This window comes from Pantherophis guttatus, chromosome 1, assembly GCF_059756535.1.
Source record: "Pantherophis guttatus breed Tessera chromosome 1, ASM5975653v1, whole genome shotgun sequence".
Taxonomy (NCBI): domain Eukaryota; kingdom Metazoa; phylum Chordata; class Lepidosauria; order Squamata; family Colubridae; genus Pantherophis; species Pantherophis guttatus.
The window spans coordinates 201,025,176-201,077,210 of NC_142063.1; the positions used below are offsets into that span (position 1 = coordinate 201,025,176).

General features: G+C 39.2%; 1 protein-coding gene across 1 annotated transcript; it reads left to right on the plus strand.

Moving 5' to 3' along the window:
- The first annotated feature begins 3,826 nt into the window (after positions 1–3,826).
- FERMT1 (FERM domain containing kindlin 1) lies at positions 3,827–45,906 on the plus strand. The gene is made up of 15 exons (XM_034432336.3): positions 3,827–4,032; positions 9,205–9,359; positions 10,528–10,761; positions 19,012–19,158; positions 20,348–20,561; positions 21,276–21,378; positions 21,956–22,063; positions 32,121–32,252; positions 33,573–33,622; positions 35,399–35,523; positions 36,857–36,963; positions 37,959–38,180; positions 39,790–39,914; positions 41,848–41,989; positions 44,440–45,906. The coding sequence occupies exons 2-15, from the start codon at positions 9,209–9,211 to the stop codon at positions 44,611–44,613; spliced, it is 2,034 nt and encodes a 677-aa protein (XP_034288227.2). The 5' UTR covers positions 3,827–4,032; positions 9,205–9,208; the 3' UTR covers positions 44,614–45,906.
- Positions 45,907–52,035: the final 6,129 nt, after the last annotated feature.

Below are 52,035 nucleotides of genomic sequence, written 5' to 3' on the forward strand. Positions count from 1 at the left end.
AACTACCTGTACTGGTTTTTCATCCCATTAAACAATGTTCTCATCTGAAGAAACTTACAACCTACCCTTACAAACATTTATCTAACCATTCTGCCAAATTCATAGAAAATAGCTCTTGATTAAATACATAAAGAACTACAACCAAAATCTATTTATATATCTACAAATAAATCCTGTCAAAAGGAATACTGTCATTGAAAATCACATTGGGTTGGAGTAGGATTTATTCTTAATACTGAGCAGATTTGAACCCGATTAGCACTTAGATAGAAGATCACAGGAGAATTCTGTGGATTAGACTAAAAAGTCACAAAAAGATCCTGGAAGAAGGCAAACCAGTTTAACTTGGTTACCACAAGCTGAGTTTTGACTCACATGCATAAGGTGGATCAATGAGATGAACAATGTTTCCAAGCAAAATGTCACAGAATTTCAGAAAATTTTTAGAATGTCTTAATTCCATTGGAACCCCATGTTTTCCAGTCATCTCTTCCATCTTTCCAAAAGCTGTGTTGAAAAGAAAAGTAGCAAAGCAGCAGAATGCCTTCAAATGACAGTGTAAGAAACCAGACCAATTAAAGCTCATTATATCCACAAGTCTTGGAAATCAGTACATGATTTGGAAATCTGATAGCATCAACAACCTAAATAAAAGTAGTGTTTGCTAAGCACAAGGTGACACATGTTTATCAAATCTGTAGGGCTTTTAAGAGTATTCCATTGAGGCCATTCATTTTTTTTTCTTTCTTCTCTGTACATTTTCTCGCTGTTTGTTTAAGAACAAACTGGTCCAGAATAATACCTTACCTAGCCTAAAGTTGTTCCTGGGTTTGGCTCTGGAAACTTGCCAATCGGTGTTCTACAAGTATTGGCCATTCTTTTGCTTTGTTGACCCATATCTGTCAGCGGTAAGTGCATATCAGCGGTAAGTGCAAGGATAATTAAAGGAGCTTATTAAAGAGGTGTTTGCCAAGATTACAGCTTTTGAATTTAAAAAGTAATTTCTATTCCTCTAAGATTTCCAAATAAGCCCTTCCAAATGCTGTGCCCTTTCCTTATCTCTTCCTCAGTACAATTTCGTGATATTGAAATATGTTATAATGCAAATTATGAGCACCAGCGTAATATGGGCCAATTTTCCTCTAGCCAAATACATTCTATGTACCTATAATTCATTTAAATTCTAGATAGTATCACTTTTTTGTAACTTTAAAAGTTATTACATTTAATATAACTTTAGTGTCTACATTATAATTTAATATAGGTTACATCCTGGGCCTGACTCATAAATGTTAGTTAGGTTGTTTTAAAAATGTATTTTAACTTTGTCTTAAACTTTATTTTGTTCATTATCTATTAAGATATGGATATAAATGTAGTTATATTCACAGAGCCTATACTGCTCTATCACAATAATAAACTGAAATTATAATTGAAACGTCAGCATAAAACAATGGGAAAACTGTGTAAATGTTTAGAATTCTTGGGAGTAATAAAAACATCACCAAAGAAGTCCACATCTGACATTAAAATAACATTTTAATGTTTGTAAACCATCAGGGAACAGGTTTGTGGAACAATCTGTCACTGTCCACAAGGTGGCCATCCACAAACACAACTGCCAAAGATAAATCAGATTTCCAAAAACTTAAAACTCAAATTTCCTACAGGCTTCAGTAGCACTTAATCCCAGAAGACAGAGTAGTGAGATGCCATCACTAATGACACAAGTATGAATTTACAAAAATGCATATATTCCATGTGGTGAACTGTTGTGTCTTTAACATTATATCCGTCTTATTAGCCTGCAAGGTTTTACACACCTCTTGGTTACCATTGTTGCAACAGGCTAACACATCTACTCTTTTTAGAAATTATTCTTCAATATGTGAGAACAATCAACCAATGGAACAGAAGTTGCCTTCGGAAGTTGTGGGAGCTTCATCACTTGAGACTTTCAAGAAAAGATTAGACCGCCATTTGTCAGAAATGGTATAGGGTCATGATGGCGAACCTATGGCACGCCATTGCCAGCTGGTCTTCTGGTTTCTGGTGCACCAGCCAGCTGGTCTTCGTGGGTGCCGGAGCGCCAGAAAATGGCCTGAAAACAGCCAAAAATCAGGCCATTTTTCGGGCTGTTCTCCGGGCCATTTTCAGGCCGATTTTGGGTTGTTTTTGGGCCATTTTCAGGCTGTTTTTTGGGGCTGTTTTTGGCCCAAAAAACAGCCCCAAACGGCCAAAATACAGGCACACATGGGCCGGCTAGCTGGTCTTCGGGTTTCCAGCGCTCCACGCACACACACACACACATGCACGCATGTTCCAGTTTGGGCACTCAGTGCAAAAAGGTTCGCCATCACTGGTATAGGGTCTCCTGCTTGAGCGAGGGGTTGGACTAGATGACCTATAAGGACCCTTCCAACTCTGTTAATCTGTTAACCTGTTAAAAAAAAATATACCGCTGCAATGTTAAAAACAATTCACAGGAGCAGCTCATGGCTGGGAGAATTAGTTAACCAAAAGATCTCAGAAAGGCTGTAATTCATCATTACAGTTTCTGCTGGTTTCAAAATGCCCAATTACAACCCCCACCGACCCACCCCTATTAAGAAAGTTTGGGACTTGTAGCCAGCTTAAAAGTTCAGAGGGAAGAATGGTTTTGTTTTATTATTTTCAATTCATACGAAATAAAACTGGTCTGGACTGCGTAAATCCGGATGAGCAACTAATGGCAGATTTCCCTCTGCTGCCATCCTGGGCTGATCTGGAGTTTTGTAGCCTGGACGGCACAGCCGTAGTGGTAGTCCTCAAATTACAAAGGTTCATTAGGTGACCATTCAAAGTTACATCACTGAAAAAAATGACTTTTGACCGTTTTTCACATGTGTACCACTGCATCATCCCCATGGTCACATGATCAAAATTCAGATGCTTTTCCAATGAGTCATATTTATGACCGTTGCAGTGTCCAAAGATCACGTGGTCCCATTTTGCAACCTTCTGACAAGAAAAGTCAATGGGGAAACCAGTTTCATTTAACAACCGTGTTACTAATTTTAGTGCAGTGATTCACTTAACAAATGTGGCAAGAAAAGTCATAAAATGGGGCAAGAGTCACCTAACAAATGTTTCACTTAGCAACAGAACTGTTGGGCTCAATTGTGGCCATTAAGTCAAGCATTTAAAATATTCAGATTGCAGGCCCGAAATCTTCGAAGGCTGCAGCTCTTCTTGCCACAGAAAGCTAAAAAGGCGTCCCAGCTACAGCTCTCATGTACAGGCAGTTCCCAATTTACAACCCCAATTTGAGTCCAAAATTCCTGCGGTCAAGACATATGTTCAGTGAATTTTGCCCCATTTTATGACTTTTCTTGCCACAGTTGTTAAATGAATCACCTCAGTTGATAAGTTAGTAACCCGGTTGTTTAAGTAAATCTGGCTTCCCCATTGACTTTTGCTTGTGAGAAGGTCGCAAAAAGGGATCACGTGACCTTGTTGGGACACAGCAGCAGTCATAAATGTGAACCAGTTGCCAAAGCATCTGAATTTTGATCATATGACCCTGGGGATGCTGCAATGGTCGTTAAAAGCGTGAAAGACGGTCCTAAGTCACTTTTTTCAGCGCCGTTGTAACTTTGAATGGTCACTAAACGAACTGTTGTTAAGTCGAGGACTACCTGTACCTACCTGCCCTGCTTCCTGGTGCCAGACTAAATAAGCCATCTGATCTAGGCAAGCTCAAATACCTCACCCCACCCCACCCACTCTGCTCGCGAGGAGGGGGGGTTGTCTCCCACATAGCCGACGGAGGAGGAGGAGGAGGAGAGGAGGAGGAGGAGGCAGCAACTACTACGGTAACTGGAACACCTGCTGCTGCTCACGGCCCCACCGCTTTGGAAGGTGGGGCTGGAGAGAGCGGCTGAGGTGACGCCACCTCGAGTGCTCGAACCTGCGCGAGGCTCTAGTCGGCGTCCGGGAGCTGCAGCGGGAGCGGCGCGCGCGGGTTCTGAGCATTTTCCGCGATTGGAGCAGGTAGGAAATCTCAGCTGTGATTAACTCGGCTTCTCCGAGGGAAAGTCGGTGATTTTTCGTCCGGCGGGAATTACGAGCTTGAGCGTACCAATGGGATCTCGTGACGCATGCGCTTTGTGAATACTGGGGGGGGGCGGTTTGGCGTACTAGCTTTATTGGCTGCATTCATACAACATTTTTTAACGTTGTACGATGGGTGTAACGTGGGTATGGTAAATACCTGCAAATGTTTGCCCGGTGGTGCATTGTTGTTGTTTTTTTTTCCGAAACCTCTCGGCCTGGACAAACTCATGAGCGTTTGGTTTAGGCTATGATTATTCTTTTTTTTAAAAGCTAATATCCGGCCAAATCTGTTAGTTAATCGAGACTCAGCACGGCTTGCAAGTTATAAAAAAAAAAAATCATCTAATGCAAAGAAAGTAAATCGCTAACGGGAGATTAAGATTAGGACACATTAGTAACACTTTTCCTAACCTAACCTGGTCTCCGAGCCCCGTTCAAAAGGACGGCGGCGATTAAAATGTCCAGAGAGGATATATAAAATCCCAAATGCAGGCGACGGGACCGAGAAGGCGAACCGCCTGGGTCCCGTCTGATTCAGATGGCTCTGTCTTAGCAACGGGACCTCGGAGTGTAACAATGGGATGATGCGCGGAGTGTAACAATGGGACAAAAGCGGTCATTCCCTCAGCTAGCCAGCCTCCCCTTGGGTCAGTATAGTTGCAGGAAGCGGGAGGAATCGTGGAGTCCGAACTTGGTCCCTGAGCCGCAAAAGGGAATTGAGGTATATACCGTGGCAGCGGAACCAGCCAGGAACCGCAATTCGTTGGGATCCTTAAAAATGCTCACCTGCCTTTCTCGAGCCCCGATGGAAAGGCGTCGTTTGTCGGTTTAAAGCGAGGATTCTCTTAGGGTCCTTGCAGCGAAAATATTTGTAATCCCCCCCAAAAAATATCCCCACCTTGGAGTAGGGAGCGGGAGGGAGGGATGTTTAAAAGCTCAGACGAAAAATACAAAAACACTTTGAAGCAGGGACTGTCCTGGCGACATTGGGCCCGAGTTACTTCCTTCTTCTTTTTCTTTTCTCTCGCCACACTGCGGGAAGTTCAGAATAACCTTTTCACAACCTTTTCCGTTGCGTTGGACATAGGTACGGTTAAGAAGAGACTGGACAGTCACTGGTCTGAAATGGTATATAGCAGAGGTGAAATCCAGCAGGTTCTGACAGGTTCTGGAGAACCGGTAGTGGAAATTTTGAGCAGTTTGGAGAACCGGTAGAGGAAATTTTGAGTAGTTCGGAAAACCAGCAAATACCACCTCTGGCTGACCCCAGAGTTGGGTGGGAATAGAGATTTTACAATATCCTTCCCCCAGAAGTGGGGAGGAAATGGGGATTTTGCAGTATCCTTCCCTTGGAGTGTGGTGGGAATGGAGATTTTGCAGTATCCTTCCCCTGCCACGCCTACCAAGCCACACCATGCCCATCAAGCCACACCCACAGAACTGGTAGTAAAAAAAATTGGATTTCACCACTGGTATATAGGATTTCCTGCTTGATCAGGGGGCTGGACTAGAAGACCTCCAAGGTCCCTTCCAGCTCTATTCTGATCTAAATAACCAAGAACATTTCTCAGAGTGTTAAACTCTTAATTGCCATTATTCTGGTCGCTGGAAGTTTTGAAAGGGTGATGGAAGATGGGATCAGCAGTAGTGTTTCTCTACCTTCCTAGCTTGAAGATGTATGGACTTCAACTCCCAGAATCCCCTTGTCAGCATTGCTGGCAGGGAAATTCTAGGAGTTGAAGTCCATACACCTTCCAGCTACTAGTTGAGAAACACTGATAGAGGCTCACTTCTAAAATGAACAATGAGGATTACAGCTTGTGGTTTTTTTCTCATAATTCTGGGAGGGGCAAACTAAATAAAACAGGAAATTATTAGAAGCTTCCTAAATAGAACATTGTGGAAGAAGATTTTACTAATTTAAATCTTTGAATGCCATGGCTTCACAGAACAGTAGAAAAGCTCTTACAATAATATAAAATTGGGTCCCTACAATCTTAAACTGAGGTTGCTCTTCAAGGATATAAAAAAAAAATAGAGTTTCTGGCTTGGTAGTTCTTTATTTAGATCAATGGTTCTCAACCTGTGGGTCGCGACCCCTTTGGGGGTCGAATGATCCTTTCACAGGGGTCGCTTAAGTTCATCGGAAAACACATATTTTCAATGGTTTTAGGAATAATTTTATGGTTGGGGGTCACCACAACATGAACTGTATTAAAGGGTTGCGGCATTAGGAAGGTTGAGAACCACTGATTTAGATGATGATGATGATGATGATGATGATGATGATGATGATGATGATGATGATGATGATGATGATTACATTCTGTTCCATTCATTTTGTACAGTTCTATTTGTTAATCAGGTTAGTATAATAAAATTCACAAAAATGTGAATGTGCATTTTTAGAAAAAGATGGAAGAGTGATATATAACCAAGAAGGAGGTGACATCCTGTTGGGATCTAATGCTTCAGCTGAAGTTTAACTAATGAGAAATAAAATACATATGGCTAGTCCTCTACTTACAACCACAGTTGCTCCCAAACTTTTTGATGCTAAGCAATGCATTTGTTAAATGAGTTTTGTCCCAGTTTATGAACTTTTTTGCCACAGTTGTTAAGCCAATCACTGCAGTTATTAAGTGAATCATGGGGTCATTAAGCGAATCTGGCTTCTCCCATTGACTTTGCTTGACAGAAGCAGGCTGGGAAGATTACAAATAGTGATCACACGACACCAGAACAGTGCAACTGTCATAAATAAATGCCAGTTGCCAAGCACCTGAATTTTGATCACATGCTGCAACAAGTGTGAAAACTAATCATGCGTCAATTTTTCAGTGCCTTTGTCATTTCAAACAGTCCCTAAATGAATGGTTGTAAGTTGAGGATTACTTGTATATTGACTATGATGTACAGAAGTACTTCTAAATGTTTGATTGGGGATGCAACACATCACTTAGGTGTTAAAAACAAATGCAACAAATTTATGAGTGATTGCTTTTGTGGTTTCCAAACTAGCTAGTTTGGAACTTTGTACTTTATGCAAAGATATTATCCTCAGTTCTTAAAAGGCACAACAGCACATTTCTTTTGTATCCCAACATGGTTAAGAGGCTGCTATTCACCATCCAAGAAAAAAAGTGTAAGCTGGAGCCATTATCAAGCTGAAAAAAATCATTCCTTAACAATGATCCTCCTATGAAATTTAGCCCCTGCAGTCAAGCAGAGTGAAACAACTCTTAAGAGTTGTTAAGGGATGTCTGAAAAGACCGCAAATTGTTAGTTACTTAATAGGCTGTTGTGTGTTTTACTGCCAGACAGTGGGAGGAATGCTTGTGGAATCTTCTGCCTCGGGTGCCAAAATAACATCACCACAGCCTTGGGTGCTGTGTCTCCACAATCTGTCTGTACATGCACATGTCATGTCCACCCCAGGGAGCAAACATTCTAGAACTGGCCTGTTAGGAGATCAGATTAGATTTCCAGGAGCTAATTCATCACATCAAAAGTGATCGGAGGAGCCTGTTGTTGTTTTTCTTGCCATTAGGGTCTTTAGCCAGGTTAAATTTTATTTATTTATTCATTTATCAAGTTTAGATAGCTGCCCCTCACATAATGACACAGTGACTCTGGGCAGGTACAACAAAGCTAATAATGTATAGAAAACTGTTGTTGTTGTTGTTGTTGTTATCTCTTTTATTCATTAAACATGAAACTCAGACAACTGAGATAATAATAATTATTATCTAGGATGTGGATTATAATTATTATAGGATTATTATTTATTACCTTAGGATGCTGGCAGCAACCTGTATCAACCATCAGCATCAGTCAATGGTATTTGTGATGCATTTTTGAATGTTCTGAGTTTCATATGTTGACTGAGTTTCATATTTAATGAATAAAGTAAATCTAAATTTACCGGACTTGAACATTTTGACTCTACAAAAAACCACCTTACTCAGAACAATTTACATCCTCCGACGATAACTTAACAGTTCCTAGGTCCTTGATTAGGACTCGAGCTGCTGAGCTATTAACCAGCCTCAAAGGCTGTGAATCTCACTAAAGATTAACCAATAAATAATAATAATAATAATAATAATAATAATAATAATAATAAGCCAGATAGCACGGTTGTCGAGGGCCGAAGCATACAGTTTATTGATATCGCTGTACCAGGAGATGCCAGAGTTGAAGAAAAAGAAAGAAAAAAGAAAAAATATATAAGATACATCAACAAATTGCAGCTTCCTGCAATAATGCCAGCAGAACTACAAAAAACTGCACTACTTGGAACATTGTACATCTTAAGAAGGTACTTGGTTGATACCTAGGATGCTGGCAGCAACCCATATCAACCATTAGCACCAGTCAATGGTATTTGTGATGCATTTTTGAATGTTCAGTTGACTGAGTTAATGAATAAAGTAAATAATAACAATGCGCCAGATATCACGGTTATCGAGGGCTGAAACGTACAGTTTATTGATATCGCTGTACCAGGAGACGTCATAGTTGAAGAAAAAGAACTGGAAAAAATCACAAAATATCACAACCTGGCCATCGAAACTACACAGCTATGGATGAAACATGTAACAGTGATACCCATTGTGATCGGGGCACTTGGTACCATGTCCAAGAATTTTACAAAATACATCAAGAAATTGCAGTTTCCTGCAATAACACCAGTGGAACATCAAAACACTGCACTACTCGGAACATCCTATATTTTAAGAAGATACTTGGTTGATACCTAGGACGCTGGCAGCAACCCGTATCAACGATTAGCACCAGTCAATGATATTTGTGACACATTTTTAAATGTTCAGTTGACTGAGTTTCATGTTTAATGAATAAAATTTTATAATAATAATAATAAATGTTTATTATTATTACAGTTGTTATTGTTATTTTAAAATGTTAAAACTATAAAAAAGCACAAAGTTAAAAAAATATATATATATTTGGTGAAGAGCAGATGTTAATAACAATGTAGCCACCTGAATATCTCACCATGCTCTTAGAGAACAATGATACAATATAGATATAGATATATTTCCCTTCTTTTTTATTTTTTAAACGAATATTGGAATTCTCCAACAGGGCTATGAGTTCTTTAAATGAATATGGTTCCAATTCCTGGGCGCTCACAATCACAGTTGATCATCACAATGGAGAAGAACAAAAAGAGATTCCCCTTCAAGTATCGGGGGAACTTCATGTCGGAGGGTTGATGCTAAAACTTGTGGAACAAATTGGTGAGTATAGTGTTTTTAAAGGACAAAAGAATTCAGGCAACCTGAAGCAATCCCAAAATGAATAGTTTTATATACTTCATTCATTTTGGGGTTGGGTGTGTGAACTCATGTCCCTGATAGCAGATAGCAAAAATTCTGCTTTTCCAATTCATTCATTCATTATTTATTTATTGTTCACATTTTTGAACCACTCACCTCCCTCAGAGGGGAAGGGAGATACTGGGCAGACATCATGAGCTACTGACACTGGACTTCTAGTGAGGAACCCTTCTAAGAAAATCTGAAAGCTCTGCAGGTTTCTGCATGACACATCACTTACACAGCTGCCCATTTGCTGCACACTTGTTTCATGCTGTTATGTCTGCCACCATACCAGAAACATATTTTGGGAACAACCCAGACAGCATATGTTGGAGTGTTGGGGAGGTCATAACAAGCAGGGACTGATTTACAAGACCAATATCACATATTAAGTCAGATTTTAGTATTTATATATAGCAGGCAATGAATTAATGCCATCGGTAGGTAGAATGAAAAGCAAGGATAGAAATTATTGTTTGCATATTTTATATTGTTATATTCTATTTATTTGGAATATGTTATAAAATAATAAAACACAAGAAAGAAATGGCAAATGTTAAGCCAAGGATGATTATGTCATCAAGTCAATGTTGACTCTTAACAACCACATTTTCTCAAAGATGCTCTGTCCCCAACCTTCAATCTTCCAGTCTTTGAACTATACCCATCACCACTGTGGGTGGTGATGGGCTTATAGGTTGAGTTTATAGTTAAGATCAAGAGGTACCCCAAAGTCACCTAATCCATCAGATGAAGTCAGTAAATTATAGAGATGGCTCTAGAATTTGCTAGATTTGGTTTAGAACTCCAAGGTAGGCATAAGTATATTCTTCGCTCACTTTTCCCAATAACCACCCATGAGGTAAATTGAGCTGAGAGAAAGTGACTGGCCCAAGGGAACACTAGATACAGAAAATGAGTTCTGTCTTTCAGCCTATTGCTTTCTCTGACTTTTTTAAGGCTAGATAGTTTACAAATGGTTCTAATGGGGTACGTGTCAGGTATAATCAGTTCCTCAGCTTGGTGGCATTTGTGGTATCCTTTTCAAAGTTCCTGCTTTGCTTTGTTTTCTTTTCTTTTTTTTTAGGGATATCCCAAGATTGGTCAGACTATGCCCTTTGGTGGGAGCAAAAGAAATACTGGCTTCTGAAAACTCATTGGACTCTAGATAAATATGGAGTGCAAGCAGATGCCATACTCTTGTTTACCCCTCAGCACAAAAATCTGCGCCTTCGTTTACCAAGCATGAAGATTGTGAGACTGTACGTTAGCTTCTCTTCTGTGGTATTCAGGGTTGTTGGGGACATCTGCAAGAGCCTTGGTAAGTGGCATTCACATATGCTTCCCTGATGTGCTTCTGGCAGATGTTGTAAGTGATGTCCACATGTCTGTCTTGGGAATCTTCCACTTCATATCTGAATTCTCATGGAGCACTGTTTCCAACAGTAACATGCATAACAGGATGATTTGATGAACGCTGTCCATTTATACAGATGAATTTTTCAATGAACTAATAAGAATATTAGTAATAAGTATAGTCAGCTTCTTTGTTACTTTCATAATTATTCCCTAATATTTCCCTAAGTATGAGGGCCAGTTTGTTGTAATGGTTAAAGCACCAGGCTAGAAACTGGGAGACTGTAAATTCTAGTCCCGAAGCTAGCTGGATGACCTTGGGCCAGTCCCTCTCTCTCAGTCCTAGGAAGGAGGCAATAGCAAACCATTTCTGAAAAACCTTGCCAAAAAACCCTGCAAAATCTTGTCCAGGTAACTGCCAGGAGTCAACACTGACTTGAAGACACCAAAAAAATATATATTTAAGTTAATCCAAAATTAATTTCTTCATATTCAGAGTGATGGGTAACACCATCCATCATGTTCATCCATTCCAAGCTTATCAATCACATCCCTTTCAGATGCAGCCTGCAGAACAGCAGCCCAGATGAGATATGGAGACATAACGCTTCTCTCTCTTTGGAACATCTGCCTTCTAGTTTATGAAAGAATAGATTTTGTTCAATAATTGCAATCTATTGAACATTTTCTCATATAACATTGAGTCACTTATTTGGAGAAGAGCATTTCTTTTTCCATTACTACGCTTTTATAGCAGGTCCAAGATATAAGTTATTGCCTGCTTGATGTGAAGATCAAGGTTCCCATCTGCTTCTACCTATACAAGCCAAACAAGCTGTGATTAAATTTTGCTTCTGGTATCTTCCCACACTGAGCGGCCACATGCCAAGTACCTAGCCATGCAAATTATAGTTGGTGGCTAGGGCATTTCATACCATGAGCATATGGACACAGCTTCTCTGCTTCTTTTAAGCCTTTTATCTATGAAATTCTCTCCTGGAATTCTAAGACAATGTAACCAGATCCTCACATCTGAAAGTTAACCAGGTTGAGGAAAGCACAATTGCTGTGTATTACCTGTTCAAGATCCTAAAGTTTGCATATTTTGATTTATAATTCTAAAGCCCATTGAAAGTAAAGGGGAAATGAGAGCACAATGTAGGCTGTGCAAGGCAGTAGTTTGATTTTTAAAGGCAGTTTAGCTCAGCCCTTCAGGTCCATTGACAGCCTGGGGGATTATTGTAATCATTTTATTGTGATTTTTTTTTAAAAAAAAAGGTTTCATTTCAGCAGATTTGAGAGAAATACCATTGAATTCTGCATTCTGTCAAATATAAAGAAAATGGGATCTTGGCTGAATAAGACCAATGCCGAATAAAGTTTGTTCATTACAAGTGTAATGACCAATGAAAAAAAGTATTTGGAGCTTATTTTACCCAAAGCAAATCACTCAGTTTATTCTGAGATTTCTGCATAGTTGCCCATTACTGCTTATTGTTTTCACCCATTCAAGAGGAACATCAATTACATGATTTAAAAAAGCAGAACAAGATGTGTCTACACATATCTCAGGATGAAGGGGAGGCAGGATAGGACTTGCAGTGCAAAGAGCCATTCCTACTATATATGAGACACTTATCGGTTAGAGGAATCATCATTCAGAAGGGGAAGTAATACAAGACCTTTGATCAGGAAAACATCCATCTGGACATCTAGATTGCCTGAGGCCTTATTCTGCATGCTTCAAAGTCCCCCAAATCACATGGTATTATTCAATGGCAAAGCACCAAAACAGCCACAACTCCCTGTCCATGTTCGGTGGAAATCTTAAAAAACCCTAAAATATGTTTAAAAATCCTGAAGATGAATAATTGTGCAAGGTCAGGCTGCTAATGTCTAATGGGACATCAGATAGTCCCTGTGTAGTCTTTGGTTCCTGTAATGTAACAGCAGCATTTATTTTGTTTCTGCTTTCAAGTGCAATTAGTCATCTAAATTTAGAATGAAAGGGACAGAAAGTACCCAATAGATCAGGGGTGTCATTACGTGATGTATCATGACTTTTTTCCCCTTCGCTAAAACGGGGGTGGGCGTGGCCAGCAGGTGACATATCCGGCCAGCGGCCCATGAGTTTTACACCCCTGATATAGATCATCTAGTTAGGGATCCCCAAACACTTCACCACGTCAACCCCTTCATGAAGTTTCAGATTATTCACCAACCCCCCAAGACCCCTTTATTAAAAAAATGAATAAATACTACTTTAACTAATAATAATAATAATAAATAATAACAACAATAGCAGCAGCAGCAACAATGGACCTTTAAGGACCAATGCTGACCCTGAGAACTCTGATCTAGTTCTAGACCTCCATCTCCACACTCTGTAATCTTGTTCCCCTCCTTCCCATTTTCCTATTAATATTTATTGTTTTGATATTTTAATATTTCATCTTGTTTTTACTCAGTCGTAAGCCTCCTAGAGTCACCGCTTGGTGAGAAGGGCAGCATACAAATGTAATAAATAAATAAAATCTGCAATTGCAGCATACCAGATAGATAGACCATCAGCATCAAACATCTTCAGCAAAAGAAAATTCCACAATCTTCCTTGTGTATTTGATATTAGGTGATTTTTTTAAACTCATGAACTCTGTTGGTTGATCTTGATAAATAAAACAAATAAAAATAAATTATAGTCCTATGCATAGATCTATTTTTATTTACAGCTCTGTGTTAAAGAGCAGAAAAGTTCTAAAATAACTGCAGTGGACTTATCGCACTACTTTCATACTGATTTCCAGATTCGGAGGTCCTTGAACTCAATAGTTTGTTGAGTATTGCTGTTTTAAAGCTATGAAGTTGTGCACAAGCATAACTTCAATTTGTTATTGTTCACCTCTCCGGTAATATGCTACATTTTCTGCAGATGGAATGTATCACCTCAAGCCATGTTAACAGCTGTGCAATTCGCAATATAAATTCCTAGCACATGTCTGTATACACACCACAATTACAATGATTAAAGCCTCAGGTATTGCTCAACCAGGAATTTATCTCTAAAATATTCCTCACCACAAATAAGACTTGTACCAGCCTGCAGGAAAGGGTTGTAGGTGTATGTAGATGAGTAGATATATAGTAGATGGGTATATGACTGTAGTGACAGAATAAAATATTATAGAAAATAAATGCACTAGAAGTCTCCCATAGTACAGGTGCTAGTCATTGATTTGCTAACTCAGAGAAAATCAAGCACTCTGTCTCATAGATATAAGATCATGTTTTTTCTTCACACATGCAACTATAACTGCAAATAACACCACAGTGAATAGTATTATTTCTTAACAGGAAATGGCCTGCTAAGAGTCATTCAGCTATCACCCTTTTAGATGAAAATGTGGGTGAGGTAGATAAAGTTAGGGATCTGTATAGGACGGAGGAATGATTTTGATGATGTTTCTTTGTGAATTGACTAGAAGAATGGAATATTGCTGAGTTTTCACAAGCACACTGTAGGTGATGTGATGTGATTGAATGAATTCTTCTGGCTTTTTCATAACCCAAGGACATTGTTTGCTGGAGATTTAGCAGAATAGAATTGCCTTTTTTTTCTAGACAGAAAGAATAGGAATTATGGGGCAACAGAACTGGAAGTTCCCAGCCTAGAGAAGACCACACCAGAGAGACAGATGGATAACTGAGTAGATGTTTCACTGGCTGGAGTGAGAAGATACACCAAAAAGGATCTGCATAATAGTTTTTTACAATGAAGTTCCACCTTGCCAGCATGCTCTCAAGAGATCTCATAATTGCTTACTACCTATGAAGTCAGATGATAACCATTAAAAACTTCCTTAAAGCATAAATAGTACAGTTAACACGAAAAAGCAGCTGCAATTGCCTTCCCATTTAAAACTTCTCTCAACTCCCCAAAAGTCTGCTATGTCCCTTTGCTATTTGAAGTCTGGAGGAATCTGAGTTCAAATTACAGTGGAAAAGAAATACGATGAACTAGAGTTTCATACCATGGCTGTTTGTACCCTAAAGTAGCTCTCCCCAACTTGGTACATCTTCCAGACAGATTGGCCTTCAAGTCCCTGGATCTTGAGACAGTCAATCTCTAAACTATATAATGCTACTTCTGTCGATTTTAGCATGAAAGATGGTTTAAGTGAAGGTTGTAGAGGCAAGCGTCTGTTTTACCTACTAATTTCTTGTAGATTATCCTGAAGCTGATAGCAACATATGTTTAATTAGTGGTTATTTACTAAAGTATTGTAAAAGTAAAATATCTTTTGAGTTGAGTGCAAATTTGACCTTTATGGGCACTTTTTTTGATAACTATACTTAAGCGATTGATCCCTGCCTTTTTTATGATGTTTTTTGTAAAACAGCCTGCTGTTTCTCCAGTTTCCCATTCAAGTGTGCCCAATTCCTCTTAGCTTATTGAAATCATCCCTGGGTCAGCTAATGCTTCTATCTTATCTAAATAAGAGTTTCAGGTCAGTTTTAGGTCACTAATGTACGGAGAGTGTGCTGTGTGGTGGAGATTAAGACTGGATCATCTCACATGTCCTTTCTGCTGCTTTTATCAGTTGGGCTAGCTAGGTGGAACAGTTTTCCTCTCAGAAGCCCTTGGAAGCAAATGCCTTGAAAGCAGAAGCAGCAGAGAACTACTCTGTTTGATGGGTGTGGAATATGCTTTTCCTCTAAACAATGACTGCAGTTAAAGAGTGAAAGGGGGACAGGTTTCTGGGAGTCCAAGACCAACAATGTCTAAGTTCATTAGAACTCTTTCAAGGAAGGTCACCTCTAGACTATTTGTTTGATTTTCGTCAAATCTGGTGTTTGAATTAGAACCGCCTGCTTCCATTGTAACTTATCATTAGATAAGTGGTTTAACAATTGGTTCCTGGTTGTCTTGCTTTTCCCTCCCTGCTCTTTCCTTCCCTCTTGCTGTAAAGTCTTCTTATATTGATAGACCATAGGACAGAAGCTGTCTTTTATTCATTGTCTCCTTTCTCTCTGGAAAGTGGTGTTTAAACGTTTTCACAGAATAAAGTTAAAGCAAAAGCAGGTGCATTTCCAGTAACCACTAGTGTTTTATCTGCGTACTCCATTATCCTGTTTCTGTGCCTTTTGTCCTAGCTGATTTTTTGAAACAAAATTCTTTAATGGAAAGGTAATATTCTTCTCTGTTCCATTTATTAAACATTAACCCCATAGCTGATTTCAAAAGTACCGAAATTCCTATGGTGGTGAAGGATGTTTGCCTAGTTCTGCTCTGCAAAATTATTATTATGGTTGGTCAACCAGCCACATGTTTAGACTGGTTTGGCATTTTTGCCCATCTAGCAAGTCCTTCTCAAGGACCTGGGAGAGGCAGATGTTGTTATTTAATAATATTAAAGATATTATTGCAGGATGTAAATGGTTCCAAGTAAATCTCATTTTTGCTATTGATTGATGATGATTTTGTCAATGCCAATGTTGGTGGTATTATTATTATTATTATTATTATTATTATTATTATTATCTTTTATTCATTAAACATAAAACCCAGTCAACTGAATATTTAAAAATGTATCACAAATATCATTGACTGGCACTGATGGTTGCTACGGGTTGCTGCCAGCCTCCTAGATATCAATCAAGTATCTTCTTAAAATGTACATTGTTCCGAGTAGCACGCTCTTTTACAGTTCCACTAGTGTTATAGCAGGAAGCTGCAATTTCTTGATGCAATTTCTTTTGTAAAATTCTTGGACATGGTACCAAATGCCCCGATTGACAATGCATATCATTGTCACATGTTTCATCCAAAATCGCATAGTTTCAGTTTATATTATTATTATCTCTTTTATTCATTAAACATGAAACTCAGTCAACTGGACATTTAAAAATGTGTCACAAATATCATTGACTGGTGCTAATGGTTGATACGGGTTGCTGCCAGCGTTCTAGGTATCAACCAAGTATTTTCTTAAAATATAGGATGTTCCGAGTAGCGCTGTTGTTTGCAGTTCCGTGGTGTTATTGCAGGAAGCTGCAATTTCTTGATGTGTTTTGTAAAATTCTTGAACATGGTACCAAGTGCCCTGATGACAATGGGTATCAATGTTACATGCTTCATCCATAACCGTGTAGTTTCGATGGCCAGATCGCGATATTTCGTGATTTTTTTCCAGTTCTTTTTCTTCGATTCTGGCATCTCCTGGTACAGCGCTATCAATAAACTGTACGCTTCAGCCCTCGACAACCATGATGTCTGGCATGTTGTGCGATCTGTCTGTATTCAAAAGTCCCACAAGATCTTCATCATCTCATTTTTGGTAACTTTTTCCACCTTATGCTCCCATGACTTTTCAGATACAGGTAGGGCATATTTTTTACATAATGACCAGCAGACTAATTTAGCAATTCAATCATGTCTAGCTTTGTAATCAGTTTGTGCAATTTTGCTGCACTCACATATTAAGTGTGAAACAGTTTCAACTTTGTTGTTGCAAAGTCGGCAATTTGGATTGTCAGTGGATTTTTGTATCTTTGCTTTCATGGCATTAGTTTGTAGTGCTTGTTCTTGAGCAGCGAGTATTAAACCTTCCGTTTCTTTCTTGATGGTTCCTCTCTTAAGCCATGGCCATGTCAAGTTGTTATCACACTTTCCTTCAATGTTTTTCAAGTGCTGTCCATGCAGAGCTTTGGTTTTCCATCCATTTAATCTGTCATCCAACTGTTTTTCCTTATATTCTGTCTTTGTTTCTGTTGTTTTTATAATGTTCTCCGTTTTCACAGCCTGCAGCAATCTTTCTGTGCTTTGGTTCACATAATCATTCAAACTTCGTTTTTCTTCTTCTACAGTTTGATGGATTTGCAATAGTCCTCTGCCCCCTATTCTTCTTGGCAGATACAACCTGTCGGTGTCACTTCGTGGATGTAAAGCATAGCACATATTCAAAGGTTTATGCATTTTCCGGGCCAGGTTTTCCAGTTCAGCCACAGTCCAGTTGATGATTCCAGCTGGGTAGCGTATCACTGGAATGGCTCATGTATAATGGCTTTAATCTTTCCAGCATTCAATTTTGATTTTAATATTTTGTGGACCCTCCTGATATATTCCTTTCGCATTGACTCTTTGACTTTTCCATTCAAGATGCTTATTATTATTATTATTATTATTATTATTATTATTATTATTATTATTATTATTATTATTAATTTGTATGCCACTTAAGGATTCTGGGTGGCTCACAAAATTAAAAGAAATTACAATAAAACACACACACACACACACACAAAGAAAAATATGGCAGTATGATGAAGTGAGCAGTCTCAATCTCCCTCTGCAAAGGCCTAAGCAAAGAGCCCAGTCTTCACAGTTCTTCTAAACAACAGCAGAGAGGGGAAGCAACCAGATCTCAGGGAGAACCTTGTTCAGAGGGCAGGCACTGCTATAGAAAAGGCATGCTTCTGGGTTCCTAAGAGATGATGTCATTTAATCAAAGGAACCCAGAGTGGGCTAATCCTACAGGATAGAATTAGATGGGCAGATGTTATGGGGGATATGAGATCCCTCAAGTAACCAGACCTATATCATGAAGGGCTTTATAGGTAATCAGCACCTTGAATTGCACCCAGAAGCAAATCCCCCACCCTCAACTAACATCAATAGGAACTAGCCCTGGAGACAGAAAGGAACGACCTTAAAATGGTTTTCCCAATCCACAACCCTTGGTGCCGACTCACAAGAATACCATAGGCAACTGTACTGAAAGCCACTGACAGATCAAGATGGATGCTCCATCGCCATCCTGACACAATTGACTAAGGCTGCCTCAGTACTAAATCCTGATCTGAAACCCAACTGAAATTGGCCTTTATAATCTGTTTCCTTTAGGGTTCTCATCAGTTGCAGATCAACCACCTTTTCAACAAATTTTCCCAAAAAGGGAAGGTTGGAGACTGATGGTAGTTATCAAAAACCATTGGCTCCAAAGATGGCCTCTTGAGGAGACACATCACCATCTCTTTCAAAGCAAGATAAACTTCTTTCCTCAGAGAGACCAATAACCACGGTATGGGCCCAACTATGGGTCATCTTTTAACCTGTCCAGGAGGGCAAAATAACATGGTGTGTCAAATCGATGGACTCTCTTAGATTATAGAACCCACTGGTCTTTTCAGCCTGTTGATATTTTCAACTGTGTTGCAGGTATTAGACGATCAGAAGAACTGTCTCTGCTGAAGCCAACCAATGAGATAAAAAAGAAAAAGAGAAAAGACAAAGAGAAGGACAAAGAACCCGTCATAGAAGATATTTTAAACCTGCACAATTCTCCAGTGAGTTTGGGATTGCCAGGTAACAGTGCAATAGACAATACTGATTCTATTTATTTATTGGCTGCCTTCTCTATACATTGAAGTTTGAAAAGTAGGAACAAAAGGCCATGTAACTAATAGGTTAAAGAAACCTTTGAGCTTGTTACTCTATAAGCTGGTTTTTAACATTGGCTATGTTGACTCAAAATGATAGGGATTATTGGGGACCTCTGGATTGGAAATCCTGCCACCAGGAAAGAAGAAGAAGTATTCAATTCAATTACACATTTTTAGGAATAAGAATTAAGTTTTGACAATGGCATGCAAGAATGCTTTTTGTAGACTAGGAAAGTGAAACAATTCTTCATCGGTTACAGCTTTTAAAAAAGACTTGGTGTTCAAAGGAAATACCAGTTAAAACCACACCAACTCCTGCTGTAAATGTAATTTTCTTTCTACATTGCTGGCAGGCACACCTTATGTGACCTGAAAAAAATCCAGATGGTCACTAGCTGGCAGGAAGTCTTTGCTTCCATCTAATGGCTCTCTAGTATTTGGATGGAGCTCATTGGTATGTATACTTAAACTCCATGACTTATTCTGCATTAGGAGTGTGCATCCTTGACAACTTTAAGACTTGTGGACTTCAATTGGCTGACATGACTGGCTGGGGAATTCTGGGAGTTGAAGTCCAGAAATCTTAAAGTTGATAAGGTTGGGCACCCCTGTTCTGCATTGTGAAAGATTTAATCATTATTCTCTGTGTGTGCCCACTTGGAAGCATTCTCCCTTTTTTCTAAAGAAAGACTTGAAAGAACCTGAGTGCCATGCAATTCAGGTCTGGCACAGTACCATCTATAGAACAATAATGGTTAGTGATACTTACATATTAGGGGGGTAAAACAGTTATGACAGGAACCAGGATATTAAAGAGATACTTTGAATTGTAACAATGGCATAGTATTCCAAACCAAAATGCATCTGAAGTTAGAAAACTAAAAGTACATTTAACTAATTTTTTTGAACAAGCACAATTATCTAGATTTCTGGAATTTAGTTTTCTATTGAAAGCTACCTGCAAAACTATTAAATAGAGTCCCAAAGAGGTTTTTTTTCAAAGAAATAAAGGTTTATTTTAGAAAAAGAAAGTTTATATTAGAAAATCATCTCCTTTGACATTCAGTGTTGTTATAAACTGATGGTTTTATTTTCTGTTCTCAATATTTCAGCCAGTCCTGGCTTATATAGCAAGACAATGACCCCAATTTATGATCCCATTACTGGTTCACCTGTCGCTTCCACCATTGCATGGTTCAGTGACAGCCCATTGGCACAACAGAGCTGGAGCACCCTCGCTTTTAGCCACCCGAACTCTGCACCAGAGACACTTGCCAAAATGTATCAGCCTCGAACATTGGTCGACAAAGCCAAACTGAATGCTGGGTGAGGAACCTTTCTCTTTGAATATTAGCATTAGACCATTTTGATAAGCCAAGGGCAATGTTGACTGTGTGTGCTGTGTATCCATACACAAAGGGTTAATTAAGATACCTGGCACTTTTATCCAAAACTTAAGTCAAAAAAGACCCTTCCCAAGTAACATAATTTAGAATTTTCATAGAAACAAGAACCTGAAGTAAGATTTGGGACGAAAGAAAAGTAACACCTTGACATATACTGTTAGGAATAAAACAAGGCTCAAATTCCTCTTTGCACTTTTGATTGTTCATAACTGTATTTCTCTCTTCTCAAACATATTTTCAAAGCACACATATTTTCCTTTTATATACATAAAATTTGTAATTCCTAAATACGTTCATTTGCTAAAATTGAAAAACTATACAGCTACCTCTACTTTTGCTAAATGTTGTCCCGCGTTATTGAGGCTAACATTTAAGGGATTATAGGGTCATAAAAAGGGAGTTTATTGAGACTAACACTGTCATGGGCAACGTCTAGTAATAGGCAATAATAGTAATAGGCATTACAGTGTGTAGAAATATATTTCAAGTTTCCTTACTATGACTATACTTACTAAACTCTATATTTCTCACTCCCCCACACACACATATTTCTGATATCCTGTGCTTTGTTACAACTTGGAATTTTTCTTTCTGTGGAATTTATTGTCACTGCTTGGTGTTCTTTTCCTTTCAGATGGTTAGATTCATCTCGATCACTCATGGAACAAGATATCCAGGAGGACGATCAACTTCTACTCCGTTTTAAATACTATGATTTCTTTGATTTGAATGCAAAAGTAAGAAACTCTTTAAGATTCCCAACATGACAATTAAAAAGCATGTTTATTTTGTCAAATCACAGCTTATAGATCAGAGTACAGTAATACTATATCAGTTTTCTTTTAACATAAGTAAAATAACACAATAGTTTTTGTTGAATATTCTCTTTTGTTTGACTTATTTATTTGATTTAGGGATTGAGCAACTCCAAGCTGACTTGAGGTGGCTCACAATATTTAAAAAAATTAATAAAACACTGCTTTTGAAACGTTTATGGGAGAATTCTGGGAGTTGAAGTCCACAAATCTTAAAGTTGCCAAGGTTGGAGACCCCTGCTCTAGTTAACTAAAGTTACTCCATCATCATGACTGAATGCCATCAAGTTGGCAATCACGCACATTTTCTCCAGGATGATCTGTTCCCAACCTCATCCTTCAGGTCTTCCAATGGTGTGTCCTTCTTTGCTGAAACCGAGTACAAAATGTTTTAAAGGACTGTGCTGTATATCTGGAGGTAGTTAAGGCTGTTTAACTGTTGGACCTATGGCAAAGTCTGCTTATTCCTAATGCAACCTGATATTGCTTCTCTTGGCAGTATGATGCAGTACGAATTCATCAGCTATATGAGCAAGCCCGCTGGGCTATTCTGCTGGAAGAAATAGACTGCACTGAAGAAGAAACCTTCATTTTTGCTGCATTGCAGGTACGTACTTGTTACAAAACCAGTTTTTTCTGTTTGAAGCAGTCACCTGCCAGTACATGAACACCTAGGGAGCAGGGCCTTGGATTGATTGTTCCAAGTGAGACCTTTCCCCCGCCTTTCTTCAAAAAAGTGATAAACTAGTTTGCTATTTCAAATTCTGTTTACACATATGTCAATGATTAACGGAGGATGTTTGATGAGGCGGCTAATTCTTCAAATGTTGTAGAACAAAGCAAATATTGAATTGTGTTATCTCCCAAATGCAAAACATAGATACAATCCCATTTCCAAATGATGAGAAAATATCATTAATCCCCAAAGTGTGAAATGTTGAGTTTTGAGTTTGATAAGAGTCCGTCCTCAGATCAGATGTTTAAACAAAAGGACAGAAGGCCCTTTTGCGCATTTATTAACCAGGTTTAGTTGTTTTCAGATCAGTTCTTCAAATATAAACCCAAACAATAATTAAATGACTGCAATTCTCTGCATGTCTAATTGGACAACAGCCACAAGGAATTAAATGGGATTTTATACTCCAAAAGAGTTTATGGGATTATCTCCTAAAGGTTCCTGCACAAACTTCATTTTCATTGAGTATGCATGGCAAAGTTCTATAGGAAAGAAATTATTTGGATGAATTGCTATAACTCACATATTTATGGAGTAGAATGACCTTGTATACTATTTGGAATATTACTTTCCTGCTCTTTATCTGTATTCCCTTTTGTTCACCATTTTTTTTCTTTTTCTTTTGTTAATTTAAATTTATATAAATTATAATTTATAACATCCATATGAAATTTGGATGTTATAAATTTCATACCATTAAAAACCCTTGCCAACCAAACCTCTGGGAATTTTTGGTAATTTAGTTTTTTGTAAATACCTTGCCACTTTATCCTCTTCTATCACATCTTTCTTGTATAGTCGTGTATAGTATTCCTGTATTATTTCCCCCATCTCTTTGTTTCCAAATCTACTTTGTCCTTGATGATCAATTAATTGCGTTATTTTCCTTGATTCTCTTTCTTTGTTCAATTTATAAGTTAACCATCTGCCAGGTTTATTTGCATTTTCAAAATAGTTCTGTTTAGCAATTCTTATTTTTTGCGCTAATTCTTCCTTCTCCAGTAGATCCATTTTGTGCTTTATGTATTCATTTTAATTTTTACATCTTTCTTATATGGATCTTTCTGGAGTTCTTTTTCAAGTCTTTTATGATCATCTCTCAAAGCTTTAAGGGTTTGTCTTTTCTTCACATTTCTTTTCCATGTATAATCAATAATTAATCCTCTAGCAAAGGCTTTCATTGTATCCCAACGGTTTTGTATTGATGTTTCTTTCTTATTCTCCTTGAAAAAAAAGTCCAATTCTCGTTTCATTTAATTCATTTCAATTAATTCCACCATCAAAATTCTGCCTTCTGGATCAGCATATTTCTGTTCAGCCGTAAGTGTATTTCTAATGCACAGAGCAATACCTCTTTTTTTACTTTGCGCCAATGATAAAAAAGTTTTACCAAGTTTTGGTTTAATCAGTAATTGTTCGTGTTGCTTTTTAATATGCACTTCCTGTAAACAAATTATATCAAATTTTAATTTTTCTAATTTATGAAATACTGTTCTTCTTTTGTTGGCCGAATTAAGTCCATTTATATTTATTGAGATTAATTTCCTTTCATCCGTATTCATACTTTATAATTAGGTTTTGTTGCTCTAGTTGTTCTGGCTTCACGTTGCTCTTTGTATTCTATGACTCTGCCCACAGCTTTTTCTGTTTCTTCCAGCGTTATCAATTCCTCTTCCGCAGGTTTTATTGGGGCTAGCGTTGCTTGAGCTTCAACTTCCATATCAACATCAGTCTCTTTAAGAGCTTCCTCGTAGAAAGCTCTTGCCTTATCAATTGTATTCAGTCTGTATCTTTGAGAGTTCCATGTTAAGCCTACTCCCTCTGGAAACAACCATCTGTAGTTAATCCCTTTTTGCAACAAAACTTTAGTCAAGAATTGATATTTCCTTCTTATCTCTCTCACTTTCCTTGGAATTTGTCTCAAAACTGTAACTTCCTTCCCTTTGTATTCCAAAGCCTTATCACGAGCAGCCTGTAGAATCTGTGTCTTAATTGATTTCTTAGTAAATCTTATATGTACTTCTCTTGGAAGCTTATTGTGCATTGCATATCCAGTGTAAACTCGATAAATTTCATCAATTCCTTCTATCATCTTCTCTTTAGTTACTTCTAAGGCCTCAGCTAAGATTGTATTCATAATCTCAGCAAGATCCTCCCCTTTTTCTTCTGCAACATTTTGAAATCTTAAGTAGAATTCTGCTTTGTCCATTTCCCATCCAATTAAGCCAGATGTTCCTTGTTTGACCTCTCCGAGTCTATTCTCAATTTCCTTCATTTTTTCTTCTTTTTGGCCATCTTTTTCCTCCAATTTAACCAGTCTTTCTTCATATTTCATCATTGTTTGTTGTATGCTAACCACCTTTTCATCAGTTTTAAGTAACTGTTGCTCCATCCTTTGTTGTTGTTTTTCCATTCTTTGAAGTGTTTGTAAAATCATTTGTGTCGTCTCTTTCTCTTTCTCTTGCTATAACATTGTCTGAATGGAGCGTTGGCCTCCAGAAGGTGATGAAGATGGTGTAGTCGCTGCAGCTCCCACCGTCGCTACTTTCTTGCTCATGTTGGAATTGGCTAAATTCACTTTGAGTTCAAGAAATATTTAAGGGGTCCCACTAAACAATGGGGCAGGGAAAAAAAATAGAAAAAAACTAGGGGAAAAAGGGAAAAAGAGAAAAGAGGAAACAAATATTAAAAGGAAAAAAAATTAATCCAATTCTTCATGTTCTTCCAAAGACCCTAATCCAAAAGGAGGGAAAAAGTGTATGTATGTATGTATGTATGTATGTATGTATGTATGTATGTATGTATAGGAAGAGACAAAAAATTGAAATGCTCCTCCAAATAAAAAGCCAAGAAAATAAATAAATAAATAAATAAATTAACAATTAACAATTAACAATACTTCTTCAGGCTCTTGAGTGCCTTAATCCAATATTTGTATATAAATCAAGAAAAAGGGAAAAAAAGAAAAAAACAATAGCAACAAAGAGAAAAGAAAAAAAATTAGTTCTTCAAATCCTTTATGTCCAGAGAATCTACAGGGAGTGATTTTTCCTTTTGCTTCTTTCCAAGCCACACATCTCACTGGAGTTAAGATAGTTACTCAACAAAGAAGTAAAAAGAAAATAGAAAATAAATTCAGGGCCTTCCAGTATATTCCCAGGCTTTAACAATTTAAATAGAAGAGCACCTGTGTAAACAGCGTTCAGTAACTCTTCAGTCTCTGTATTTGTTTTGACTACAATATATCCTTTCTTCTGCAACAAAATTTCTCTTCCAGTGGGTGGCAGCACTACACACTCCCCTAATTCTCCTATCCTTATAAGGGAAGGGGGAAAACAAAGAAAAAAGAGAAAAGAAAAACTTTCTTTTAAGTAGCCCAAAAATAAAAGAAATGGTCACAGTCCAAATGCATCAACTCAAGAGATATTATAAACCAAGATCCACAAGTTCCAAAAATGTCAAGAGTGTCCCAATTCTGCTTTCCTGCTTTCAATCCAGTCCAGTTATCCAAAACGGAAATAAGACAATTAAGTAATTTCAAGTCTTTTAAAATATGTACTTGGGAAAAATAAAATCAATCCAAAATAGGTTCGCTGCTCCTCTTCATTTACTGCCCATCATAGTCCCATGCATTAATAAGGGTGTTCTTAGTAGAAAAGAAAGTAAAAGTTTCTCACCGATCTAATTACTGTCATTCCAATCTTCCTTCCTGAAGTTGCCCCAGCCTCTGCAGCCTAACGGCTGCTGCTCCGCTGCTGGAAAAAGGGCTTTCCCGGCTCAACCAGGGACTTAGCGATATCCCTGGGAGCCTCGGAACGTGCCCTCCACTACCACAGTCAAAGCAAGACTGAGTGGTCCAGTTCGGACCGTCCAGCAGTGGAGTTTCTCGGCGGAGTTTCAAGAGCCCTAGAAACCCCGCGCATCTCGCCGCAACGCCAACTTCCGGTCTTCAAAAATTGTATTTAGCCTTTGATTTCTTTTATTGCCATACAAATCTAAATAAATCTTTTTATCCTTCTGTAAAAGGTGCATCATTTTTCAAAACTACAGTAGTATGAAATAAAAGCATCGTTCTAGATTATTCATTTTTATCATCGAAATTCTTCCAATGATACTTGCAGTTTTTCCATCAATAGAAAATTCCTTCAGCTTTTCCATTAATATATCTAATCTTCCCAAGGGATTTTCACCTATTAAACCCAAATTGTCAGCAAATGCCCCTAATTTATATCCTTTTTTTTTACTCTCACCCCGATTATTCTCTCATCCTGTCTTATATCTGTCAGGTTTCGATGCTATCTCAAAATAAATGAGCTGACAATATCATTTATACAAGTGGTGAAAATTAGCAACATTGTCTTCTTTTTTGTATCTCACAGGTTTAAGTCAATTCACCATTGTCTGTAATTTGTGCTGCTTGTGATATAAAGATAGTATATAACCCATTTAATAGTTATTTCCAAAATCCATTCTTCCAAAATTTTAAACATAATAATTTAATTCAAATTCAAACTGCTGAACTGCCAATCTTTTGATTGACAAGCTGTAAAAAGGGACGTGGTGGTTCAGTGGCTAAGACGCTGTGTTTGTCGATCGAAAGATCGGCAGTTCATCGGTTCAAATCCCTAGTGCCGCGTAACGGGGTGAGCTCCCGTTACTTGGCCCAGCTTCTGCCAACCTAGCAGTAAAAAATGCAAGTAGAAAAATAGGGACCACCTTTGGTGGGAAAGTAACAGCGTTCCGTGCGCCTTTGGCATTTAGTCATACTGGCCACATGACCATGGAGACGTCTTCAGACAGTGCTGGTTCTTCGGCTTTGAAACGGAGATGAGCACCGCCCCCTAGAGTCAGGAACAACTTGCACATATGTGCGAGGGGAACCTTTACCTTTACCTTTAGTATATTAAAATTGTTTCTGGTATATGTCCCTTATCTGATTTTGAGACAGAAAACCACATCTATTTTTATGTATAAAGTCCTACAAAGTGCTTTTCATTCGTTCAATAATACCATAATAAATAACTTAAAGTTACTGTTCAGTAAAGAAATTATTATTATTATTATTATTATTATTGTTATTGTTATTATTATTATTATTATTAATTTAATTTGTATACCGCCCTTCTCCCAAGGGGACTCAGGGCGGTGAACAGCCAAAATTAAAATACATACAATACAAAAGTTAAGATAATTAAAAAAGATTAAATCAATCGGCCTCCCATTTTAAAACCCCAAGTCTATAAAATTTTTAAAATCCCATTAAAAACCCTTTAGGCTAGGCCGGCTTGCTGGAATAAATAAGTCTTCAGGGCCTTACAGAAGGTCCGGAGGTCCGGGATCAGTCGTATTCCAGGAGGTAGCTCATTCCACAGGGCAGGTGCCCCCACAGAGAAGGCTCTCCCCCTGGGGGCCACCAGCCAACATTGCTTGACCAACGGCACCCCGAGGAGGCCCTCTCTGTGAGAGCGTATTGGCCGGTGGGAGGTTATCGGTAGCAGCAGGCGGTCTTGTAAGTACCCTGGCCGTAAGCCATGGAGTGCTTTAAAGATGAGAACCAACACCTTAAAGCGTACCCGGAAGACCACCAGGAGCCAGTGCAGCTCACGCAGGAGAGGTGTTACATGGGAGCACCACGTCGCTCCCATAATCACCCGCGCGTCCGCATTCTGGACAAGTTGGAGGCTCCGGGTGCTCCTCAAGGGGAGCCCCATGTAGAGAGCATTGCAGTAGTCCAGGCGAGACATGACGAGGGCATAGGTGACTATGTATAAGGAGTCCCGATCCAGAAAGGGGCACAACTGGCGTATCAGGCAAACCTGATTGGTTCATCAATTGGTTCATCAATAATTATCAATTGGTTGATGATGATTATTATTTTTTGGTAAAGTAGTACCTTGATACAACCTTTGGAAAAAAATGATAAACTCTTAGCTGGAAAAGGGATTTCCAGAAAGTTGGAAAGGACATTTTTTCCTTTAAAGATCTATCTTCCTCTTGTAACCAGTGAGAAAGTGATAAACTTCCTTCAGATAAACTTATGCCTGTTCTTTCTGTCCATCCTTTGCATAAATAAATAGATGTAGAAATGAAGAGGGGGAGAGAAGAGAAAGAAAAAGAGAAGGTGAAAGAATGGATGAGATTAAGGAAACTCAAACTAGAATGAGAACCCTGGAAAAACAATACAAACATTTGGCTGCAAAATGCTGGCAGGATCTCAGCGTTCTCTAAGTGGGATACAGGATCCACTGATTCTGCCTTGGAAACAGAATCTAAAGAGTGGGGAGATGCAAAAGAAAAGAAAAAAAGAGGCCATATAATATATATTGTTTCTGTTTCAGATGGATTGCCCCTTTCTTTTTTATGCATGGGGAACACACTAGCCCAGGGGTCAGCAACCCGCGGCTCTGGAGCCGCATGTGGCTCTTTCATCCCTCTGCTGCAGCTCCCTGTCGCTGGTCGGCTCCACAGTTGATAGGGCTTTCAGTTAGGACAGGTAAAGGAAAAAGGACGCTATGCTAGGAGGAGACTCTATGGTGGAGGAATCAGACTTCTGGTCAGCTCCAGAATTGAATAGGAGGCTTCCGGTTAGGACCTTTGTGGCTCTGAGTATTTAAGGTTGCCGACCCCTGCACTAGCCCAAGTGTTTAGTAAGAGTACTAGAAGAATCAGTGCAAAAGGTCCTTCTCACTAGCAAGCCTGTTAGAACATATCTTTTTATATATATAAAAAAAAAACAAGCTTTATTAGGTTTTTTCCCTCCCCCCACATTCACCCACATCTTTTTTGAACAGAGTATTTTGGCCATATCTTATCTTATACAATTTATCAAATTCAAATACATTTTACTCAATTACAATTTTTGCCACAATTTTCTTTTTTCCCTTTTTTTAATCATATCTCAATATTTCTTTGCTTACTTATATAAACAGCATCTTCATTCGCCCTCAAATTCTAATTTTCCTGCTTATTCATATTTATTCTCTTTTATTTTTTAACCATTCATTCTTTATCTTAGTATATTTATATATGTTCAGGGTTGCCTTTCTTCCATTTCATCTTTTTTGTTGTACAGCAATCTTTCTTCTCAATCCTGCCATCTCCCTCTCTTCTTTCCTTCTTACTTTCTTTTTCCCTCCTCTCCTGCTCCTCTCTACTTCCCCTTCCTTTCTCCTTCTCCTCCTTTCTTCCACCCTGTCTAGCCCTCTCTTTTACTCTGATTTCCCCTCTCTTCCTTCCTCCCCTCTCTTCCATCCCTCTCTCTTCTCCCCTTCTCTTCCATCCCTCTACTCCTCTTTCATCTCTCTCTATTGCTGTATTCATTTTCAATTTAATATTTTCCACTGTGGTGTCCAGGCAACCCCGATCTTTCTCATTTATTAAAAAATATTACTCAAAATTCCCCTACTCTTTTTAATTATTAACAAATATTTCAACTTAGTGCATTTTTTCCTTGAAACCTTTGTTAAAATAATCTTCCAACCCTTGCTTTTTTCCCTTTCATTTTTTTTCACATTTCATCTACTGATCTATTTTACATTAAACAGTATTTTCACATATAATTTCTACAACTAACATTAACATATTAATATTTTCACTGACTCTTAACCATTTTTTTAAACTCTCCACAATCCCACTTCTTGATGCTTTTCTCCCTTTTTCCCATTCCCTTACAAGTATGACATTTAAATCATTTTTTAACATTTCAATTTCATTCAATTTTACATTCAAATTCAATTTTCTGTCTTAGTTTCAATTAATCCTTATGTTACTATTTGTTTCTCTCCATTTAGTGCTTCCTCCAATATCATTCTTTCTTTCACGTTGCATCTACTGGTATATTTTCCATTTAACAACATTTTCACATATAATTTCTACAACTAACATCCTTCTCTTTATTAACAAATTAACATTTTCACTGACTCTTAACCATTTTCTCTTAGACTCTCCACAGTTCCATTTCTTGATGCTTTCCTTCCTTTCTCCCATTCCCTTACCTTCTTCTTTTTCCTTTTCTTATTTCTACCCTTCAGCCTCTTTTCTTTAATTTGAACTCTGTTAATTTTCCTTCTCAATCTTTCCCCATTTATTTCTCTTCTTTTCATATTTGAGATGTAGTTTCCCTTATCTATTTTTATTCTGTCACTGTTAAACTCAGTGTAATCATCTTTATCTTTATTTTCAATTGTTTCCTTTTCAATATTATCTCCTTGTTTCTTTTGCTTCTCATTCATCTTTTCTCTCTCTTTTTTTTGCATTCTAACCAATCCTCTGCCTCCTTATTTCCCTTAAATGCTTCTCTTGTTTTTTGAAACATCTCCCTCAGTATCTCATATTCATCCTCCCAATTCTCCATATTTTCAATTAAAAAGGTTAGGATTTTTAAATTTGTTCTTTTCATTTACATATACTTCAGGTTTCAAAGTCCCTATAATGTCCTTTTTTTTAAATGTCCAATTCAAATATTCACTTGAGCCAACACAATTTCAATCTTTATCCTTCACTTCTGTTTAATCTTGGTTCAGCTGCATGAATATGTACTCCCACGTCTCTTTCTCACGCTCTTCCCACCAGCAGATTTCTTTCTCCAATTCACAAATCTTCTAGTAACAGGGTATCCATTTTGTAATCCACAAAAACGCTTACTTTCTCTTTTCCAAATTAAATCCTTTTGCTTTTTAAAAAGTGCTTTTTTGCCTCCTTCTTCCTTGTCTTTTTTTTTTCCTTTCAAAATCCAATTTTAAGTCCAGGTGGAAGATTCCTTTTAGGGCTTTAGGTTTGATTTTAAAGTTCCTCTTTTTTCCCACTCCGCTTAAGTTCCTCCATGCCAATTAGCTGCCAATTTATCGCTGGGATTTCTTTAAGCTATTAAAAGTTTTTTTTCCTTTTTACCTGTGAGTTGGCCAATTACTCACCCGATAACAATACTCTGTTCAAAACTCCGCTCCTGCACATCTCTTAGTCTGGTTGCCCCAGCTTGTAGCGGATGTAATGACCGCTTCCCCTACCGCCGGGTCAAAGAGCTGCCTCCGACTGTTCGAGGAACTTGCCTGTTCCTCTTGATCTTCCAAGACGCCTCTCTCTTTCCCCCGTTCCTACAAGACGGTTCTGGTCCGAAGACACACACACACCCCCGACAGTGGTTTGTCTGCCTGGGTTTTCACGAAGCTCAACGGAGCTTCACTATTTCCCAGCTAGTGTCGCCGTGACGCTTCCGGTTTAGAACATATCTTGTTGGAGAAGCTGAAAGAGCTGCTTGCATAAGGATGATTTTCCCTGCTTCTCTTAGCAGCTACCATATGTTTTGCTGGATAGAAAATTCTAGGCTAGGTTAAAACAAAACCATCAGAGTTGTGGTGGCACAATGGTTAGAATGCAGTACTGCAGGCTAATTCTGCTAATTGTCAACTGCCAGCAGTTCAGCAATTTGATTCCCACCAGCTCAAGGTTGACTCAGCCTTCCATCCTTCCAAGGTCGGTAAAGTGAGGACCCGGATTGTTGGGGACAATTAGAGAGGCCTGTAAAGCACTGTGAAGCAGTATATAAGACTATTGCTATCTTATTTGGTCTGTTTTAACTTTTTGTATGAATAGCTTTTAGCCTTTCCGAAAGTATAATCAACCAGGAATGATTTGATTTCGATAAATACATCATTCAGCAACCTGGAGTAAAATTAGGATTGACAGTCTATTACTGAGATGCTGTAAATACCTAATACTGTAAAAAAAGAGAAGAAGGATCAAATTGATAAAAACATAATTGCTTCCATTGCCTTTTATACATGTGATGAGTCAGAATATACTAAACAAACGGAAAGGCTAAACAAATTTCATTGTAAAGATTTTACTATTAACTTCTCAGCTTGTTTCCTACATATGAAATCAACAAGTTTACCAGATACCATCTGGGTATCTTTTCCCTTGACTGCAGTACCATATCAGTAAGATGACCTTATCAACAGGATCCAAAGACTTCACGGTTGAGAGTGAAACCGACGAAGTGGAAGCAGCACTTTCCAATCTGGAAATAACACTAGAAGGCGGAAGGTCAGAGAGCCTATTGGTATGTCATTCCCTTCCTTTGGGCACGGAGTCAAGGTAACATTCAGGGTGTAGGAAATTAGGCTACACTCACTTTATCAATGAGCATATTTCCCACTGTACCTGGTAGGCCAGGATGGACATCCTATGCAGAGGCGGGTTTCAAAACCCATCACTACCAGTTCACTCATGGGCATTCACGCAACTGTGCATTCTGCACATGCGCAGAAGCATACGGTGTGTGGGCAGAGCCTCCCGCCACCACCGCTAACCGGTAGCAACCCACCACTAATCCTATGGCCCTCTGGATGTTGATGAATTGCAACATCCACTATCAATGCCTGCTTGGGGTAAAGAGAATTAGAGTTCAACAGTATCTGGATATATGTACAGGTGGTCCTCAACTTACAACAGTTTATTTAGTGACCATTCAAGGTTACGACACTGAAAAATGTGACATGACCATTTTTCACTGTTACAACTTTTGCAGTATCCCCATGATCATTTGATCAAAATTCAGATGCTTGGCAACTGGTTCATATTTACAACCATTAATTTGTCCCAAGGTGATGTGATAGTCTTTTGAGATCTTTTCACAAGCAAAGTCAGTGGGGAAGCCAGATTCACTTAACATCCGGGTGTACTAACTTATCAACTGCATTGATTCACTTAACAACTGTGGCAAGGAAAGTCGTGAAATGGGGCACAACTCACTTAACAAATGTCTCACTTAACAACAGACATTTTGGGCTTGATTGTGGTCGTAAGTCGAGGACTACCGTACAATATCTCTTTAACCCAAGAGGTGGGGAACCTTATTATGATATTATCACTCTTCTCTAATTCTGCTTTTCAGGTATTTTTTGTACAGGGTACTTTGTGCCTAATTTCTGATTCACCTGAGATTTTAAGAGATATCAAACTTTTTTTCAATATTGTATCATTTCAGGGGAACATAGCTTTTGGCTATTTCCTATCTCCCAAATTTAGATTTGTGGGGTTTTTTTGGAAATAAACATTTACATTTATCTGCAATTGATTGCTGAATTGGGCTTAAAAGTGTGGGGGGAAAACAAATAGCAAATTAGCAACCATAATATGTAACAGTAACAGAGTTGGAAGGGACCTTGGAGGTCAGCTAGTCCAATCCCCTGCTCATGCAGGAGACCTGTAGTAGGGATACGCACCGCCAAACTGCTTACCTTTCTGATCGACAAGCTCAGTATCTTAGCCACTGAGCCACCGCACCAACTATGAAACCATAATGTGGGCCAATCATTGACATGCAATTGAAAGTATCTAGCTATGCCTTGTTACTAGCATATTTCTTGGTTCTCCATAGGAGGATATCACAGACATTCCAAAGCTTGCTGATAACCTCAAATTATTTAGGTAAGGAAAAGGAGCAATGCTAACCACCCATATATATTGAACGATGTTGTTTACTTTAGCATATTTTGTTGTGTTTCGTTACACTGAATTTTGAAAGCAATCAATATCCCAAATCTCAAAATTCGAGATGATATTTTATCAGGATCGTTTCAGTTGAATTGGAAATTGATTTAATATGTCTCCATAAGCCATCCTTCATATAAGAACCACTCCCAAGGCGGTTCACAAGATTAAAATAACATCATCACAATAAAACTCAATGATTAAACCCATTAAAATACCACTGCATGAAAAACGAGTGAATTTGTGTCTTCATAAAGAACTGAATGACTTACTTGAAATCTTTCAGGAAAGCAGTCTTTGTACATGAAGACGTAAAATGAATAACCAAGATATTTCACAATTCAGTGTTTTGTGGAAATAGAAGAGGGGGCAGGTGATAAAATGCACATTACGATATTACAATACAGGTAGTTCTCGACTTAAACAGCAGTTCACTTAGTAACTGTTCGAAGTTACAACGGCACTAAAAAAAGTGACTTATGACCGCTTTTCACACTTATGACCCTTGTAGTATTGCCATGGTCATGTGATCAAAATCCAGATGCTGGGGAACTGTCTCACATTTATGACAGTTGCAGGGTCCCGGGATCATGCGATCAGCTTTTGCGACCTTCTGACAAGCAAAGTCAATGGGAAAGCCAGGTTCACTTAACAACCGTGTTACTAATTTAACAACTGCAGTGATTCACTTCACAACTGTGGCAAGAAAGGTCGTAAAATGGGGCAAAATTCACTTAACAAATGTTTCCCTTAGCAACAACAATTTTGGACTCAGTTGTGGTTGTAAGTCAAGGACTACCTGTACAAGCTCCACAATTTCTATACTTTTACCTGTACTGAGAAGTAAACTCAATGTTTTGTTTTGTTTTGGGGGGGGGATGCCACTGTAGTTTCTACTAGCCCCCTGTAATTTGCTTCTCTCTGATAAAGCAGCAAAAACTGAGGAACACGTAGCATATTTTTCAGAGTATAAGACGCACCTTAGTTTTTGGGGAGGAAAATGGGGGGGAGGATTCTGCCTTACCAGGTATTCATCTGGCTAGTGCCAGCACATTAGTTCACTCGCTGGTTTGGAATGGAATGGAATGGAATGGAATGGAATGGAATGGAATGGAATGGAATGGAATGGAATGGAATTCTTTATTGGCCAAGTGTGATTGGACACACAAGGAATTTGTCTTGGTGCATACGCTCTCGGTGTACATAAAAGAAAAGATACATTCGTCAAGAATCATAAGGTACAACACTTAATGATAGTCATAGGGAACTTTTGAGGTTGGGGCTGGTTGGGGCTGTGCTTCTAAAAGCACAGCTGATCGTCGGAGGGAGCAGCAATTAGAAAAGCAGGCAAAGCACAGAAGATCGCTTTGCTCCCATTGGGGCTGAAAAACAGCTTCAAAAGCACAGCTGATCCTCAGAGGGAGCTCCAGTAACTAAAGCAGGGAAAGCGCGGAAGGGGTAAGAGAAGGCAGTAGCTGTTCCGGGTAGCCATTTTGGGCATCGTGCGGGGTTACATTGGGAGTATAAGACACACCCAAATTTTCAGCCTCTTTTAGGAGGGAAAAAAGTGTCTTATACTACGAAAAATACGGTACTTCTGAATGAGACAACTACATGGACTTTCATAATATATGGGAAATAAAACTTTGCCAAAAGGGTTGACAAATATTCTCATTAGAACAGAGACTTGATGAAGCAATTCTTTATTTGCAGATCCAAAAAGCTGGTGCTGAAAGCCTTCAAGCAATATTGGTTTGTCTTTAAAGACACATCCGTGTCTTACTTTAAAAACAAAGAAGCTGAACATGGAGAACCTATCGAGAAGCTTAACCTAAGAGGTAGAAGCTGATATTTTCATACAGCATCTTATGAAGTGCGGTTGCATCTACAGAGATCTAGCACAATAAGCCTTTTTGTTCTTTGTTTATATGTCTGAGTACACACGGACATGCACGTGTGTGCACACGCATAGACACATATTAATCTGTCTTTATACAGTATTTACCGTATCCTATTTTTGTACAGTCGGGAGTGTTTTGGTCTCATTTACTGCCAAATATCCAAAGGATGGTAATCATTATGACATTGTTTCCCACATAATATGTGCCGAAGTGCAGATACCACTGCCATGAGTGAAGATGAGGAACACATTTATTTTTATTTATTTATTTATTTATTTTATTTATTTTTATATGCTGCCCTTCTCCGGAGACTCAGGGCGGCTTACAATGTGTTAAGTAATAGCCTTCATACTTTTGTATATTTTATACAAAGTCAGCTTTTTGCCCCCACAAACGGGGTCCTCATTTTACCCACCTTAGAAAGGATGGAAGGCTGAGTCGACCTTGAGCCTGGTGAGAATTGAACTCGCAGTAATTGCAGGCAGCTGGATGTTAAATGCTGCCTTAGTAGGAGGCATTAGCCTCCTACGCCACTCAGGCTCCTTCCTGAAAGCCATGAAAGCCACATACCTCTGTGATTTACATTTCTGGCCACAAAAATTATATTACATATCTTCACAGAAATTGTGCCAGGCTTTTGCTGCCCTGAGTTCTCAAACTATGCCAACATTAGTGATCAATGGGAAGCAATGATGAAATCCCACTGGTGCAAATGCTCTGTGTGTATTGCAAATACCATCTTGATCATCCAATTATGACATGCTTCAATGTCACTTATGTTTGTTTGGGGAAAGGTCGTTCCAGCACCAGTCCTCTATCATTTTAAACACATCAGATGAAGATGTATTACTGATCAGATGACGATTAATAAGCATCACGGTCCCCTTTGAAAGTAAATAGTATCAGCTAAGGCTGAATGCACACCAGAATAAAATTACTTTGGTCTGCAAGCTTACGTCTATCCTCTTAACTGCAGTGGTCCCCAATCTTGCCGGCAGCAGGGTGCGGGGGGGAGGGGATAGTTTTGCATGCACAAATGGAGTTTCACATGCTCACCTGCTGCTCCCAACGGTGCACAGATCGCTACCAGACTGGGGGTTGGGGACCTCTGCCTTAGTGATAAGTAATAATTAATCATTTACCTTTGTAAAATTGTCCTTATTACTTTTTTTTATATGCTATTTGTTCTCCCTGCCTTTCTCATGCATTGTTCTTAAATGAAGATGAAACGTAAGCTTACATGTAAATTCTCTTCTGTTTTGTTGTTCAGGATGTGAAATTGTCCCAGATGTAAGTGTGTCAGGGAAAAAATATGGGATTAAATTACTCATCCCAGTTGCCGATGGAATGAATGAAATACATTTGAGGTGTAATGATGTGAGTAACAAAACAGCTGAATGAACCTATTGTGTCCACAGAGGAGGGGTATTAATGTGCTTTTTGTGCATTGTATTGCCCCTTGGGAAACCTTATTAAGGTCCAGGTGCTTGGCTGGCATTTCAGTGCATTGCAAACCCACACAGTGCATAAAAATTCCCAGCTATTTGTGCACGGAAATAAAACAAAGCTTGTATAGAAAGAAAGAAAAAAACAATGAACCAAACCCCAGGTTGCCTTGCATATATATCCCCCTACTTGCCTCCATTCTTGAGAGGGGATTTTTGTCTAAAAGTCTGTGTCAAGAGCTACTTTGCCAAACAATTCTGTAAATTTGTCAGCATTTGTCCTTTGCCTCATATGACCTTCCTGGCTGAAAAACTTGTGAAACTCAGCTTCCCTCCCTAAAGTCATTAACGTCTGGCAGTTCCACTGACAGGACAATAAGGCTTTCTCAGCCAACAGTGTAGGTTTGCCATTGCCTTGTTTGGGCTATATTTTGTGTGGCCTACAGCCCTGGGATTTCCTCAGGCTCTCCCAAAATGGACTGGTGGGGGTGGAGGGAAATTAAAGGACAAAGGAAATCTAAGAGTTTTGGTACGTCAGTGAGGAGGAAAAAAACAATTCAATATTTTCTATACACATATTTTATATAGATAATATAAAGATAATAAAGAAAAATGGTGAGAAGTGGAAAAATATATTTAAAAAATGAGAAAGCTTCCCCTTTGAACTTCTGAAGAAGAGATGGGATAGAAGTTTAATAAACAAATTAGGCTGATGAAGTGTTATTGTCTATGGCAGGGGTTTCCAACCTTAGCAACTTTAAGACTTGTGGACTTCAACTCCTAGAATTCTGGGATGCTTTTTGAACAGAAGCCTGTGTTGAAGTTAACCAAAGCATTTCAAATTATTGCAGCTAGGCAATGTGAGTAGAAATTGGTGCCAGATTTTTTTTTCCCCCTTAATATCTCTCATTGGACTGTTTGTTGCAGGAAGAGCAGTATGCCAGATGGATGGCTGCTTGTGCATTGGCTTCCAAAGGAAAAACAATGGCAGACAGTTCTTACCAATCTGAGGTGCATAACATCCTATCGCTCCTGAAAATGAAAAGCAGAACAGCTGCACCCCAAGAAGTTTCGGATGTAGAAAGCATGGACGTGAAACCGGAATGCTTCATCTCACCACGATATGCTAAGAAATATAAATCTAAGCAGGTAAATGTGGAGCCAAAGACAATACAGGAAGAGCTGGATCTTGGGCCCATTGCAGGGGACATACTCAAACTGACTCATGTCTAATTGGTAGAGGATTCTTGTTTAATACATCAAAAGGTGAATTTCAAGGAGTATGTTTCTTACAGCAAAATCTACAAGTAAAATCTGAAGAGACAGCATGAACCTATAAATAGAATATTGGACCTGAATTTAGAAGATAGGAATTCTGCCCAAAATTGCTTTTCCCTGATCTCAGTGTATTGATTCTGTGTAATTGTTCTTCTGTGTTTTTGCATCTGCAGTAGGATAATAAAGGAAGAAGAAGAGATACATTAAACTCTTCCATTTTCAGAAGTTCTCATCTTCTGCCTTTTCAACCAAAAAAGATTCTGGCTAGCAGGAGCTGAGGAAATAAATAATCCTGTAATTTACCCCAGAAACTCCCAATTCAGAATCTCCCCCCCAAAAAATGGCAGTAGAACAGCAGTTTACAGAATTCATCAATAGTCATATCTTGCATGTTTGCAGTTGCAAATCCCACTAAGTGTACTGGAGCAAAAAAGGTTTACTGAGCAGAAGTGCACAAAGCAGTCCAAGAAGCTAAAAGAAAACTAATTGTTCAAACCATTTGATGAATGTGATAACCACAATTAAACTCTGTTATTAATTAATCTATAGGTAGTTTAGTCTAGTGGTTAAGGCACAAGTCTAGAAAGCAACACACAGTGAATTAAAGTCCCACCTTAGCCATAAAAGCCAGCTGGGTGACCTTGGGCCTGTCATTCTCCCACCTTAGGTAATAGGATTGTTATCGTGAGGAAAATAGGAGGAGAAAGGTCGGTTGGATATGTTCACTGCCTTGAGTTATTTGTGAAAATAAAGGCGGGATATGAATGAATGAATGAATGAATGAATGAATGAATGAATGAATGAATGAATGCGAAATTACTATTGTATACAAAAAATACCGGTATGTATATATATTACCTCTTACTACCAACTAGGTTTATGGCCAACCATACATATTACAATGCAGCCCTTAAATCAACAGTGACCCCCAACCTTTTGGGCACCAGGGATACCTGTTCCATGGAGAGAGGTTTTTCCACGGACTGGAAGGGGTGTGGTTTCGTTTGTTGCCTGCATGTTTGTTTGCATGACCGGGTTTCTGGCATGCCGCGAACCGGTGCCAGTCCACAGATTGAGGGTTGGGGACCCCTGCTCTTAAATACTGGATGCCATTCTTGAATTTCTGCTAGGAAGAGAAGAAAGTGATGGGAAAATTGGCACAGCTGCTTGTCACCCAAGTGGCAGAGGTGCTGTTGTAGCTAGAATATCATTTCCACTCACCTGTGCAAAGAAAGGAGGAGAGGAAGAGCCAAGATAAAGGGTGTCCATGGTGATGGAGTTGCTAGGAATTTCACATCCTGTATTGACATCCTCAGAGTTCCCCCATTGTGTTCTGTACTCGGTATTTGGTTTGACTCCTTAAAACAGCAGAGTAGTAAAGTAGCAAAAGTTATGTGGTCCAAGCTTTTTGACTATTTGAATGCTGCTTGTTCATTTCTACTTCAGTTAAACCTGTGCTTTCTTTTCCACGTTTCCCTAGTTAGCTGCTCGCATTCTAGAAGCACATCACAACATCATTCACCTGCCTCTTATGGAAGCCAAACTGAGGTTTATCCAGGCATGGCAATCACTTCCAGAATTCGGCTTATCCTATTATGTTGTAAGGTAATTCTGGCGTTCCTCTGCCGCTAAATTTTTATAGAAGAGTACTGCTTAGAACCCTTTTAACTACTTTCGTTTTGACTACAGAAATGGCCTTTTTTGGGGGGGGTGGAATACATTTTAGGTTTGGAAGCCTTTTTAAAATCACTGTTCTATGTACAGGTACAGTAATCCTCAGGTTATAACTGTAATTGAGGCCAGAATTTCTAACTAAGCAAAACCATCATTAAATCAAACATCATGTGACTGCACTGTTTAACAATGGCAATTCCAGCAGTCCCAGATGCAGTTGTTAGTGAGGAGCAGGGTAGTCATTAAACAAGGACCTTACATGACCACAACTTGTGACTTCTGGATGAATTCCCCATTGATTTTTTTTTCTTGGAAGCCAGCTGGCAATCAAGTCTCCTGCCTCCCAAAAGATTCAAGCCATCCATGGCTTGGTCCCTCCCAGACATGAGCCTCGATTCTTTTAAAGCGAAGGATATTTTCAGGAGATCACTGAGCCAGAAGAGGCTGACTTGTTTCCCCTGCCCTTCATGAACTATCTCTGCACAGCATGGTTGAAATGAAGAACCTTCTGTATTCCACTGCAACCATCTATCAGATGCCATCATTCCCACAGGACATTCCTCTCTGTCCTCAGCACCATTGTTGTCTTCTTCCTTCTCCTCACTTTTGCCTCGCCTTTCTTCCATGGGGCTCACCAACACTGGCCATCCTCAAGCCCCATAGGGCCTCTGTTGGAAATGGGTTTGCCCTCACCATCACCCCCATCCCTCACCGCTACCTCTGAACCCAACTGACAGAACTCCTCTCTGTGGGCCTTAAGGCCAACCAACGTTGGAAGGCCCAGAGGAGCAGAAAGGAGATAATGCTGAGAAGAGGAAGAAGGTGGATATGCCAGGGAGAAAAATGAGGAGGAAGATCCATTGGTGGTGGTGGTGGTGGTGGTGGCAGAATATAGTGGCGTCTTCATGTCAGTCATGATCACATGACCATAGGGATACTGCAACAACTGGACCTCTAAGAACCAGTTATAAGTCCAACTTTTTCAGCACCTTCATTACCGTGAATGGTTGCTAAACAGATGGTCCCAAACCAAGGACTACCTGTAACCCTTTTTCTGGCTTCAGTGACAGCTCTTAATAACCACATGAATAGATTTTCTTCAGGATGGCCTGCCTCAATCTGGCCCTTCAGGGTTAACAAGCATAATGTAATATCATCTGGATTAACTTTTTTTTAAAAAAAAAGCCATTCTGAAAATTATCTGCTCAGATAGTTATTTTCCCAAGTATGTTTAGTAGTTCTATATTTGGCCAGTAGAGGGAAGCACAGTGTATGATGTGAAGTCAGCAATAAATGCTTGGATTCTCTTAAAAATTCTATTTGCTTCAAGCCATATTTGCTCCTTATTGGTTGTATTGGTTGCTCCTTATTTGTAATGAAAGGAACAATAAGTTTCTATAGTATCCCTGTAAAGGAAGAGAAGGATAGGAAAGAAGTTCCTTCTGCTGCACCTCATAACTTGCCGTTCACCATCTTGCACTGGAGCAACTGATGATTGACAGGACTGCACCCTTCCCTGCTTCCTCCCTTCTTCCATCTCAGCAGTAGCTTCCACTGGGATGGCACTATAGTCAGTCCTTTCCACTAGTGCTCATGGGGAAGTTTTTCCGATTTGAATTTAGATGCTCACTGGAGGTTTTTAAGAAGTCACTTATCTGAAATGTTATAGTTTCTCCAGCTTGAGCAGGGGGCTGGACTAGAAGACCTCCAAGGTCCCTTCCAGATTCTATTCTATTCTATTCTATTCTATTCTATTCTATTCTATTCTATTCTATTCTATTCTATTCTAATGCATATGGGAATAATTACTTGGAGAAACAGAAAGCAATTGGTTGGATTTTTTTCTTTCTCTTCTTTCCCTTAGATTTAAAGGAAGCAAGAAGGATGATCTTTTGGGGATTTCTTATAACAGGCTGATTAGGATAGACACAGCTACTGGTGACCCAATTACAACCTGGAGGTATTCAAATATGAAACAATGGAACGTGAACTGGGAGATACGGCAGGTAAATATGAAATGTTTCCCAGATGGCAACCATTTCTGATCTGTTGATACTTGATTAAAATTTCTTCACCTGAGAAATAGTTGACTGAAGAATTGCAAAATATTTTGTTTAAGGGTAGTGGAAGAAAAGTTCTCTGGAGCAGAGAAGAGAACAAGTTGTATCTAGAAAATGGGATGGGTGGAAACATATATTCTCCTTCCCTTGAACACAACCTTTACAAGCTGTTTTATTGGTTGAGAAGGGGCTCTGCTGACAGAAAATGCTTCTTATCTGATTTTCAAGAAGAATTTTCCCTCAGGCCTCTTCTCTAAAGACAACCTTACTTTAGCATTTGTTGTTGCCATCAAGTCACACCTACCACAAGTGCTTGGCAACTGGGACATGTTGTGGGTTCATGTGATTGCCATTTGCCACCTTTCCAGCCAATAAGAAAAGTCAATGGGAGAAACTGGATTTGCTAAATGACTGTATGGTTTGCTTAACAACTGTAGTGATTCACTTAACAACTGTGGCAAAAAAAATGGTCACAAAATCACAAAAACTCAATAATTGCCTTGCTTAGCAGTGGAAATTCTGGTCCAATTGTGGTTATAAACCAAGGACTATCCAAATGGACAAACGTATCCTTTGGATCATCTGAAGAGTTAAGCAACTGTAAAAGAAAGTCTCTTTTGAGGTATCTTTTTCTATGCCTGCCTTCCAGAGGGGTAAATTCTAGGCAACAAGCTAAATCAAATGCCATCACCCAGCCCCATATGTGACTGCTTATGAATAGTAATATGCTATGAATTAGCATCTCCATTAATATATGTAATAGGCCTCAGTGGTTCCCCATATGACCTAAATCAGGGGTGTCAAACTCAATTTCATTGAGGGCTGGATCAGCATTATGGTCACCCTCAAAGGCCAGGTGGGCGTGGCTGGGTGGACGTGACCAACTCAATATCACTCACGTCAAGGGGCACTTGCGATGGGCCAGACAAGGCTGGGAGGGATGATCCAGGGTGAGTGCCAAAGCCTGGGGGGACAGAAGAGCATCAGTGCTTGAGCGCAGCTGGGGAGGGTGCTGGGGGGGAGTTGAATGGTGCTGGGGAACAGTGGGGGAGCAGCCAAACTGCCTTTTCGGTTTTAGGCTGGAGTCCAGGCACAGAAGCAAGAGAGAGGTCAAAATGTGAAGCCCCCGCCCACTGCTGCCTGCCCATTTCCTATTTTCACTCCCCCTCCCCATTGCAGTTCATGCAGTTTGGCTGCCCCTCCCACCGCGCCCCAGCACTGTTCGACCTCCCAGGTACCCTCCCCAGCTGCGCGCAAGCACCAATGCTCTGCAAGACCCCCCTCAGGCATCAGAAACACACGCGATCAAGCAGCCTTTGCTTGCCACTTCCCAAGCCCTTCCCAGCCCCGCTTCTCCGAGGGGGCACCCGGCCACGCTTACCTCCTCCTCGAGGCTTCTGCTGCTGTCACTGCCACCTCGAGATGAAGTGAGGCGAGACCAGGCAATGTCAGGCAGGACCAGGCTGGGGCAAGGCATGACAAGGCGAATGAGCTGCACATGCGCAGAGGGAGCACCCAGCTGGGCCAGGCTGAGGCAGCAGGGGGCAGTCCCTCGCCATTTCCAGGCCAGCCTCGCGGGCCAGATCTAACCTCCTCACGGTCTGAATTCGGCCCACGGGCCTTGTGTTTGACACCCCTGGCCTAAATGATTTCTCATCATTGTTATCAACCAAAATGTATTTCTGCATTTGGGATAAAGTTTCAGAATAAAGTTTATGTTTCGAATTAGGATGAAACTAAGCATTATAGAGAAAAGGCATACAAATGACCCCCCAAGGTTTGATTTTTATCTATTGAGTTGCAATATTGCAGGAAAAGTTGCCAATGTCGAAAAAGGGGGAAATCACCACAGAAACATACATTTTAAAAGGCCTATGATGATGCTGGTTATAGCAGGTACATGATAAATCCCAGGAAACTGAGTCATGAGTCCATTCAAAATTATCCTTTCAAAGCTGATTTTTCTCCCTGCAGGGAGGGGAAAAAAACAAGAGTCTTTCCTGGAAAGTGTAGAAAGATTGAAGGAGGGAGGTTTTAAGTCAGCAGGCCCAACAGGGAATAGGATTAAACAGCTTCTCCTTTTTGCTACTTCTGATGCTTGGTGGAAAATGAACAAGGAAAGCTTTTCCCTGGAAAACAATATTTTAGAAAGTGAACCATTAGCCATTTCTCGACCTCAGCAACATTAAAGACATGTGGAACAACTCCCAGAATGCTGGTTAGGGGAATGCTGGAAGTTCAGGTCCACACATCTTAAAGTTTCTGAGGTTGAGAAACACTGTATTGGGATATATCAAATTTAACCCTATGGTGTTTGTGCCCCACGTGATTCTTTTTACACTAATGAATATAGAGCAGTAAGTACTTTTGGTATTTCAATTGTCTTTCCCCTTCAGGTTGCCATTGAGTTCGATCAGAATGTATCTATTGCATTTGCTTGCCTGAGTGCAAATTGCAAAGTGGTTCATGAATACATTGGCGGCTATATTTTCCTGTCAACCCGTTCCAAAGACCAGAATGAGACGTTGGATGAAGACTTGTTCCATAAATTAACTGGTGGAAGGGAATGAAAGGAAACCAGAAGCTTTTTCTGGACTGAATAGAAGGGCCAGAGGTGATGGTGCTCGCTTAGATGGCTCCTTAGTACCTCCTGCCTGATTCTGTTAATAAAAATTGATAAAGAGGAAGCAGGGATATTGCGAAGCAAAGCATCAGCCTTTGGCATCAAGATGGAGAGCTTTTCACGTTCTGATCAAAAATCAATCTTCTCTTCCATGACCATTGGGGGGCGTGGCGTGATGGTGGAAAGAGACAGAATTATAAATGGAAGATTGTCAGATGGAGCCTTCACAAAATTCCATGAATAAGGCAACTAATTGGATAACGGAAGTCTCTTCTGAAAATATTCTAGCTTTATTTTTTTGTCCATGAAACCCAAAAGGAAAGCTTCTGGTTTCAATTTTATATTTATTTTAAGAATTTTCTGAAGTAAAAGGTATTTCTTTTTAAAAAAGAAAACATTCTTGCGTGCCAATCTGTCAAACTTTGGAGCGCAGTCCAGTTGCCGCTTACTGTCCTCACTGTCCAGTCAGTGAAATTCATTGTTCTAAAGAGAGCTGCCTGCTGCCCAACCAGTCTTCATGCAACACAAATAATGTACTTATGGGAAGTATATTCTTGGAAATAATGTTTATCCTTGGCACTAATCTGGAGCACCGGAGAAGAAAAACTAACCCAAACTCAAAGCATGTCCTGCTTTCAAAAGAGCTTATGGAAATAGAATGTCTTTGGAAGCTTATTCTTACAGTTACAGGAATTCTTGAGCCAACTTGTTTCACAGTGTGTTGTAGACTTTCATTAGTGTTAATAGATTGTCTTAGACCAGGGGTCTCCAAACGTGGCAACTTTAAGACTTGTGGACTTCAACTATCAGAATTCCTCAGCCAGCAAAGCTTATGGGAGAGGTGAGTGAGTGTAAACATGTGTAGAATGAAAAATCAATTTGCTTATTTTCAGCATCATAAGTTTGCCTTGCTGTAAATTGGATTTCTTATGACTGGCTTTGAACACTATAGCAGCCATTTTGTAAATATTTTGCAGGGAGACTTTTTCAAAATTCTAAACGTATCATCTGCTGCAAAGAGAATCCAGTTCATTTTAATCAAAGTGGCTTTTGTTTTGTTCCTACTGTATATCATATTTTTGTCCTTTTTCAATTATCATTTTCTTTTACTATAAAATCCTTCAGCAGTTTCTGAATTTTGCAGATTTTGTAGAATAATGATTAAAATTAGCTTTATTAAGGTTTTGCTATGTTTTAGCTGCAATCCTTTAAAATAAATTCTAAAATGTTTTTAAACTGTTTCAATAGTTTGGGCATTTTATTTCAATTACTAGCGATAAAGTTGATAAAATTGTAAACTGAGGGACGGGGGATTTGATACTGAGGATTTATAAGGTAACTTGCTGTATCAAATACGATCTGGAATCTTTTCCACTTCTGTTAATATTCCCATCATTTTTTTTGAGATTGTCAGCTTCAGGATTTTACTTAGTAAGCATATAGTTTTGTCCTTTTATCTCCAGAGAGTTATTTGGGATAATAAGATAATTGAAATCCAAAGAGGTACTCTACTGCTACATTCCCACAAAACAAATGAAACTGTCACAGAAGTTACGCCGTTTGAATTTATACAAACAAAAGTCTACAAACCAGAAGTGTATAAACTTGGATCTTTTTTAATAGCTTCTTTTTTATTTTCTTGGTTTCTTGTTTTAGAACCATTATCACCAGGCTTCCATTCCATATATTAGAGGCAGGATAAAAATATAATAATAATTCCAGATAAAATACAGATTATGGAGCCTTCTCCATCTGGAACCATATACGTTTAGGGTTTTCTTGCAGTTATATTTTGTCTATATTTATAGTATTGTGCTACTGTTATTAGTATATATTACTTTCTACATATAATATATAATAATATGTATTAGAATGCATTATTAGAATGTACACAGTAGGCTGCTTAGAATACAGTTGGATTAAGATAGTGTATAAATTTCCTAAATAAATGGGTGATCCTACAGCCATATGCTTCTGTTTATTTCAAACAGTTGTCTGTGCCCTCCATTCAAACTGAAACAAATCTCCTGTCCCTGAGCTAAACAGACAGGAAGAAGAAGAAAGAAAAGCCATAAGAGAATAGGAGGGCAAAGGAGGGCACTATGAAACTGTGGTCCTGATGTATAAGAATACCTGTGAGTGAGGGGAGGAAAAAAATTGCCTCTTTTTCTGACGGTGAATTCTGAGAGATTTTACATGTTGGATATTCCTTTCATTTCAAGCCTGGTTAAAAAGGGCTTCAAAACATCCCATGGAGTACTCAGATTCTTGGCCTGTGTGAAACTTTAACTTGGATTCAAAAAAAAAGAAACGTTGGATATTTTCAGCTAATTGAAGTTTCACAATTTGTCGTTCAGCTAATTTGAAACTTCACTAATCCCTTGGGCTTCCCGGGAATGCCTCTCCAACTCCAGATTTCACCTTGTGTAAGTCTTGAGGGTGAGAAGGACCCTTGGTGTTTGCTGATGGGGGGGGAGGAGGGGAGAGGAATTCGTCTCTGAAGCAGGGTACCATCTCCTCTTGGGACGGGCTGCTGGGTTCTGTTTATCTTCCTGTGTCAATAAAGAATTCGGCTTTCAGCTGCAACATTCCAGACCACAATGATTTGCTACACGAGGGAAAGATGGATGTCTGACGCCTGTATGTTCGGGAGGGGGTTTCATAAATAGAAGAGATCTGCAGGGCAATATATTTCTGACATTTCCTTGTATCTATTGTACTGTTTAAAGACTGTCTTTGGCTGTGTGAGATGGAAAGAGCACAGGTCTTAACAGCCGCCATTGGAGGTGTTCCTTATGCTGCTTAATGGGAGTTCTTGGCTCATAGAAATAACAATAGCACTTAGACTTATATACCGCTTTACAGTGCTTTACAGCCCCTCTCTAAGCGGTTTACTGAGTCAGCCTATTGCCCCCAACAATTTGGGTCCTCATTTTACCAACCTCGGAAGAATGGAAGGCTGAGTCAACCTTGAGCCTGGTAAGATTTGAACTGCCAAATTGCAGGCAGCTGGCAGGCAGTAGAAGTAGCCTGCAATACTGCACTCTAACCGCTGAGCCACTGTGGCTCCTCATGGCAGCATTAGCTAGGGAACAGACCAGTGGTGATTTGGAGAATGTTTTCTGCATGATAAAGAAGATCCTTCAGCCAAACATAAAAAAAGCATTGGCGACTGAAGCGTGATACGCTCATTACCCCTGCAACATCTTAAACCCTGTTTTTATGTAAATGTATGAAGCATCTCAAGAACACACAACACAGTTTTTAAAAGCAGATATAAATGTCTTCTTCTTTACTTCCTCTTCTACAGTTCAGGGGGCGAGGAAGATATATAGTTCTGTTTCTAGCTCTTCTGGCCCCTCAACCAATGCTATTTGATGCTGTTGTAGCATGTCTTTGATGTTGTCTCTCCATCTTCTTCTGCCTTATGTTCTTTGACCTTCTCTTTTTGTATATGTTTTTTACCAAATGGAATTCCAAGATATCCTCTCCAGGTGAGCAAACCAAAGTCATTTTATTCTTCAGTAGTGTGAACCCTTTTATGTCTTGCTTAATTGTTGCACCACCTCTTTTTTGACAGTTTGTAGTCAACCACTCAAGGGATGTGGTGGCTCAGTGGCTAAGACGCTGAGCTTGTCGATTGAAAGGTTGGCAGTTCAGCGGTTTGAATCCCTAGTGTCGCGTAACAGGATGAGCTCCCGTTACTTGTTACTCCCAGCTTCTGCCAACTTAGCAGTTCGAAAGCACGTAAAAAATGCAAGTAGAAAAATAGGGACCACCTTTGGTGGGAAGGTAACAGTGTTCTGTGCACCTTTGGCATTTAGTCATACCGGCCACATGACCATGGAGATGTCTTCAGACAGCGCTGGCTCTTCGGCTTTGAAACAGAGATGAACACCACCCCCTAGAGTCAGAAACGACTAGCACATACATGCAAGGGGTATCTTTATCTTTACCTTTTTTAAGTCAACCACTCACTCATCTGTCCATTTTGATACTATATACTCCCTCCCAACTTAACTATTAACTTCAAACAAAGACTGTATTCAAAAGACACATTAAGCCATGTTTAACTTCCCCTCCATTTATATAGGTATGCTAAACCGGGGATGGCTACTTTATAATTCAGAGTGTCTTCCAATACCGAAGCACTTTTTAGGACCATCGATTGCACCAAAATACAGTCATATGCAAAGTATTTCATTAATGGCTCAGCCTACAATTTAGCCTTGCTCTACCTGGTTGCCCAATCTGTTGGGATTATACAGTAGCAACTCCCAAATGGACGCTCCCAGAGAAATAAGTATCTTCTCATTTTCCTTATTGCAAGCTACTTTGGGCACAGTTCTATGTGAATTAACACTGTAATAAAAGAGATAGGCATAATCTGAAACAATTCATGCTTTTCTCTTAGCCCCAGGAAGCCTTTAAATAGAACTGGCATATGCCTCATTCCTTTATCATCTGGATACCTTTTATTAAAACTCACTCATTAACCAATTTGCATTTTAATTTTCTACATAAACAACATGTAGAAATCGGTCATGTCTTACCTGTTATTGTTTGAGGTGAGTGAGTATATTTCTCTGCATTTTGAGCAATCTTCTGAAAAGTACAGGAAGGGACACAAGTAACTCATTTCATTTTCTTGCCACAAAACCTGGCTTTGCACTTCACTTTTTTAATGTGTGTCTGCCAGATTTTCTGATCTATCCAACTTTTTAAATTTTTTCAAGAGAAGTTGGCATCCTGCAAAGAAAAATGCCAGCTTCCAGTATTGGCTTTATTTCCAAATCAAGGGGTCAGAGTCATTTTTAGAAAATGAAACGGAGGAGTAACTTCATGCCAGTGCTTTTGAGGCAGACCCGGGGGAAAAAAACACAAATAAAAGAGGGGCAGGAGAACAGGGAACATCTTCCGAGAAATGCTAGGAAACTATGGCCAGCATCATCCCTGCCAGCTGGCCTGGTGAAGCAGATGCTGATTGTGTTTCCATGGCTGCTACTGCATGCATATGCAAACCACACACAATAGCCATTTTATGAGTGTGTTTACAAGCTCACATTCCTTTCTTTAGCGTGATTGAAGCAGCGTTGCAGCATTGCATTGCAAGCTCTGCCCCTTTAATGTGTACATGTGATGTCACACTACGCATAGGAAAGAGAGATGGTTTGTTTCACAACATTGCTTGTGACATTGTGACCTCCATTGGAGGCTGCTGTGCGTCCCCACATTTTCTAACATTTCAAAATGTACCAGCACCAGGAAACAAAAATGAGGATTCCTACCTTTGGAGCATTAAAACAGAAGGATGAGTGATGAGATGAATATATGTTTTTGTTTGATATGTTTTATCAAACAACAGAGGAGAATGTATGTAGCTCAGGATTTAACTATGAAGTCCTTGGTGCTCTCTGAACTTGATTGCTTACTTACCGATATTTCATTACCCAACTATATAAAGTTATCAGTGCTAGGGAATGTGGGATTTTGCTCCACGTTTATATACAATAGGTTGCCCTGCAATAATGGGGGGGGAGGTGATTTTCTCCTTGACTACTGTATGGTTTTCTCTAGATTGTTTACCTTGTGTTATCTGGGTGTGGCTGCTGGGAAGGATGTATTCTGGTCTTTTTTGTTTCCTTTTTAGGGGTTTTTTTTTTGTTGTTGTTATCTAAATGTTGTGTAAATCTTGTTTATCTCTATGAGCCTGATAATGGTGGATTTGTCTGAATGTCAACCTTCCAGGAATTCTTTAGCATTTTTTTGATTTGGCTTGGCCTAAAATGGGAACAGTTTTCCAGTTGCAACTGGTTGAATTTATCTATATGTTATGTGCCTTTATATTTATTGAAACTTGTAGAAGGAGAAATACTTTTAAAATTGGGAATTAGTAGTGTTATCATGAGAGTCTGCATATTAACACTGTGCCAATTTGCATGGTACACAAACTTACATTCTCACAATATAGCACCATGAGTTGTCAATTATCAATTCCCTTGTTGGCTACCAAATTTCCTGCCCCATCTCACTTTTGTTTATTAAAAACAAATAAATGCAATACTTGTATGCTGAAAACTAAAGCACCAAACATAACGTCTTTATTTTCAGTGTCCCAGAATTCTGGGAGTTGAAGTCCACAAGTCTTAAAGCTGCCAAGTTTGAAGAGCTCTGCTCTAGCTGCACCTTTAAATCTCAGATAAATCTTGGACCATGGTTAAACATTCATGTAGGACCAGGTGAACAGGTGTCTTGTCCACATATGCTTATAACTTGAAGTTTCTCAAAATTACTTACTTCAGGGTGCAATTTTAGACTTTGTCTTCCTTGAACAATGGCTGGGAGAAGAATTAACCAGTGTCAGAAGCTTTCAGAGCTGGTAAAATATTTGAACAGTGTTGGGTAACATCAGCTTATTCTTGTACCTTTAAAAGGTTATTCCAAAAGTACAAGCAGGTCTGTTTACAGCAAGGGGACAGAGTCAAATGTCTCCAGACAGCTCCATTAAGCTATCTCCCTTACACGTGTGGGCAAGCTGGTATGTCTCAAAGCTTCCTTGATACTGACTGACATGGACAAAGATAAGGAGATGTTAGCATCTGTTCTCAAAGTCAGCATTCCTCTGCTACTAAAGGCTATTCTGTGAGCTCATAAATCCTGCCCCTCAATTGCAGGTTTCCCTTTGAACATAGCTGCCTGCTGGTTTTCCCATTAACAGCTATCCCTTGCCTTTGTCTTTCCTCCTTCAATTTTAGATCTCTACACACAAAACACAGCACAACAATTAGCCAACCCCCCAAATTACTTCCCTTTATAAAAAAACAGCTAAAAAGGGGAGAGAACTGATAATGCCCACCCTGGATGATATCGGCATGGAGAAATTAAACATTATTCAAAGAATTGTAGTGGTAGCCCAATTATTCTTAATTTTACCTGTGTTTCAGTTGTTTTAAATGGAAGTGAGGTAATTTGAGACTAATTGAGCCAAGTAACAGCATGCCACAAACTAATCTAATCAAAATTATTCCTTTTAAATTGTTCCCATGTAGCTCCAGGGGTGCCTGCAGGCTAAATATATAGAAGCTGTATAGAAAGGAGCAATTTTGAAAGGTGGGGGGGAATTGGCAAAGTAAGGGCCTAGTATCTTTTTAACCACCCTCTGACACCTTCATCTTCCTTTTTTTTTCTCCCTTTCATTATAAAAGAATGGGGCTCATGCACTTATCCAAATATACTATGTATAAAGCTTGCTGCTTGCATTTTCAAACTACATTCCTACATTGATCCCACAATTCACTTCTTTTCAGTTTGATCTAGTGGTGAAGGCACCAGATTAGTATCCAGAAGACTGTGAGTTCTAGTGCTGCCT

What these genes read in the sequence shown, in the direction of transcription:
- FERMT1 (XM_034432336.3), top strand. Translation starts at nt 9,209, where the DNA reads ATGAGTTCTTTAAATGAATATGGTTCCAATTCCTGGGCGCTCACAATC. An exon ending in GAAGGTCAGAGAGCCTATTG is followed by an intron (nt 32,253 to 33,572) that starts GTATGTCATTCC and finishes GGTTCTCCATAG; the next exon opens with GAGGATATCACAGACATTCC. An exon ending in TTATCCTATTATGTTGTAAG is followed by an intron (nt 39,915 to 41,847) that starts GTAATTCTGGCG and finishes TCTTTCCCTTAG; the next exon opens with ATTTAAAGGAAGCAAGAAGG.